General features: G+C 33.8%; 6 protein-coding genes, 2 non-coding genes and 2 pseudogenes across 8 annotated transcripts; 4 read left to right on the top strand and 6 right to left on the bottom strand.

Annotated features, from left to right (window-relative positions):
* The first annotated feature begins 1815 nt into the window (after positions 1-1815).
* On the top strand, positions 1816-4362 carry LOC123916173 (annotated as a pseudogene).
* A 717-nt stretch (positions 4363-5079) lies between these two features.
* LOC123915138 (UDP-glycosyltransferase 79B30-like) lies at positions 5080-7459 on the bottom strand (the record flags this gene model as incomplete). The annotated part of the gene is made up of 2 exons (XM_045966287.1): positions 5080-6354; positions 7197-7459. Coding segments are annotated over 2 exons (1140 nt in total), but the record flags the coding sequence as incomplete, so codon positions are not given.
* A 32458-nt stretch (positions 7460-39917) lies between these two features.
* Positions 39918-42052, top strand: LOC123915137 (probable sugar phosphate/phosphate translocator At3g11320; the record flags this gene model as incomplete). The annotated part of the gene is made up of 4 exons (XM_045966286.1): positions 39918-40370; positions 40868-40971; positions 41262-41490; positions 41891-42052. Coding segments are annotated over 4 exons (948 nt in total), but the record flags the coding sequence as incomplete, so codon positions are not given.
* Positions 42053-42742: 690 nt separating this feature from the next.
* LOC123918063 (proliferating cell nuclear antigen) lies at positions 42743-44877 on the bottom strand. Its single transcript, XM_045970002.1, has 4 exons — positions 44314-44877; positions 43500-43652; positions 43301-43398; positions 42743-43161 (listed from the first exon to the last, which is right to left on the bottom strand). The coding sequence occupies exons 1-4, from the start codon at positions 44630-44632 to the stop codon at positions 42931-42933; spliced, it is 801 nt and encodes a 266-aa protein (XP_045825958.1). The 5' UTR covers positions 44633-44877; the 3' UTR covers positions 42743-42930.
* A 2610-nt stretch (positions 44878-47487) lies between these two features.
* Positions 47488-51881, top strand: LOC123916211 (mitochondrial uncoupling protein 2). The gene is made up of 9 exons (XM_045967610.1): positions 47488-47703; positions 47793-48026; positions 48478-48556; positions 49237-49370; positions 49456-49554; positions 49660-49764; positions 50311-50385; positions 50776-50862; positions 51436-51881. Exons 1-9 carry the CDS (start codon positions 47626-47628, stop codon positions 51457-51459), a joined length of 915 nt encoding a protein of 304 aa, XP_045823566.1. The 5' UTR covers positions 47488-47625; the 3' UTR covers positions 51460-51881.
* A 179-nt stretch (positions 51882-52060) lies between these two features.
* Positions 52061-54568, bottom strand: LOC123916210 (protein GRAVITROPIC IN THE LIGHT 1). The gene is made up of 2 exons (XM_045967609.1): positions 53446-54568; positions 52061-52989 (listed from the first exon to the last, which is right to left on the bottom strand). Exons 1-2 carry the CDS (start codon positions 54128-54130, stop codon positions 52211-52213), a joined length of 1464 nt encoding a protein of 487 aa, XP_045823565.1. The 5' UTR covers positions 54131-54568; the 3' UTR covers positions 52061-52210.
* Positions 54569-56365: 1797 nt separating this feature from the next.
* On the top strand, positions 56366-58526 carry LOC123916937. The gene is made up of 4 exons (XM_045968526.1): positions 56366-56808; positions 57435-57527; positions 57952-58089; positions 58321-58526. Exons 1-4 carry the CDS (start codon positions 56581-56583, stop codon positions 58360-58362), a joined length of 501 nt encoding a protein of 166 aa, XP_045824482.1. The 5' UTR covers positions 56366-56580; the 3' UTR covers positions 58363-58526.
* Positions 56898-56969, bottom strand: TRNAG-UCC. The gene has a single exon. It is a non-coding gene; the product is annotated as a tRNA-Gly (tRNA).
* A 1838-nt stretch (positions 58527-60364) lies between the features above and the next one.
* Positions 60365-69367, bottom strand: LOC123915136 (annotated as a pseudogene).
* TRNAM-CAU lies at positions 64662-64733 on the bottom strand. Its single transcript has one exon. It is a non-coding gene; the product is annotated as a tRNA-Met (tRNA).
* Positions 69368-72089: the final 2722 nt, after the last annotated feature.

Here is a 72089-nt window from a genome sequence, read left to right as displayed (position 1 = left end):
GTGATTGTAAGTGTCAAATCATATTATTAATTTTTAGACATATATTTTTCTATAAATAGAGAATGTTTTATTCATAGAAAAATTGAGCAATGGAGCAACAATGTAAGATTTTCAATTAGGATTTGCCACCGATACGAAACTAGGGAAACACTTATTAAATTGAGTCTCTTGGCCACGAGAGGAGATTTGGGTTTTGGGTAGAATTAAGATTAATTCTTGTAACCCAATTGAAAATTTCTTTGTAAAGTTACTCTTTGATATAGTGGAACGGATGGGCTGCGCTCTCTCCCCTAGACTAGGTTATTGTTGGACTGAACTGAGTAAACAAACATTGTGTTCTTTCTTCTCTTTATCTTCTTTATCGATGTTATTATTATTATTAAGCTAAATTGCACTTTTGGCCTCCTAAATTTTAGAAAATTGCGATTTTGGCCCCCTATGTTTCAAAATAGCACTTTTGACCCCTGTGTTTACCTCCTTTTACAAAAGGTCAATTTGACCAAGTCAAAGCTGATGTGGCAAGTCACTTAAGTGACTTAACTACCACATCGGTTATTTTTGTCACTTAATTTTTTTTTTTAATAAAAAAAACAAAAGAAAGGAAGAGTAAGAGTCATTGCGTGATGAGACTATCTTCCATAAAAGACAAGAGAATGGAACACTATTGTTATAACTTTTTAAATTTGACTAATTTGTCAGTAGGGGTGTGATTGTATTCTTGCATTAGGATATCTATGATGATATAATATAATACATTGTACAAATTGTTAGTTGATTCAGTGATAATTGGCGCTGAACTTGGTAGGGAAGACCACGGTTCGATCCCCGCAACTGCGATCGAGACGGGGCTGGAACCACTTAATGCCTGAACTGACCCCCGAATAAAATTAAACTGATGGTGAAAGAAAAAAAAAAAAAAAAGAATATAATATGTTATGTTTTTGCGGTTTGAGAAATTGTAGAAACCGCAGTTTGATAAAAGGGTGTTAAGGTTTGTATGGTAGATGTTGTTGGCTGTATAGTTAGTTACCTCTGTTGTTAAAATTACAGAAGTAGTAGAAGTTTTGTGTGCAGCATTGGAAATGATATGCATTGCCATATCTGTATAGTTACCTCTGTTGCCTGTATAGTTAACTTAGATTCATGTTCCTTCATGCGAGTCTAAGGGTGTGTTTGGTTCGAAGTAATTGAAGGGGATGAGAGGGGAGGGGAGGGAATATTTTAAATTATTTATGTTTGGTTCAATTTTTATGAGGGGAGGGGAGGTGAGAGGAGGTGAGCAAAATCCCTCCTAAACCCACTTTTTGTTTTCCCCCAAATTGGAGGGATTTAGAGGGGAGGGGAGGTAAAGTACTACAATATTAATTAAATTGACATTGTTATCCCTAATTTTACGTTGAAATCCAAAACTATCTATTTGATCATCTTGCTTTACTTTTTAAGTCACATCACTATTTTGTATTTATCCTACATATTTTACTTGCCGAAATTATTTTTATATTTTTCTTATTAATTTTCTGTTTTAGTTTTTATTTACATTTTCATTTATTTTGCTTTTCTATTGTTTAACAATTTATCTTTACGTTTTTTTATTCATGTTTTCATTTACGTTTACTACTGTTTTGTACTATTGCTATATTTTTATATTTTTGGGTACATGTTCTATGGCAAAAATTAATATCCATAAGTCCAAATTTATGTATGATGCATAAGTGAATTACAGCCACTTGATCATGGAATTTTTTTTGCCACGTGTTATGATCTCAAGTTGTCACCCTGTGAACCTGAGTCACAGGATCCACACATCTCTCACTTCTCCACTTCCCCTTCTCTTCTCTGAATCGCCACCGTCTTTCTTCTCTCTATCGCCACTGTGTTGCTTCTGTTCATCGCCACCATGATTCGCCGTCGTGTTCGTGTTTCTTCTCTGTATCGCCACTGTGACTTCGCCGTCGTGTTTGTTCTGTGTATCGTCTTCTCCGTCACTTAGAAGCTGCGATTGAATTCTCGAAATTGGAGATTCAATTTGCGCCTAACTCTAACAATATTCTAATTTCATCTTGGGATTATGTAAGTTTCGTTTTTCCTTGTTAATTTGATTTTGTTTCTGATATTCTATTAGCTTCTAGGTTTTGATTTTTTAGTAATGTTCATGATTTTTAAATTCATCCATGAATGTTGTTTTTGCCTGAAACCATTAGGCAAGTAGTTTGGTTTCACAAAAAAAACCATTAAACATTTTAATTAGTTGGTTTTAGCTTCTGTATTTTATTGTGTTGTAATGTGTGGGTTGATTATTGTATTTTATTGATTCTGATATTGCTGGACTAGAGTATGCAGCAAAGTACAAGACCTTGATCTACCTTGTTGGTTTAGCATCTGCTGAGATTATTGCTGACATCCCTAGCGTGAATCGATTATTCAGACATAAGATTGGTATCTTTGCAGCAGCTAGAATATATTCACTCAGTAATATGACCAATAGAGAGAGCTATGATGTATGAAAGGGTTTTTGTTTTTGCTTAATTATGCTTCAATTGTGTTTGAGTATTGTTAATTTAATCTTAATTTGATTTGTTAGATTCTGAACTTGTTAAGATTTTAGACTGTGAAACTCGATCCTTGAGTAAGGGTTATATTTTTGAAGACTTAGATTAGCTATAATTAGTTATTGAATTTAAGATTGCTTTTGTTAGATTCTGATTTTTTAGATGCTGCTGAATTGATTAGACTTGTTTGGAGATTGTGATTGTGTTAAGCTAGGTATATTATGATGATGATAATTTGAATTATGAAGTGAGTTTGGTGTGTATTTGTTGCATTTCTAAAACTGTGATTGTAGGTTGAGCTGCAATTGAGCTTGGTTGGTTGCTGCTAGTATTGACTTATTTTCTGAAATAGCTTGAAATGACAAAAAATGCTTCTGCCTTGTGTGATTTAGTAACAACATTTCAACAGAGTAATGTCTTTCATTTAGTTTTGATGGTAGTGATTTTGCATCATGTGCTTAGGATATATTTTGAATATTTGTTTGTTGCTAAGTTTCTTATGTTTATGTCTTACAGTCTAATATGCACATTGCAGGCTGAGAAAATAGGACTGGACTCGATGGATGTTGAAGCTTTGAAGAAGCTCAACAAAAATAAGAAACTAGTGAAGAAATTGGCTAAGAAGTACCATTCCTTTTTAGCTTCTGAAGCTGTTATCAAGCAGATTCTGCGTCTTTTGGGTCTGGACTCAACAAGGCAGGCATGTGTTTTATTTTGAGCCTTTTGGAGCATTTTCAATTATTAATAACCTATTGTATTTGGTTCATACTTTATCATCCTGCTTCAATTATTTCTAGGTCTGATTTGGATATTTTGCATGGCTTTGCAGGAAAGTTCCCTACCCTTGTTTCCCATCAAGAATCTCTTGGGGCTAAGGTTAATGAGACCAAGGCTATGGTCAAATTCCAGCTTAAGAAAGTGTTGTGCATGGGAGTAGCTGTTGGCAATGTCAGTATGGATGAAAAGCAAATCTTCCAGAATGTGCAACTGAGTGTTAACTTCCTCGTGTCCTTATTGAAAAAGAACTGGCAAAATGTGAGTATTCCTCTAATAACATTGAGTAAAATCATTGCTCTATTACCTTCTATTTTGTGGTAGTTATCTTGACATGATTCACCATTTATTTTTAATTAAGAAATGGTGCTTGTAGCGAGTGCTGCTTTAGTTTGCATTCTTTTTTTAAGCTTTTGCCTCGAATAACCTTGTGAAGATGTAGCAATAGCATGTTTTCAAATTTGACAATATATGTTCTTCAGTCAGTAAAACTGCTGTGAATTGTTTTTTTTTTTTTGCGCTGCTGCTGCGAATTACTTTTGCTTCTATTCTTTGCTTTAAAATATTTAATCTGGTTAAACCTGACATCCATCTAATGTAAAACTATTGTTGGTTTCAGGTCAGGTGCTTGTATCTGAAGAGTTCGATGGGCAAATCACACCGTGTCTTTTAAACGATTGTTTTTAAATTCAATGTATCTGAAATGTGCATTTGATATTTATGTTACTTAATGCTACAGGTTTGGACTGAATGGTGCTGATGTATTGAAAAAAAAGACCCACTTACTGAACTTTTTGCAGACTACTACTTATGATATCTTTGAAGAGTCTTGGTTTTTCTTCTTCAGCTCAAGTCAAACTGTATAGATCATACTGGTTCAATAAGATAGGGGTGATGGTAGTGCTTGGTTATTGATCACATTTGTTCTATAGTTTAAGGCGAAAATGGAAATGCATTTGTGAATAAGTGTGTACTATAGGTTGTGAATAATGGTTTGAATATTCAGGATTTAAAAAATCTATTTTACTCTCATAGTCAATATTAATGGGTTCACAACACTGAAACCATTTAACAAGACTAATGGTTTCAGTGTATAACATGTTGAAACCATTTTACAAGAGTAATGATTTTAGTGTACAATTTTTATTCAAAGCCATTTAACAATAATAATGTTATACTAGATTCACTTATAATCTGCCAATATTAAGGATTTTAAAAATCTATTTTACCCTCATAGTCAATATTAATGGGTTAACAAAACTGAAACTATTTAACAAGACTAATGGTTTCAGTGTATAACATATTGAAACCATTTAACAAGACTAATGGTTTCAGTGTATAACATTAGTCAATGGATTATAAATATACTAGTAATTACTACTATTGATATGGACTAAGCAGTGTATAATTTTTCAAGTCAAGAATTGCGAGAATTAGTGTCATGTTTCTTTTACTTGTCTAGTTCTTTATGAATTATCTTTTGGTGTGAAAGGTAAAAAGATTTAGGCTTTTTTATAGTTAAGACTTAAGATGAAAAAAACGGGAGTGACTTTGAGAGATGAGAGGAAAGATATAGGGGAATTTCGTATTTTGTTTGAAAGAAAATTATTAAAGGAGGTAGGAGGAGAATGTTTATGATCAATATTCTTGTTTTTTTACTCATAGTCAATATTAATGAGTTAACAACACTGAAACCATTTAACAAGACTAATGGTTTCAGTGTATAACATGTTGAAACCATTTAACAAGAGTAATGGTTTCAGTGTATAATCTTTATATAAAATCATTTAACAATAATAATGTTCTATTACAAAACCATTAGACAAGTATTTTGGTTTCTCATAGAAGACTATCAAGCAAGTATATACAATCAAGTAAAGTAGCAATTGTAACAAAAAAAAAAAAAAACAAAATAGCAATCCTTTTTAATCTTTCAATATTCCACTAGTATGATAGTATAAGGGAAACTAAAGTAGTAATCAATTTTATACTTTCAATTGAAAGATAGCAAAATTTGCTATCAAATTTGAAGCCTCGACATAACATAATTTCTTTACAAGCATACCTATCAAAAGAGAGACAAAATCCATACAAACCGACTCCCAAACTGAAACGATGGTAATGACTGACCATGTTATACTCCATAAAGATAAATCAATTATTTTCCAAAACAATCTCTTGAAGCTTCTTGCAGAAATCATCAATATAAGATGACTCGAGATCTTCATTAAGCAACATCTCTCTAATCTTTTCATGATTAGCCTTTACTTCCTTACTAATTTCATTCTCATCATCCATCACAATACTAACAGCTTTACAAACACTATCCTTAGTATCCAATCCATCTTCACATTTCTCAACTTCCACACCAACTTTCAAATTATTTCCCATCATTCTAGCATTCAATATCTGATCACCAACATTTGGCAACAAAACCAATTGACATTTATTCACCAATGCCTCAGACAAAGAACCTGAACCACAGTGTGTAATGAAACATCCAACAGAAGGGTGTTCCATAATCAACTGTTGTTGAACCCAACCACCATAAACAACACCTCTTCCTTCAACCCTTTCTAAAAACCCTTCTGGTAATGCTTCTTCAATTGTTGTAAAACCAAAAGGAGGTTTCAATGCTGCAAAAAATGGCATACCGGTTAACTCAAGACCAAACATTAATTCTTGAAATAGATTTGGCCTTAAAATACATTCACTTCCAAAACAACAATAAACAACTGAATCTGTTTTGAATCCACCAAGCCAATTAGCCCATTTTTCATCCAAAACAGAATTTGGGTTTTCAAGTATAACCGGTCCTGAAGTAAGAACCGGTTTATTAAACTGTTTCTGAATGTAATCAAAAAAAGGTCCTTCAATTTCTCTGCATGTTCTGTATCCTAATGCATCAGCTTCATTCAATGCAATGGCTTGTCTATCATAGTAAAGAACATTGCTACCAAAAGATTCTTTCCTTTTAGCAGCAAAGGCTTTTGCTTCATGACTATGAAGCTTGATAGATGAATCAGGGTAACTTGAAGGAGGTTCCATGAGATCAAATTCAGATATCCTTTATCAGTGACAGAAATTATGTTAAGAGTTAAGACATAACTCAAGATTATCATCGATCAAACACAGTAACATTTATAATCATATCATACATGTCACAACTATATGGCAATATAATCTAAGGATAACTAACCTAGTGAAGATACAGTATATTGATTTTCACATGACATGAGGTTCATCAAACAAACCTCATATATAATTAGATACTAACCTCTCTTGCCAATCGCTCACCCATTATGTCCACACCATCAGCCAGATATTCAAATTACACAGAAAACTACCCTAACATTAATCTTACATCTCATAAACACAGTCCAAAAGCACATATTCAACAAGATAGTTTCTGAAATAACCTTTTGAGCGTGCTGTAAATTATATATAACATTATGCATCTTGGATTCAAAGGCAAAACCATTAAGTACATCTAATGGTTTTACATTAAAACTATCCAAAACCATTCCAATATTATTCATCTTGGGTTCAAAGTCATAACAATGCATAAGTAAACAAACTTGAAGTCACAACAGTTCTAAAAATCACATACACATCTAGTTAGAAACTCATATCTCATCTTAAAAAAAAAATTAAGCAACTAAGTAACTGCAATTACTTGAAAGCATTTTTCAAACCATTTCCAAAAATTAAAGCAACTAACTAACTGCAATTAAGCATCTAAAAATCACATACACATCTAGTTAGAAAATCATGCAACAACAAAACCATTTCCAACCAACTAATTGCAATTACTTGAAAGCATTTTTCAAACTCAACAACAAAATTAAGAGCAATTACTGCAGTAAGCACAAACCTGATTTCGTTTCATTTTGATGATAATGATGATACAGTGATGTTGGGCTTTGATTTCCGGCGAGGATGATGGCGATGAAAGATGATTTATGCGTTGATGATGATGGCGATGGTGATGATGTTGAGCTTTGATGGGTTTTGATGATTTCCGGCGAGGGTGATGATGATGGCGATGGTGATGATTTTTCAACTTTTGATGGGTTTTGATGATTTCCGGCGAGGGTGATGTTGATGGCGACAGTGATGATGAAAATGGTTTCCGTTTATGCGATGGTGATGAAAATGGCGAGGGTGATGTTCGTTTTCGTTTGGAGAGGGCCGCAAAGGAGATGGGCTGTTGAGATGGCTTTGGAATTGGGGGTGTATGACAAAGGAGGGGTGTATGAAGCAGACTTATGCACCGTGCATAAGTATGGCTTATGCACAGTAACCGGACCCATGTTCTATATATTATTTTATTTATTATTACATTTTGTTGCGTCTATTATTTCAATATTATTACGTTTTTTTTTTCACAGGGAGTGACTTTATATCATATTGTATTTTAATAAAATATTAATAAATTCTTCTTTTTTTTGACATAATAATAAATTCTTTTTATATATTTATAGATGTAAATAATTTAAAACTATAATTTTTTTCCGGTTAGAAGGATCATAAATATTGAGAGTTTTTTTTTTACAAAAAAATATTGAGAGATTATTATAAACATATTGTATAGTTTAATTTATGAGACTATTTCAAGATTATAAGGATAAAAAAGTAAATTAATATTAAAATTTCTCCTCTCCCCCTCGTGAACCAAACACATATGTTGTTAAAATCCCTCACCTCCCCTCCCGTTCCCTCGTTTGAACCAAACATATATGTAATTAAAAATCTCCCCTCCCTTCCCCTCCCCTCCCTTCCCCTCTATTAAAATCCCTCACCTCCCCTCCCCTTCCCCTCTATGAAAATGTAAATAAAAACTAAAACAGAAAATTAATGAGAAAAATATAAAAATAATTTCGGCAAGTAAAATATGTAGGATAAATACAAAATAGTGATGTGACTTAAAAAGTAAAGCAAGATGATCAAATAGATAGTTTTGGATTTCAACGTAAAATTAGGGATAACAATGTCAATTTAATTAATATTGTAGTACTTTACCTCCCCTCCCCTCCAAATCCCCCCAATTTGGGGGAAAGTGATGAAAGTTCAAAAGCAAGTATTTTCGTTATATCGTATCCACAGGGACAAGTGTGATATCAAACGTTGATTTGCAATTTCCATGATTTTAAGTGCGGGTTTTTGTAAGATTTGTTTTGAAAACATAAAAGTGCGATTTAAAAGGATTTTTAAACTTTCGGATAACAAGAAGTTGTCGGGACTAGATTCATTATCTCGTTAGCATGTATCCATCAACCTCACTATATATATTTCATTTACCAATCATTATTATCACATATCACACATCGAATGTATCCGTGTCCGGATTACGCCGTGAAATCTATTATATCTATTAACGTTCGATGTCTCGAATCATTAATCGACATAATAGCATTAAGATCTGATATTTGACGTGATTATTAAACTCAACATCTATGTCTAAACATTGAAGTTTAATAAGTGATTATCTTTACTCTTGATTCAAACAATATATGTATATGTCATTCAAATCTTTTAGAAATAGACGATTAAAACAAGATAACACTTATAATGATTGATAAAGAAAACATATATATTAAGATCGAATTGACTACATGATCACAAAATAACTACATCTAATCCCAACAACAAAGGAATTTAGCTAGACATGATAAAAGTAAACTTACAAGAACAATGATCAAAAGGGATGAAGAACATCTCTTGATTTCTCAAGTACAATGATGAATCCACCTTCAAGAACTCTTAAACTAATGTTACTTATGTTTCTGAACTATTACAAAACGATATATCTAAGAGAATGGCTTTTGAGTGCTATTTATAGATTTTCAGGACAGTGGAGTTCGCTAAGCGAAATGATGTTCGCTGAGCGAACTAGTTACTTAAGCAAGGGGTTTCTTGACACGTAGCAAAAAGCCTGACTCATCATTTGTTCGCTGAAGCTCGCTATCTCTCGCCATCAGATCATCACTCCCTGGTTTTGTTCGCCATCTCTCGCTATCTTTCGCTAAGCGAATGTTGATTTTGTTGTTCAGCTCGCTGAAGCTCGCCATGGACCTTGAACCCACTGGTTTTGTTCGCCATATCTCGCTATGGATTCGCTGAGCGAAGGCTTCAAAATCTTGCTTTTCTAGCCATTCCTAACAAAATGTCTTGGGATTAATTTCAATGCTATATTTACATCAAAAGAGGTTTTTAATCATGATTTCTTTATGAATGTACTGCTAAGTGCCCACAATTCATGATATATTTTAACTAAAATTGGGCACTTATCAAATCTCCCCAACTTAGGACTTTGTTTGTCCTCAAACAAAAGGTAATATTTCAAAACACAAGCTCAAAATTTCTTAAATCTCAGGAAAGGTTTGTAATCAATCAAAGTTTTTGAAATTTCTTCTCTTAAGCATGAGTAAAACAATGCCTACTCAAGACTATCCCTCAAAATATTCAAAAGAGCAAAGCATGATCATGAATTGATTGCTATGTCTAAGCAAAAATTCTCAACATTCTTATCAAACAATCAAGATTCAAGTGTTATCATAAATTTCTCACCAATATGTCACTAAAGGGTAAGTGTTTCACTCAATCCAAGCAATGTGTATGCAACAATTCAATTCAAACATTTATCAAAGCAATGTCACAAAACATGTTTGTCAATCGTGGATCACTAAGGACTTTATTAAGCTTGTATCGGGGCTGGGCTAAAAAGAATTCATTGTTTTTCTTTGGATTTCAAAAGGCCTCAAGGATAAGAGAGCAATAACAAAACTTACAGACTTCAATTTCATCTAAAATTTCGCATTCATTTACTCCCTTTCTTTTTCTTTTCTCCCCTATTTCATTGGTGATTCTTTTCTTTCTTTACAATGACACTTTCTTTCACAAATTTTTTTTTTCTTTTTCTTTCTTTTTTCATTTGTGTCAATCTTTTATTTTTCAACATTTTTTTTTTCTTTTCAATCACCCAATCCACTACTTTTCCAAATCATTTTTGTAACATCTGTAACCTACTTCTCCCCAACTTGAATCTTAACATGACCCTAATTGAAATACAATTGCTCTCCTATCCTAAGACAAGGGTAGAGTAGTTGTTTTTCCATTCTTTCGGCTTCAGGGTTTATAAAACAAACAATTTTCAAAATTTAAGGCTCAACAGGGGACACAAAATATCACTATCTCACAAGGTAGGTTAAGTTTGGCCAAGTAGTTATCACTCAAAAAAGAAACAGGGCCTTGATCATATCCACAATATCAAACACATTAGTGACAGCAAGATTAAATTAAAATCAAATGAGCACACATCATTGCTGGCTCTCAAAAATTTATGTAAACAATCGAAAGTTCACACATTCTCACCCGGCTAGGTTGATAACACAAGCTTCAATCATGTTCGACAAAAATATTGAAAATCATCTTAGAACAAGCAACACAATTCAAAACCATGTTGGGTTCCTAAGCCTATTTCAAGAACTAATCAAGAAGTTTTGACATGAAGTTTCACAAAACATAATTAGCATGCTTGATCATTGATTTACCACAAACCTAACTTCAGATTTTTCCTAAGCATGTGAGCTTGTTTTCAAAAAGCTATTCACAATATTCACACTACTAAAAATTTATTACCAAATATTAAACATTAAACTTAAAAACTTCCAAAAGACATTGTCTCAAACATTGTCAGGTACCACACCACATGTTCAAAATACAAAAGCTTAACACAACCACATAAAACACGAATTAAACTTGTTCACAACAAAAACAACTAAATAAACCAACTAGTAAAAGAAATAAATGACTGAAAGCTTGTAAATTTTCACTCATTTTGGTGAGCTTTCAGTCATCATCTGAATCTGCTTCTTCTTCATCTTCCTCCGCCATGCTTGCATCACCCTCACCACCATTATCTTCTTCATCATCATCATCCATACCAGCTTCTTCATTGTCACCAGCATCAGCATCTGGTGCCATCCCTCCTCCAATGAAAGTAGGCCTGACCTCAGGCCAATGAACATAGGATTGAAAATCCTCAGGGTTCATTACCGGCTGGCCTGTATGCGTCCGATAAATGGACTCATGAACAGCTGTCATTGCCCGAAAACCTGCATCATTCTGATCATATAAGTGAGTAAAGAAGTTATAAAAATTTTGATCAGAGAATCCGGAGGTGGCTGGTTGAGTGGGTGGCTGTGGTGGTGGTTGTCGTGCCCTCCTCTACTTTGGCTTGCAGTAGCGGTCAACATAGTCATCGTTGATGGTGGGAATTTCCTCATTCCCAATCTGAGGGACATTCAATCTGTTGGCCGAGCACAATCCCATAATGAGACATGGGAAACCTAGAGGACTCTTGGACTTCACTTTTGTTGACTTAAGTGCCCTATCCGGGTGACCACTCAAAACAATTTCTTTCATCCACCTAGAAATTATTCCCGCCACATCAATTTCCAAGTCCTCATTTATGTAATGGATGAGGCCTAAGATGTTCATTGGGGCATCTGAAGGGTGGGAGTTAGGTTGGATGTTGTACATCACAAGGTTAAACAGCAGCACCGTAAAGGTTTTCATATCCTCTCGCATTGCCCTCAAAGGTGTTTGGGTTGCATTGTAGACGAGGTCAGTGTTTGGTCTAAGCAGCTTCCTTCTCATAGACTGAGCATCCCAAGTTCCCCGATTCCTTTGTTTTTGGAAGGCACACAGTGTTTCATTGTTTGGCAATGTGAAGGGGTTTCTGAGGTAAGCATTGATAGCATCGCGGTCAAATCGGATGGTTCGACCACGAACCATGGTGGTGTAGGGAAATGGTTCATCACCCTCTGGGAGAGCATTAGCATAAAACTCTCTTACAATCCCTGGGTTGTAGGTAGATGGTGGGTGTACAATTTTGTCCCAACCCCGGAGTTGAACAATTCTCTCAAACTTCTCATAATCCCCATGCTCAAAGATATCAAAGTTCCTCTCACTCCAGATTTTTCGCCCTTCAAGTACCTTATACCTTTCAAATTGTTCTTGCCCTTTGAATCGGTTCGTGTCCAAAACTTCGGATTGGTGGGAAGAACTTGCGATAGTTTTCTGTTTCTTACCAGCTGAAGGTTTCTTTGGTGCCATTTCCTGAAATAAAATCAAATTAGATACAATAACAGGGCACAATTAAAGAAAAAAAATGTTGCAGATTTTGCAAGTGTTCGCTCAGCGAAGGCTCAGCGAAGGTTGGCCTAAAAAAAATTTCAGGTTTGCAAGCCTTGGCTCAGCGAGGGCGCAGCGAAATCAAACATGAAAATTTTTTTCAGGGTCGCAGGCGCTCGCTAAGCGAAGGCATAGCGAAAGGTTGCGAACACAATTTTGCAGAAAACAGGGTAAATCAACAGAATCTGGATTTTTAATCATTCTAATCATTTCAATCATCATAACCCATATAAAAGGAACCAAACTCATTCAAATTCTAACATTAGAGTGTATTCAAACCTATTCCTAAGAAATATTTGCAAAACAACCAAAGATATTCAAATTTTTCAATTTGAAATTAACACTATGAAAGTAAAACTTGAATAGGAATTCATACCTGGTTAGTGATGCAGAGATGGGATGAACTAAATGATGAATGAATGAGTGGGTGTTTGTTTGTGGGTTGAGAAAAATTTTCTTGAAAGAGGAAGTTGAAATGGAGAGGTTTGGAGTGAAATGAAAGGATAAGATGGAGGAGAATGTTGTTTTAGGGTTTGGAATGTTTTTGAAAACCGTGTTTGTGGTAGTGGGTGGTGAGGTGGAAGCATTTTGGGCCAGCTGTCCATTTAAAATTTAAGTCCAGGATTCGCAGCGTTCGCTGAGCGAATATAATGGTCGCTGAGCGAACCATACCAGAAAAAAAATTTCTGCTGAATCCTTTGGCACAACTTACACCAAACTTGCTCCTACCATCAAAATTATATTATGCATGCTAAAACATTAAATTACTTACAACATTGGGTTGCCTCCCAACAAGCGCTTGTTTAATGTCGTTAGCTTGACATTCTTTTCGGATCTTCATGGTTCGGAAAGTGAAATTTTTGTGGTGACACGATCAAATTCGCTACCAAAATACAGTTTCAACCTTTGACCATTCACAGTCCATGTTTCATTTGTTGCTGGATCTTCTAACACGACTGCACCATATGGCTTCACCTCATGTACTTTAAACGGACCGGACCATTTTGATTTCAACTTTCCCGGAAATAGTTTCAACCTTGAATTGAAAAGTAAAACCATTTGACCCGGCCTGAAATTTTTGTTCACGAGCCGCTTGTCATGGTAGCTCTTCACCTTTTCTTTATACAGCTTTGATGATTCATACGCTTGGTACCGCAATTCTTCCAACTATTGCATCTGAATTTTTCTTTTCTCTCCGGATTGGTTCTCATCAAAGTTCAAAAATTTTAAAGCCCAATAGGCTTTATGCTCGAGTTCCACCGGAAGATGACATGACTTACCATATACCATCTGAAAAGGTGTTAGGCCTATCGGTGATTTGAAAGCTGTCCGATATGCCCATAATGCTTCATCTAGCTTCATCGACCAATCTTTTCTTGAAGCGGACACTGTTTTCTCAAGAATCTTCTTTATTTCTCGGTTTGAGACTTCAGCTTGTCCGTTGGTCTGCGGATGGTATGGTGATGCAACTTTGTGCCTGACTCCATAATGCTCAAGTGCTTTTGCTAATTGTGAATTGCAAAAATGCGAGCCTCCATCACTAATGAGCACACAGGGAGTTCCAAAGCGAGTGAAAATATTTTTCTTTAAGAATTTGATCACCGTTTTACCATCGGCTTTTGGTGATGCAACTGCTTCTACCCACTTTGACACATAATCAACTGCTACCAAGATATATTCATTTGAAAACGATGAAGGAAATGGCCCGACAAAGTCAATGCCCCAACAATCAAAAACTTCAACAACAAAGATATTCTGTAGCAGCATCTCATTACGCTTTGAAATTCCGCCGGTTCTTTGACAACTGTCACACTTTTGAACATATTCATAAGTATCTTTGAACAATGTAGGCCAAAAGAACCCCGACTACAAAACCTTTGCAGCAGTTCTTTCTCCATTATAGTGACCTTCATATGGTGAATTATGGCAATGCCACATGATGCTTATGGCCTCCTCCCTGGTTACACATCTCCTCAACAAATTGTCAGCTCCGATCTTGAATAAGTAAGGATCATCCCAAACAAACTGATTAGACTCACGTAAAAACCTTTTTTTCTGGTGCCAACTTAAATCATCCGGTATTAATCCGGATGCTTTATAATTGGCCATATCAGCAAACCACGGCCTTTCTTGCACCATAAGTAGCTTTTCATCAGGAAATTCTTCAAGGACTTCATGTTCATGTTTCGTCACCTCAATATTCACAAGTCTAGACAAGTGATCAGCTACCAAGTTCTCCGTTCCCTTTTTATCTTTTATTTCAAGATCAAACTCTTGTAGTAAGAGCATCCACCAAATAAGCCTCGGCTTGGAATCGGACTTTGTAATCAAGTACTTGATAGCTGCATGGTCTGTATACACAATAATCTTCGAACCAATCAAATAAGAACGAAATTTTTCAAGTGCATACACTATTGCAAGTAATTCTTTTTCAGTTGTTGCATAATTAATTTGAGCTTCATTCAAAACTTTACTTGCATAGTGTATAGCATGAAAAACTTTGTTCTTCCTTTGTCCGAGAACTGCACCAACCGCATAATCACTAGCATCACACATAAGTTCAAAATCAAGTTTCCAATCTGGTGCTATGATTATGGGTGCAGTTATCAGTTTTTCTTTTAAAATTTGAAATGGAGATAAACAATCATCATCAAAATTAAAACACTTATCTTTGTTAAGCAGGTTGTTTAACGGTTTTGCAATTTTGGAGAAGTCTTTGATGAACCGCCTGTAGAAACCGGCGTGACCGAGAAAACTTCGAATTCCTTTGATATTGATTGGAGGTGGAAGCTTCTCAATGACTTCTACCTTTGCTTTATCAACTTCGATGCCTTTGGAAGAGATTTTGTGACCTAATACAATGCCTTCGGTCACCATGAAATGACATTTCTCCCAATTAAGCACCAGATTTGTTTCAACACACCGCTTCAGTACGGTGTCCAAATTCTTCAAACACAGCTCATAAGACGGACCAAAAACTGAGAAATCATCCATGAAAACTTCAATACAATTTTCTATCAAATCTGAAAAGATGGCTTGCATACATCGCTGAAATGTTGCAGGAGCGTTGCACAAGCCAAAAGGCATTCTTCTGTATGCAAAAACACCAAATGGACATGTGAAGGCTGTTTTTTCATGATCTTCGGGATTGACTGAAATCTGATTATATCCCGAATAACCATCCAAAAAGCAATAGAATTCTTGACCTGACAACCTTTCTAACATTTGATCCATGAATGGCAATGGAAAATGATCTTTTCTGGTAGCTTTGTTGAGCCTCCGATAGTCTATACACATTCGCCAACCTGTGACTGTTCTTGACGGTATCAACTCATTCTTGTCATTTGTGATTACCGTCATTCCACCTTTCTTCGGGACCACCTGGACCGGACTCACCCAAGCACTGTCAGAAATAGGGTAAATCATGCCAGCTTCAAGCAACTTCACTACCTCCTTTCGCACCACCTCTTTCATTGTTGGATTTAATCGACGTTGAGGTTGAGCAACAGGTTTGTAATCATCTTCCATCATAATATTATGCATACAATAAGATGGACTAATACCTTTGAGATCAGATAAAGACCACCCAATTGCTTCTTTGTTTTCTTTCAAAATTTGAATCAAGCTCCTTTCTTCATCAGCTGACAAAGAGTTGCTAATGATCACCGGCTTCTTTTCTTCTTCTTCAAGGAATGCATACTTGAGATGAGATGGTAATGTTTTCAACTCAAGCTTCACTTCACTCGGCTTTTCATCTTTCTTAAGTTCCTCAATCTCTGCTTCTAAAGGAGTTGTTTCCTTTAAAGCATCCAGCTGCTTCAGAAAACTTTCAACCTCTTCTTCTTTTTCAGGATCAAGTGCTGCAAAACTTTCAGTTAGGGCTTGTTCAAGTGATGAAGGTTGATGTGCTTGCTTCCTTACATCTAAGATGGCTTCATCAGTAGCATCCAATTTAAAACATGTATCCTTCTCATTTGGATACTTCATAGCTTCCCATAGATTGAAGCTAACTTCCACATCTTGTACTCGAACTTTCATCACCCCTTCATCAATATCTATCATCATACGAGCTGTCTTCATAAAAGGCCTTCCAAGAATCAATGGAACATCATCATCTTCCTCAATATCCATCACCACGAAGTCAATTGGAAACATGAACTTATCAACCTTTACAAGAACATCTTCTGTCATTCCCGAAGGACGTGTGATTGACTTGTCAGCTAGCTGTAGTGCCATTCTTGTTCGGGTAACATCAAGACCACCAATCCGTTTTATTACTGATAACAGAATGAGGTTAATGCTTGACCCTAGATCAATGAGAGCCTTTCCAACATCTACATTACCAATGGTGACCGGTAACGTAACTCTTCCCGGATCTTTTTCTTTTGTCGGAAGAGTGCGTTGAATGATAGCACTGCAGCTTGCATCTAACTGGATAACTTCATCATCATCATATTTTCTCTTTTTTGTAAGAATCTCTTTCATGAACTTTGCATACGTCGGCATCTGCTCTAAGGCTTCGACAAATGGAATGTTGATTTGCAACCTTTTGAATATGTCGAGAAACCTTGCATACTGCCTTTCCTTGTCTTTCTTTGATGGAGCATGTGGATATGGTAAGTGTTGAACATGAGGAGTTTTCTGAATGCTTTTCTCTTCTCTTGCCTTTTGATTCTTTTTCTTCTTCTCACTACTCACTTCTCCCTCAAGCTCTTCTTCTTCTTTTTCATTTTTTTCATTTTTTCGATTTTCAACTAAGTCTCCCTCTTTATTTTTTCCAACTCCATTCTCACTTTCTTCTACTCCCTCTTTTTCTTTTCTTCTTAACACCTCCCCTTCAGTTCTCAAGTTGTCACCAATTCCCTTGCCTACTTCCTTACCACTTCGAGTCGTAATTGACTTACATTGCTCTTTTGGATTTGGTTCGGTGTTGGCTGCAAAAGTACCTCCTTGATTTTTGTTGTTGGACATTTCCCTTGCTATTTGACCAATCTGAGTCTCCAAGTTTCTTAACACCGCGTCATTCCCTCGTTGGTATGTCTGCATTTGTTGGTGTTGTTGTTGGTTTTGCTTTGTCTGCATCTCCATGAACGATTTCAATGTATCTTCTAAGTTTGTTTGTTGAGATTGTTGTGGAGGTGGATGACTGTAACTTTCATACTGTCTTTGCCTATTTGATGAACCAACATCTTGTCTCCAACCTTGGCCATAGTTTGAATTGTTACCTCTTTGATAGCCAGCATTTTGGTACTGACCTTGCCTTTGTTGAGCTCCCATGAAATTCACTTCCTCATTAGACGGAGGACAATGACATGTTGGATGGTCTCCGGTACACAATTCACATGCTGCAACCTGTTTAGCTTTAGTTGACACTTCTTGAAGAGTCATCAACCTTGACATTTGTTTGGATAACTCCTCCACCGTGTTGGTAAGAAGCTTATTTTGAGCCAATACAGCATCTGATGAATCAAGTTCAAGAATCCCAGGCTTCCTTTGAGTTTTGTTGCGTTCACCTTGTCGATCACTAAGTGACATTTTTTCAATGATAGTCGTAGCATCTGCAGCACTTAAAGATAAAAGAGAACCACCTGCTGTTGCATCTAAAAGGAGCTTTGAATCCTGCAAAAGACCATTTCTAAAAATATGAATTTGGGTTAGTTCATCAAATCCATGATTAGGGCATTTACGCAGCATTGCTTTGTATCGATCCCATGCTTCACATAGAGTCTCATTGGAGCCTTGAGAAAACACCGCAATTGATGTCTTTGACTCCATGAATTTATGATGTGGAAAGAACCGATCAAGAAACTTCTCTTCCAAGGTATTCCAATTTGTCATAACTTGAGCTGGTAAATCAAGGTACCAATCTTTGGCCTTTCCTATCAATGAATGTGGAAACATTCTCATGAACACCGCTTCCTCCTCCGCTTCAGGAGCACCAAGTGAACCGGCGATTTCATAGAATTTGACCAAATGGTTGTACGGATCTTCATGTGACAAACCTGTAAAAGGGTTAGCGTATAACAATTGCAAGAGTCCGGTTTTCATCTCCGTTTGTCTTGCACCTCTGGGAGGCCTTGCAAGATGAGCAAGTCTCCGTGGACTGTTGTGACATGGCCTTATACCGGCACCTTCGTTACGTGGCGGATCGTCAGCCATCTCTTCGGCAATTGAGGATGTTGAAGAAATAGAAGTTGAAGTTCCTTCTTGCAGCTTCTTTTGTTTGGCTAGTTGTTTTCTTTTCTTTCTTTGACTATTGTTTCTTCTTGCTGTTCTTTCGATTTCTGGATCAAAAAGTAAATGTTCTGCAGAAATCTTTCCTCGCATAAACAACTTAACCAGACAAGTTAGCGTGCACAAAGGATAATAAATAATAACTAAAAAGTACAAAATTGCTTAAAACGACAGAAATCATAATCAAACTTATCAATATCAAACGCCAGTCCCCGGCAACGGCGCCATTTGATGAAAGTTCAAAAGCAAGTATTTTCGTTATATCGTATCCACAGGGACTAGTGTGATATCAAACGTTGATTTGCAATTTCCATGATTTTAAGTGCGGGTTTTTGTAAGATTTGTTTTGGAAACATAAAAGTGCGATTTAAAAGGATTTTTAAACTTTCGGATAACAAGAAGTTGTCGGGACTAGATTCATTATCTCGTTAGCATGTATCCATCAACCTCACTATATATATTTCATTTACCAATCATTATTATCACATATCACACATCGAACGTATCCGTGTCCGGATTACGCCGTGAAATCTATTATATCTATTAACGTTCGATGTCTCGAATCATTAATCGACATAATAGCATTAAGATCTGATATTTGACGTGATTATTAAAATCAACATCTATGTCTAAACATTGAAGTTTAATAAGTGATTATCTTTACTCTTGATTCAAACAATATATGTCTATGCCATTCAAATCTTTTAGAAATAGACGATTAAAACAAGATAACACTTATAATGATTGATAAAGAAAACATATATATTAAGATCGAATTGACTACATGATCACAAAATAACTACATCTAATCCCAACAACAAAGGAATTTAGCTAGACATGATAAAAGTAAACTTACAAGAACAATGATCAAAAGGGATGAAGAACATCTCTTGATTTCTCAAGTACAATGATGAATCCACCTTCAAGAACTCTTAAACTAATGTTACTTATGTTTCTGAACTATTACAAAACGATATATCTAAGAGAATGGCTTCTGAGTGCTATTTATAGATTTTCAGGACAGTGGAGTTCGCTAAGCGAAATGATGTTCGCTGAGCGAACTAGTTACTTAAGCAAGGGGTTTCTTGACACGTAGCAAAAAGCCTGACTCATCATTTGTTCGCTGAAGCTCGCTATCTCTCGCCATCAGATCATCACTCCCTGGTTTTGTTCGCCATCTCTCGCTATCTTTCGCTAAGCGAATGTTGATTTTGTTGTTCAGCTCGCTGAAGCTCGCCACGGACCTTGAACCCACTGGTTTTGTTCGCCATATCTCGCTATGAATTCGCTGAGCGAAGGCTTCAAAATCTTGCTTTTCTAGCCATTCCTAACAATATGTCTTGGGATTAATTTCAATGCTATATTTACATCAAAAGAGGTTTTTAATCATGATTTCTTTATGAATGTACTGCTAAGTGCCCACAATTCATGATATATTTTAACTAAAATTGGGCACTTATCAGAAAGCAAAAAGTGGGTTTCGGAGGGATTTTGCTCACCTCCTCTCACCTCCCCTCCCCTCATAAAAATTGAACCAAACATAAATAATTTAAAATATTCCCTCCCCTCCCCTCCCCTTCAATTACTTCGAACCAAACACACCCTAATAGGATTGTTCCTTTCTTTTGTTTTTTTTTTCTTTTAAAAATTATAAGTGAAAAAAAAAACTGATGTGGCAGCTAAGTCATTTAAGTGACTTGCCACATCAGCGTTGACTTGGTCAAAATTGACCTTTTGCAAAAGAGGGTAAACATAGGGGGCCAAAAATGCTATTTTGGAACATAAGGGGCCAAAATCACAACTTTCTAAAATTTAGGGGCCAAAAGTGCAATTTAGCCTTATTATTATTGTTGGCTAAATTGCACTTTTGACCCCTTAAGTTTTAGAAAGTTGCAATTTTGACCCCCTATGTTTTAAAATAGCAGTTTTGGCCCCTTATGTTTATTCTCTTTTGCAAAAGGTCAATTTTGATCAAATCAAAGCTGATGTGACAAGTCACTTAAGTGAGTCAGCTGCCACGTCAGTTTTTTTTTTTCCACTTATAATTAAAAAATTCAAATACTTTATCAATTTGATAAATTAATCTATGATGTTACACTTAATTTTATCTATTACGATCATATGATCGTTCCAAGTGTAGAACGCCGGCAACATAACAGCGGTGGCCACTTTCAATACTTAAAGTCTTCATGTCCTCTTTGTTTTAAAAACTCAAAATCTTATCTACTCCCACTTTTAATCTTATGATTAATTCAAGCTTCATATCGTCTCAATCTCCATCTAAACCCATGAAACAAATCAAATCTACAAATTCCCCATGTCATAACAATTGTGTTTTTTTTGTTCAATGAAAGCAAACAATTTATAGACAGATCAATTCTGCATATTCTCATTGAATAAATTGAATCATGCCCACTTTCTATGAAATAGACAAGGTTAAAATAAATTGAATCTTATCTATTCCGCTTTGTTATTGATTGCCGTTTTATTGCTCCACACATCAAGTTATTCATTGGTGTAATTTTTATTGACGAATTCACAGTAATTGGCGTCCACCGTGGGGCAATCGGAACAATTTGAAGCGAGTGCCATGGGTTATAAGTCGGATATCGAGGGACTTTCATAAATCAATTTGGAATTGTGGAAAGTGAAGATGAAAGCAATTTTAATGTTCGGGATGATGGATAAAACATGGAGTATTATTATCGGTGCCTCGAAGATAAAAAGTTAATGGAGATAGCGAAGATCGGCCTGGAGAGGCGGTGGTAATAATACTCAACATCAGCCTGGAGAGGCGGTGCTAAGAATACTCGGGTTACTATCTGAAACAACAACGTTATTATTATGCGGAGGTGCTAGTGGAAGTTGGAAATTAATGGAGTGTTGAGTCATGGACGCTGTATACTCCTATCACATGCGGTCAAAGAATGAATACCTTGAGCTAGTTGAAGGTAGAGTTGTTCATCTTGAAAACGGGAAAGCTTGAAGGTTCAAGATATGGGTCCAGTTTGTCTTACGAAGATTGACAATCGTGAGTTTCTTTACACGATGTGAGGTATGTTTCTGAACTTAGATGCAAAGATAGTTGGTTCTACTATTGGTGAGTAGTGGGACCTTTAGTATATCTTGATTCGCCACTTAACTTCAGAGCTGTGGAATTAATCTTGCTCAAGCTTTAAGATTACCCTCGATGTAGCTCATGAGAAGAATTGGATTCATCCTCTGAACAACAACTGCTTAAGTTCTGATCCAGAGGCTAGTATTAATATTTATTAGAAGATTGTTTTCCTACCTCATTCGAGCTCCCAGGTTTTATAATCATGTGGTTCAGAAACTAGTATTTCATGTTCCTTTCGGGCCTGAAAATTTCTGTCAGCTAGAAACCATTTCATCAGGGTTTTCATTTGAAAAGGGAAGTGCTGGAGCTGTCTGATGATAAAATTAGAGTTTTCCCATAATTAAAGCTCCTGCTAAAAAATAGGAGTCATGAAAAATGATCAGATAAGTGAATGAGAAGTAGATAGACATTTTTCAAGAAATCAAAAGGAACAATAAATTTTAGCCCTAAAATTGTAAGTATTAGACAATTTAGTCCTTTGAAATTACTGAAATTACAAAATGAACTTTGAAATTAAAAAATCGTCAACACTGTAAGGCCTTTTGTGTTGAGCTCCTAATATCATATCAATTTTGTGACGAGTCCCTGATATCTAATGTGATCAAGAATTTTTTTAGTTGTGGGACCAAATTGCCTAATCCCTTGCGATTTGGTGAAATCCGGTACAAGATGCGTGGGTTTGGATCGGGTTATCTGTTATGCTTCGGCGTTGTACTCTAATTCAATCATCACATATTAATCTAGTCCACCAAATGAATGATGGCCAATCAACACATGTTTGTTTAGTAAAAAGGATGTGTTTAAAAAACAGTTTAATTGACACTAATGACAACCTAATTTAGCGCGGTGACTTTGAAACATGAACGCTCCATAGTTGCATAGGAAATATGGATCAAAAGTTCATAATTTCACAGGGTTGATCCAAAGGAGTAAACGTAGGCATAGTGTTCATAGTCATTACTTGATTTTTTATCTGTGGCATCGAACTTTAGCATAGTCCATTTGGTTATAAGATCATATGTGATCCACTAGATCCTCTTCCCAATAAATTCCCAAGCTAAGATTTGATTCTAATTGTGTTTTATCCCTATTGAGATTATTAGGTTTAGCAACAACAAATTCTAAAAATAAAGATAAGTAGCCAGCATTAAATAGAAGACACTTGTTTTCCATATATCAATAATATCAATAAACTATTGAAACATACACATTATTCTGATGAATTAATAAGGAAAAGAAAACAGATCAAATAGCAATACATGTTTAAGCAAAATAATAAAAACTTAGCTGACTGAGCTGACATGAACAAGTAAAATACCCTGTATTCCTATTTTAATTTTATCCCCTAAAGCTTAATTTGGACAAAACCACAAATGCAAAAAGTCGACAAAAACAAAATCACATGGCTTCCTATGCATTGCAGGTTACAAATCTTACGGCTGAGATGCTTCCGGTGGTTCCGGATTTGGAGGTTGAGCTATAGGAATACTTGATTGTGTAGCAAGGAAGAGCTTAGTGTTAGTGATATAATAGATGAAGTTGAAGAAACAGAACGAAGTAACTAGTAGAAGGAATAGGTTGATGATAAACCAGTTCCAGAACACAGGAATTAGAATCCAAAGAAGTGTCTCGCATCCAACAACGCCGGAAAAGTGGAATATGATCATAGTAGATGGCAAGTTCATGTCAGCCATGGTTGTAACTGCATGACAAAATAGAGCTGCCAAAAACAGCAACATAGTTGGGGAGGATTGTTGGAATGGGTTGTTAGTGTTTGGAGCTTGATACATAATTCCAATTGAAGCTAACTCTAAGCTCATCAGAATAGTATACGCTTTTTGGACCGTCATTTTGTGTTTGTGTGGGTTGTGTTGTGTTGATTGGATTGAAGAAGAAAATAGAAGAGAAGAGAAGGAACTTGAAACTTCAAACTTGTGTTGGCTAGGGATCAAGTCATCAAGTATATATAGTGCCTGTGGACTGTGGTCCTGTGGATGTTGAGTGTCCAGGGATGAAAGTAATCATGTGTAGGGCCTATGAAAGTGATGTTTTTTTTTTTTGGTCATCGATGAAAGTGATGTCTCGGGATGAATTGGTACTGTAGCTTCAGTCAGATATAGATTCGGAGAAACACTTCTATAGCACAAAAAATAACAAGCAATCATCACAAGCAATTTTGTCACATGCATAACCTAAATAAAATTTAAAGATTAATGACGATAATCATCGATGTGACTAAATTATTTATAATTTAATTTTTACTATTGATGTGAGTGTACCTATATATAAAAGATTTGGGGTTGTGTTCATAGTAAAATTGCTCATAGATTCAGCTCTTTAGTCTTTGTCTTAAAAAAGGTTAAATAAGTGCCCTGGTTAAGCATGTCAAAAATATAAATAAAAAATAATTTTTTATATTTTCGGTGCATTTAATGCACAAGTTTTAAAATAAAATTTCTTATTTATATGTTTAATTAGTGCTTTGGGCACTGTTTAACATTTTCTTTTAAGAAATTAAGGGTTAAATTTGTTTTTAGTCTTGGTAAATATGTCAAATTTTATTTTTAATCTTGTTGGGAGTTTTTGTATGTTGGCTTTATTTTGTTAAAACAATGTTCCATTGGACCAGATGTCCTAACATGCGAGTACGACATCAGCGTGCTCTGTTTTCGCGTTCTTGGAAGATTTATTTTCGCATGAGATCTCTGAAAGATTTGGTTGAAGAATTAATTCATGCAAACTTGTGTGCCAAGAGCCCAAGACGCATGTGTTTCTTGAATCTTCGTAAAGTGGTTTACATGATTACTTGTTCCTTGAGATTGTTATAAAATATGAACGAATAAAAGATTTAGTTTTAAAATATGTTCACCGAAGATTGCCGCAAAAAATATAAAAGATTTATTTTAAATAAATCATTGTGCTTCAAGGATTGTTACTGAAAATATATTTATGGACAGTAAATATTTAGTTTTACAATATCTTCATTGAAGATTGCCGCAAAAAATATAAAAGATTTATTTTAAATAAATCTTTGTGCTTCAAGAAAATTGTTACTGAAAATATATTTATAGACAGTAAATATATTTATGGAATGAATATTTGGTGTAAATATATTTGTGGAAGATATATTTTGCCTCTATAAGATTTCTTGGAGTTTAAGCTTTGTGAAGCCCGATTGTTCATCAAGTCCATACTGCTCAGGCTATATAAAGGAAGACGTTAAACCTATTTTATTCACCGAAATCAATATCAAAAAAATAGTCTTTTAGGATTTTGTGTCTTTGTAAGTCTTGTGCTTTATTTTGTATACCTCTCTGGTGCTGCCATTGAATATCAAAGCACATAGATGATTTGTTTAGTTGAGTTGTATTGTGATCTACTCTTAAGCTTTTAAGTACGGAGTTAGGTTGTTTATTGGAGTGTGTAATCACAGGATGTGTGATTGAGGGTAGGGATGGCAGGAAAACTCAAACCCGTTAGACCTACTCGAACTCAAACCCAAGTCAACGGGCGAAATTCGAGTTGACTGGGTTAGTGTTTGGATGACACCCGAATATATGGGCATGGGTTTGGGTAGTATCAAACCCACACCCGAAACCCGATCACCCACCCAAATATATATTAAATTACCTAATTACCCAACTATGTTATTTAATTTAATTGTAATTGTAATTTAATTTCTTGAAAGTCTATGTTAAAGACTATGTTTACCAAACTATGTTATTATTGTATTGTCATTTGCAAACTATGCTTCATTTTGCATTTTATCAAATATAATTCGGGTCGGGTTTGAGCAGATAATTAATTATGTGAGTTCTTGTTGCGGATTTCGAGTTTGGGTTGAAAAACCCGAACCGAACGGGTGTGGGTGTGGGTTTTATTTTCCCACCCGACCAACCTTTAGATTTAAGTTCGGGTGGTTGATTTCGGATGTGGGTTTGAGTAGTATTAAACCCGCACCCGTACAATGTAAGCTCTCATATTATAAGCTCTAATACTATAAGCATTTGTATACAATGTTTATCCAAACGGGACCTATATTATAAACTACCCATAATTCTTTAAATGTAATCTAGAAAAAACATTATAATTATAATAACAATAGACTGAATTTGGAGAAAAACAAAACTAGTATTTACACTTAAAAATAAATAACTAGTCAGTCAAAATCGACTAGCAGATGAATTTAGGGTCAGCCGAGTTCCCCTCAGCCAAATAAATGTTAGATGAGTACAAAGGCAGTCGAATGCAAGTTAGTTTAATATTTCTCAAATCTGCTGAGGACCATGAAGGTCGTGGAGGTGTTAGATTCAGTCAAAACTCAAGCATTTCACTTGTGTTTTTTGTTTATTGCGCCACTAACCGAATGAGCTATTGGCACTAAGCCACATTCTGATGAGATCATGCACACTTGGTTTGAAGATACGAGAAATGCCGCAAAAGAGGGAAAAAATCACCCACGATCAGCATAATTAGTTGAGCAAGGCTAAATTCAATATATCATGTCGTTTTGCACAATAGGTCCTACTAAAAGGTCAGTGTTAGCTTGGCACCTTTTCTTTAAAAGTCTCCCTACTAAGAATAACTTAAGAAAAACGGGGGTTAACTTGAATTCTTCTACTCTTTGCGTATGAGATTGTAGGTGTGAAAAACTGATCATCATATTTACTCGACCAAAAAAAGAAACCGAGTTTTTCTTATATTTAAACCATCAAATACTTTTATTATACATCCAATGTCATTGTTAATGCTAGTAGAATTATATGTTTTTTCATCCCTTCCTTCTGCATTCACATGGACTCTGAGACCTTCAGCCATATTGGTTTCTTTGTCAGCCTCATCAACATTATCTAGATCTTTTTTATAGAATCAACAAAATTATATTAAAGGGAACCTTCATATGTATAAGAAGAAGTACTCATGAAGGTGTAAATATTTACAGCCTGCAACATAATGCAGGAAACAAACAGCTTATTAATACACTAAAACACAAAAACATCATCCCAAACCACTAACTAACACTAAAACGAAATCAAATGTTAGGAGAAGACAACGCCACCAAACCGCTAAGCACAAAATAAATAGGCACATTTTTTTCTGCACTCAATACTCATGAGAGCAGCTTTTGAAGAAGTAACTACAACACTCTTGTACGTGTCACACAAGAAAGATCCAATACAGCAGCAACACTCCATCATTAGGTTCACTAAAATGTACTTCAATCAATTAAAATAGTGCAAATAAAAGAGATAGGCATACAAATTAATTTTGATTTGACAGTGCAATATCATTTGGTTATCTTGCAAATCATTATGTTTGAAAGTGAATATTACATTTGATTTTGACTAAAGCAGATATTAAAGAGTTTGGCCATCCAAAGCTCAACCTAATAAACATGGCAACAATCCACATACATATTTTAATTTTGTTAAAATAAAACAAACAAAACCTTATCAATTAACCTGCTACATAACAACATGCTAGAAATATTCTCTTGTATAAAAAATGTGCTAAAACTCATAACAAATAACAGTTTGACAAAAACTTCCCAGTATGAAAGCCAGCTGAATACCAAGAATTGAAAACAGCAGTAAGATCTGTTTCTGAGTCACCAATTTGTCCAGGTTCAGAAGTCTTTCTCTCTTTATCTGAATTACATAAACACATATCACAGTAATGAGTAGATAATTTGCACCCAAGAATATCTTTATATTTAGTAAAGCCATTTATCTAGACAAAAAAGTAAAGCCACTGAAGCACAAATAAATAGGTTACAGTTACATAAAAAGTAAAGCCACTGCAGCCACCATGGTCACATAAATAGGTTCCAAAATCATAGCCATTTTAAACAGAATTGCAAATTCTAACCATATAAATGATTATAGCTAAACGATTCTAAGGATACGTACATACACAAAAGTTCAAAAAGGAAAACAGTCTAACATACCAACAACAACAACAATATAAAACTGCAGATGAAGGAATACCATTGATGAGTAGATATAAACCACATGACACAACATATAGAAAGTGTTTTCCATTTCAGAAATCAGAAATCAAAAGAATATTTCAAATACACTTATACACTGGAGAATATTCCGAATTCAGAAAAATTCAGGAAATATAGTCAGCATATTTATTCTGTAAAATACAAGTTGTAACTTACATACAAGAAACCCATTATCATATGCAAAAGGAAAATGAATTTTGATCAATAATTCACCAAACTGGCACCAAAATGATCGTAATCGATTTAGCTTTCCACAGAATCAAACTACGCTAAATTTGGAGTTACATAGAGAGATTAATTACCGTTTTAGTGAAATAAGGTGGTAAAATTCCGATTTATTCAAAATAAGGGGATAAAACTGCATTTTGAGCCTAAAAATTAAAGAACCAAAATTGGTTATAGATGTTTTAAAAACTGGTTAGTATTCCAACAATATTTTAACCCCTACAATCGGTGTTCATAGCCATTACTACTTCATTTGTGATTTGTGGCATTGAACTCAATTTGTATTATTTTTTCTCCCCTTTTGAGATTATTTTTAGCAACATAAATAAACCATATCTGTTAATTAAGTCTTTACTAAGGCTAATAACAATTAGGAATTTGGACTCCATTAGAAGAGATATGTATATAATAAATGAAGATAAGGAACATGTACACTCAATACTGGTCTACAGAATACTACAACCGATGGAGCAACTTCTATACCAAGGTTATAGAATATGCAAATTTATTTTGACAAAATAAATATCGAGTGAGTCATCGTGGGTTTAACTCAGTTGGTAGTAGCATTACTATATTCAGGTGCCGGGATTCGAAACCAAGCATTTTACTTATTCACCTTAAAAAATTAAGATTCTAGTCATCGAACTACTTAACAAAAAGTCTTATGCCTGAGTTTCCTGTGGTTCCAGATCTGGGTTTCGAAGTGTTCCACGGAAGAGTTTAGTGATATTATCCGTGACCATGATGAAATTTAAGAAACACAATGAGGTAACCACTAAAAGGAACATGTTGAAGATGTACCATTTCCATAACTCAGGGAGAAGAATCCACAAAAGTGTCTCACATCCAACAACACCGGATAAGTGGAATATGATTCTGGTAGTTGAGAAGCTCATGTCAGCCATTGTTGCAACTGTATGACAAAATAGGGATGTCAGAAACAGGAAACAAATCGGGCTGGATTGTTCGAATGGGTTGTTAGTAGTAGTGTTTAAACCTTGATATTTTATTCCAATTGAACCCAACTCCAAGGACATTAAAATAGTGTATGCTTTATGCTTACTCATTTTGTGTTGATCTTGTTTTATTGGAGAAAATCAAGTTTTGAAAAGGAATTTTTGTAAAAAATAAAAATCAAAAGGAAAGAAACAAGTATAAGAAGTCAATTGTTATTGTTTTGTGGGTAAGAACATTAAAAGATCATCTTTATATATAGGGGTTTTTTACTATTTCGGTTCTTTTTCTGGTTTTTAGTGGTCGACTTATACAGTCCACCACTATTTCGGTTTTTCTGGTTTTTTACTATTTCGGTTCTTTTTTCTGGTTCTAATAGTTAAGGTGAAATCTGTTTTCTTTTCTGAGTCAAGTGCCAGGAAAGTGTTTGGATGTTTGGGCCGTTCGAAGTATAAGAGTATAAGACAAAATTGCTATCATGCTGTTTCATCCCCAATCCCCTTTTTTATTTGTGTAGTTAGAAGATGTTAGTGGTCGTCATGGTAGTGGTTTTTATATTGTGTTTTATTTTGTTGGATATTAATTTTATATAAATGAATTTTATTTTATTTTATAATTTGTTATAGATGACTAATGAAGTTATAAGAAAAAAACATTTTGAATTGCTCCAAATGATGGTTGTTCAAGTATCCACCATTATATTATGCAATGGTACTGAATTGTGATATTCAAAATCCAAAAGACCTGGTACCCATTGTCATGATCATATGTCATCTTGTATTGAATATATTGTTATGAATGAAATGAGTTAATTTGGTTTTGGTCAAAAAAAAAATATTCAAAAGATCTTATTATGAATTATGTTAAGATTGTTATCATCTGAATTTGCTATTTGACTATTTTGAAATTAAGATATCACGTTTGATGCTCAGGTTAATGTACATTGTTTAGGTGATTAGAATAAGGCACTAGTATTTGAAACTAGTAGTTCATTGTTATCATGTTTGATGGTCACGTTTGACTATTGAAACTTTATCTCTGTAGTAGTGTTTTAAAATCAGGATATTGGCATTTGGAGTTATGGCTTATAGTTCAATGTTTTAAAATAAGGGTAAAATTGGAATAAAAACGTTATGATGTATTCCATTCCGTTCACTTTCCAAACGATGGAGTGGTAATTTTATTTCATTCCGTTATTGAATATCCAAACAATAGAACGGAATTTGTGTTCCATTCTGTTTCACTTCATTCCATTATATTTCATTCCGCTCCATTTCGTTCTGTACCATCAATCCAAACATAGCCTAAGACTTTTCTTTGGTGTAAAAAAAAAACACAGATGAATAAATAGATAGGTATGGATAGGGGTGTACATGGATTGTGCAAATCTGGTAGACCCGGTTAAACCCACCAAATCCAACCCAAAAAAGTGGGTTGGGTCGGGCTAGTGGGTGGATATGGATTTCAAAAATGAAAAACTCATAAAAAATATCGGGTTTCGGGTAAAATTGGACCCAACCCAAGAAACCCACCGACCCACTAGTGCTATGTATTTTGAAATATTTTTCATAAAAATACTAAAAATTTTGCCATTTAATTATTAGATATTTTTATAATGAAAATAAGTTATACTATTTTCTATGAAAATAAAAAAATTGAATTATTTTTATAAACAAATATGATAAACAATTTTTTAAAAAAATATAAAAATTGAATAATTTTCATAAACAAATATGATGATTCGTGTTTAGTCATTTGATATTAAAAAAAATAAAAAAAATCATTTGGATAACATACTATCCAACCTGTAAATTAATGGGTTTGCACAAAAAATAGGTGATTATTTTTTATAGTGAAAAAAAGTTACACTATCTTTCAAGAAAATATAATGGTTGAGTTATTTTTCTGAAAAAAATATGATGATTCGACAATTAGATATTTAATATAAAAAAAATAGAAAAATAATTTGGGTAACCCACTACAATCCAACCCGGAAATTAGTGGGTTTACCCAACCGTTGGCTCAATGTTATAACGGGTGGTTATTTTGCTAGACCCAATTCGGAGTACCCTATGTGGTTCGGGTTTTGGTTTTGACCAAACTCAACCCAATTCGACCCACGTACACTCCTAGGTATGGAAACGGTGCGGAGTCGGGTCATACCACCCCGCACCCATCTCTGCCTCCCTATATTACATTGTCTCCGCCTTCAAACCCTATCGAGAGTAATAACGAATCGCTCACACTCGCCCTCTACGGAAAACAGGTCCCTGACCAGCCCCCACCGGCTAATCTATAATTTAGAAAAGAAATTTTTATTTATTTTTTAAAAAACAATTCTATTTCAAAGCTTCTTTTTCAAAAAAGTGAAAATAAGTCGAAAAAAATATCAATGTTTCAAAACTCACTTTATTTTAACATATATTTCACTATCTTAAAAAGAATAAGTATCATGTTGAATATAAAGGCAATATGATAATTTTAAGTAGGACGGACGGAGATAGACGGGTATAAGCAGACTCGGTCCCTAAATCCGCCCTTATATTTAAAATTCGAGTTTTCTCAGTACCCGTCCCTGTATCCAATTAGATCGGTTTTTCCCCGCTAAATTCGGGGCGGGTGAGTCCGGCTTCACTCAGGGGCGGATCCACTTGTATTACATTGGGGGCTTGAACCCCCAAGAAGAAAACAATTTGTTTTCCTAATAATACTATTATATATGTCTTATTGTAAAACAATACTCATATATTTTATTTGATTAAGCCCCCATAAAATTAATTGACCACTATCTTACACTTATATATTTACCTCAAGTTTATCTTTTTATTTTTAATTTTTTTCGGTAGAAGTTTATCTTTTTATTATTACCTCAATTTCTACTTCCTGATTTATTTTGTGTAGCTTTTTATACCCTCCCATCAAATCTTCCACACAATATTTTTCGGTTTAATTTTATTCTCACTAATTCTTATGTAGCCACTCTACCAATATTTTTCGGTTTAACTTTACTCTCACTAATTATTTACAATTTATACCCTTATAAAAATTAAATCATTCATTAAATAGATTTTTTCTTTATTAATAAAGTAAAGATAAAAATAACTTAATTTATAAATCTTTATTAGTGTATATATTTCTTAATTTAGGTGCGAAACTCTAAAAGAACTAATTAACAATAAATTGGCACAAAGTGGTAAGGCTATTTTAAGCATGTTTCAGGTTCGACTCTCAACTCGTATTTATGGGAAAAATTTGGATAGAAGACAAGAAATCACTTTGTCTACCCAACAAGTTCTCCGGCAATGATTAATCTCTGTTATACGTACAATAATAGAAATTTCGTATCTTTAACATGGTAAAAAAATATCAAACAACAAAATATTTTCATTGGTTGTAATAATTTTGAGCCCCCACCGATGAAAATTTATTGATCCGCCACTGGCTCCCCTTGCCATGCTTACCGATAAGTTAACTGATAGTTTATAACTTATAGCTGATAAGCTAATTGAAATGTTTGGTATAATTAGTGGTTCAACTAACTAATAAATATAAAAGGATATTCTTAGTTATAATAAATTTATATTTAAAATAGTAATTTAAATTTATTAATGTAATAGTATATCTTTTATATATTACTATTAAATTAATTTTTATATTCTAAAATTTTAATTTATTTTTATTATACTTTAATGTAAATTAATGTAATATACATTTCACGCTAAAGTGTACATGTAAACTAGTCAATTTGTGATACTTGAAAATAGATTATACTCTAGTAATGCGAACAATAAGGACAACATTCCCAAAGATGTACTATATACCAAGAGAAAGAAGAAATAGCATATTCAACATTTATATTAGGAATTAAACTAGGATTAACTACTACTTAACAAGACTGGTCTACATACACACGGTGATGCAGTGAGAAAAGAATGCAAAAAGATGTAAACATACATCGCGATTGCAACCAACCACTAACTATCTAACTAAAAGAAAACTCTTTTCTCACTATTCTTCACATTTAAGCAGCAGAATGAAAAATGATATGAAAACTGATCAAGCCTTACACCTGAGCATCTTGCAATTCCAAGTTTGGAGGGAGGGCTTCATCTGAACGAAGAGCTAGCTTAGTGATATTATTATGGATGAAGTTGAAGAAACATAAAGAAGTAACGAGTAAAAGGAATAGGTTGATGATATACCACTTCCAGTACACAGGAAGTAGAATCCAAAGAAGCGTCTCGCAACCAACAACACCGGAAAAGTGGAATATGATCGTAGTAGATGGCAAGTTCATGTCAGCCATGGTTGTAACTGCGTGAGAAAATAGAGCTGTCAAAAATAGCAACATAGTTGGGGATGATTGTTGGAATGGATTGTTAGTGTTTGGGCCTTGATACATAATTGCAATTGAAGCTAACTCCAAGCTCATCAGAATGGTGTATGATTCGTGCATAATATTAGTACCGGACAGAAAAGTACAAGATTGGAAAGTATAAGACAAAATAGCACGGTACAAACGTTTAAAATATTGAACAAATTTTGTGTTGTACAATGTTTGGTGGACAAAAGGTTATTTTGGTATTTTAGGCAACTTATGCAGAGGATAAAAAGTTGTCCTGTGGTTCAGTGAAGAATAAGAATTTCAATTTTTGTCAGATACCAAAAATAATTTTAAAATCAAACACAGTACAGGTGAAGTTGTGTATATGAGAAAAACAAGGAAAATGTGTTTGACAATTACTACAACACAACACTATGGTGCTATTTATATGAGTCCGTGAGTAAAAAAAATAAATTATATGAGTCCGGGACTAGAGGAAGGATGGTTCCGAGAAGCTGCAAAGACCTTTGTAATAAAATTAATTTTAATTAAAGATGGGTTAAATTAAAGATGGGTTAAACTTATGGGAATTAGTTTATGTAAAAAAAAAGTTTATATATTTAGATAAATTATGGGAATTAGTTTATCTAAAAAAAAGTTTATGTGAAAAAAAAAGGTTTATGTAAATAGATAAGTTTATATTTATATATATATATATATATATATATATATATATATATATATATATATATATATATATATATATATATATAGGGGGCTGCTAATTTAGACCCAGTTGGGTCTAAATTAGCAAGGTGCACCTTTTGAGTTGGACAAAAATACCCATTTTTTAATTTTTTGGAAGAATAGAGCAACAGGGGCATTTCTGTAATTTTATGCAACAGTACGCGCGCCCCCACTTCTTTTTCCCCCCCCCAGGACACGTGTCACGCTGTTATTTGCCAAAACCAAAGCGCGTGTACCACACGCGCCGACAGGCGCGAGTGGCTGAAGCCCAATCGCGGAGAGAGAAGCCTTTTTAAAAAGGCAGGCCACGTGTCACTCTTTCATTGGCTGCGTTAATTTTTTTTCATTTAATACTTTAAACTCGATTATTTCGTCGTAAATTAATTTTTTATTTTTTAATTTTTATACCAAAATTCATAATTTTTTTTTCTCTACAAATAGAGACTTGGTTCGTTTGATTTGGACACCGAAAAAAAAACGCGATTTTTCACTACTTTAAACTCGATTATTTCGTCGTAAATTAATTTTTTATTTTTTATTTTTTATACCAAAATTCATAATTTTTTTTCTCTACAAATAGAGACTTGGTTCGTTTGATTTGGACACAGAAAAAAAAAACCCAATTTTTCACTACCTTAATCTCATCAAATAACTAATAATCAACTTACTGAAACCATCCTACCAGGAAAATGGTTTCAGATTACAACTCTCTGAAACCATTGTACCAGATAAATGGTTTCAGAAGCAAACACAATTAATAAATTACTCACTGAAACCATTCTACCAGTAAAATGGTTTCAGAGTACAACTATGTGCAACCATTCTACAAGCTAAATGGTTTCAGAAGCAAATAACTAATAATCAACTTACTGAAACCATTCTACCAGCAAAATGGTTTCAGATTACAACTCTCTGAAACCATTGTACCAGATAAATGGTTTCAGAAGCAAATACAATTAATAAATTACTCACTGAAACCATTCTACCAGTAAAATGGTTTCAGAATACAACTATGTGCAACCATTCTACAAGCTAAATGGTTTCAGAAGCAAATAACTAATAATCAACTTACTGAAACCATTCTACCAGCAAAATGGTTTCAGATTACAACTCTCTGAAACCATTGTACCAGATAAATGGTTTCAGAAGCAAACACAATTAATAAATTACTCACTGAAACCATTCTACCAGTAAAATGGTTTCAGAATACAACTATGTGCAACCATTCTACAAGCTAAATGGTTTCAGAAGCAAATAACTAATAATCAACTTACTGAAACCATTCTACCAGCAAAATGGTTTCAGATTACAACTCTCTGAAACCATTGTACCAGATAAATGGTTTCAGAAGCAAACATTAGTTTTTAATTATCGTTTTATCTCATTTAAGGTAGTGAAAAATTGCGTTTTTTTTTTTCGGTGTCCAAATCGAACGAACCAAATCTCTATTTGTAGAGAAAAAAAAATTATGAATTTTGGTATAAAAAATAAAAAATAAAAAATTAATTTACGACGAAATAATCGAGTTTAAAGTAGTGAAAAATTGCGTTTTTTTTTCGGTGTCCAAATCAAACAAACCAAGTCTCTATTTGTAGAGAAAAAAAAATTATGAATTTTGGTATAAAAATTAAAAAATAAAAAATTAATTTACGACGAAATAATCGAGTTTAAAGCATAAAATGGAAAAAATCACGCAGACCCATTCATATGCTGACACGTGGCTGCCTTTTTCAAAAGTAAAATTTTCTCTCTCCAGCTTATAATCTAGTGTGGCGCAGACAAGATGGTAGGATGATCTGGGCTGTCTGATCAATCAGACAGCCTTAATGAGATCACATCTTGGCTGTCTGATGGAAATCAACGGTCTGTAACCATGGTCCTTCCGTACGCGCGCGACACTGGATCCACGTCTATTAATTTTTAAGAAGGTGGGGGCGCGTGTCATTATTTTTTTTTTTATGTAAAATTACAGAAATGCCCCTGTTGCTCTATTCTTTCAAAAATTAAAAGAATGGGTATTTTGGTCCAACTCAAAAGGTGCACCTTGCTAACTTAGACCTAACTAGGGTCTAAGTTAGAAAACCCCATATATATATATATATATATTATTTTTTTTAAGAAGAAGTTTGTATGTATTATTATAAGTATTTTAATGTAGTTTATAAGAGAACAACGTATAAAGATAGTGTAATATATTTTTATTGGTGATAACTAACAAATTAACATAAAAGTTTATTTATTTGAATAAATTCAAACATGAACCATATTCAAATGGGTTCTAAGTTGAATAATAAATCTCATTGTGAAAATCACATTAAGTTATAAATATTAGTTTCAAGTTAACATTAATTATTTCTAATATTTAAAAAAAAGTTTGAATTAAATCAAGCAAAATTAATTCTACCTCCAAAGAGTTAAACATGTTAAAATTAATTTTATAATTTTAGAATCAAGTCTGACTATTTCGTAGAACCAAACAAGTTGTCACAATGTAAGAAGATATAAGTAAGGAGTGCTCCCACCGTTTCGTTTTTTATTGTCTAGTTTCGTTAGATTTTACGTTTCTAATTAACTATCCTTTTAGTATTGTTTTAATGATACGATTTGTCTAAAAATAGAAATTTATTGGTGGATTAAAATTATGGTATAATAGGAAGATAAGGTGCACTAAATACACTTTCTTAATTTGTTGTTACTATTCTAAATAAACACTTGTAAAAAAACGGAGGGAGTAGTAAAAGTGAAAACTAAAATAGTGAAAGTGAAATGGTGAAGAATTAATTTTCGCGTTTCTTGAAAGATTTATTTTCGCGTGAGATCTCTGAAAGATTTGGTTGAAGAATTAATTCACGCAAAATATTAAGAAGACGAGTTATGTATTACTTGTTCTTTAAGATTGTCATCAATTTTATTTTTTTTGAACAAGCTTGTCATAAAATATTAAGGAATAAAAGATTTGATTTTAAAATATATTTTGTGAAGATTGCTGCAGAAAATATAAAAGATTTATTTCAAATAAATCTTTCTGTTTCAAGAAGATTATTATTACTAAAAATATATTTATGGAAAGAATATTTGGTACAAATATATTTGTGGAAAATATATATTTTGCAGATTTCTTGGAGTTGAAGCATTGTTTAGCCCGTGTGAAAAAGAGCCCACGTTGCTCAGGCTATATAAAGGAAGACCCTAAACCTATTTTACTCGTGAAACCAAAATTAATATTTTTCAAAAATGTAGTTTTTTAAGGTTTCGTGTCTTTGTAAGCCTTCGCTTTATTTTTATACCTCTGTGGTTGCTGCCATTGATTATCAAAGCACAGAGATGGTTTGTTTTAGTTGAGTTGTATTTGTGAACCACTCCTAAGCTTCTAAGTACGGAGTTTTGTTTATGTTATTAGAGTGTATCTCCTTGCAGATTGTTATCGATTGTAAACACGGGTTGTGTTGATTGAGGGGAAGTGAGGGGGGTCTCATATCTAGGAGTTCCTAGATAGAAATTAGCATGGATAGTGATTATGTACGAAGTCGTAAATTGAGGTGTTTGCTGAGGGCTTCAAAAGTTCAAACTAATACTATTAAAGTGGATTTTCTTCCTATCTTGGTAGCCCACATAGTATGTGAGTTGCACCGAACTGGGTTAACAAATAACCTGTGTTATTTATTTCTTGGTATTTATTTTTATCTTGTTCATCGTATTCTGCATTGGTACGATGTTGGAACATTAGACTCGACATCTGTCACCAGCCTATCTCAGATGGAAAATTACCCATAAATTATCCGGGGGGTAAATTAGAAAAAATCCAAAATTTAACAAATTAACAACAAAAAAGCCCTATTTAAGAAAATGTTTTTTATTAAAAAAAAACATAGTAATAATTTATAAAGAAAAAAAATTAAGTTAATTATTTTATTTTTACTAGCGGCCAGACATGCATGCGCGTTTCGCGCCAGTTTGTATCTATTGTGTCAGGCAAGTCTATTTTAGTTTTTTATCCTCTTTATATATAGATTATATCATATATAGACAAGCGAGTCGGGCTGTCTAACTTATGTCCAAAAAAAAAATTTGTTAATAAAAGATTTTTGCTTGCTAAAAAGAAAAAAGATGTGCCTTATGTTTTGGTGAGTTTTTTAATAAAAGATTTTTGTCGCTAGTAAAAAAAATTAAGGGTATTGTTGGTATTATGTAAAGTACACACCAAAACTCATGTATTCTCTTTATATATAGTATTGATATAGATATAGATATAGATTTTATGATTGATTAAGTTACATAACTAAGTTAGTTGAGCTAATGGCTAAAGAGCATGAGGTTAGAGTTCAAGTCATGGCAAAGGAGAAAAAACTAACATTGTAATACTAAAAATTAACCTTGTTCATAAAAAAAAAACGGTTTCATAACAAGTTTTTTTTTTTATTAATGATGGGCATTTAGTAAATGAGTTACTATATTTTTGTTTATTTTTTGTTTTTTATAGAGTGGGTTACTAATTTTTTTTTAAAAAAAAAAATTGTTTTTGCAAAATTTGGTCTTAAAATCTGGTTTTTTTTACTTAAAAAAAACCAGTTTTGCAAGAGAAATATCCGGTTATTAATTCAATTTAAAATTGGATTTAAAAAATTAACCGCTTTTAAACCGGTTTTATAAAAACATTTGGTTATGTATCCGTATCCAAATTTATAACCAGTTATATAACCGGTTTATAAAAAAATATGGTTATGGTTATGTATCCAAATCCATATAAATAGTTTGATTTGTCAAAATAACCGACCATGCACCCCCTAGCATTTACGTAACTGAGTTACTATATTTTTGTTTTTTAAAGAGTGGGTTACTATATATTGATTTTATTTTAATAATTATTGTACATAAGTTAATGTAATTTTATTTTATTTTATAATTAAGTTGATGTAAATTTGTTTTAATTGTTTAATATTTTGATTTTGATTATCTTTGAATTTTAAATAATTAATTATTTTGATTAATTGTTTCTTTTCTTTTTTTGGTATAATTTTTATTTATTTTTTATTACCATGATATTGGTACGAAGTTTTCATTGCTGTTAGCGATCACTAATCTCCGTTGTGGAACTTGTGGGTACACAGCGGATTCTCTCCTCTCAACCGAATCTTTTCTACATGCATGAGTCATGAATTGAACCTCTAATCACATGCTTAATTGTTTGTGATGATTAATCTCCATAAACCTATGGGGCACACAAGGTGGGTTCTCCCCTCCCAACTGAATTTTCTCCCAGGAATTGAACCGCTGACCACGTGCTTAAGGGGACCAAGACCCTTATCACTTGGACAAATTCATTTTGGTTCAATAATATATACTTCAAACAAATAAGCGACGAGCGAATATGGTTGCTCATACGCTTGCTAAGGCGGTCATTTCTTGGTCTAGTTGTTATTTCTTTTGAGTTGATACCTTCTTATATAAGTTCTTCTTGTAAAAAAAAATAATAATATATACTTCATAATATAAATATTACTTTAATTTTAATAATAGTATAACTGCTAATATCCCCTCATCATCAAATTTTAACAACATTCTCCAAACACTAATTCACCTCCAAAGAGCTTCTCACTCTGCATCATCCATTCTCTTTTCAACCTTTCTCCTTCTTCCCCCCAAAACCAATACCCCTTTCCTTAATCCACCTTTCCCACATTACAAAAAATCTCTCTCTTGGCCTCTGCAAAAAAAATTAGAAAAAAAAAACTCTCTATCCTTAAATTACAATTTTTTTATCTCTACCAAAAAAAAAATCAACAATTTGTTACAATGCCACCAGTATCTGGAAAACTATTCACCGTTAGTTTGATAAGTTTCTGGTATGCATCAAACATTGGAGTATTACTATTAAACAAGTACCTTTTAAGCAATTATGGTTTCAAGTATCCAATATTCTTAACATTGTGTCACATGATGGCATGTTCAATGCTAAGTTACATTGCAATTGCATGGATGAAAATGGTGCCATTGCAAACGGTAAGATCAAGGGTGCAATTTGTGAAGATATCGTCGCTTGGACTTATATTCTGTTTGTCTGTTGTTGGAGGGAATATTTCCCTAAGGTATCTTCCTGTTTCTTTTAATCAAGCTATTGGTGCTACGACGCCGTTTTTTACGGCGGTTTTTGCTTATGTTATGACCCTTAAGAGGGAAGGTTGGCTTACTTATATGGCTCTTGTTCCTGTTGTTACTGGTGTTATGATTGCTAGTGGGGTATGTTCTCTTTTTCTTATCTTAATGTCTTTTATATTTTTTTTCTCTTTTTTGTTTTATGGTAGAAACATGGAGTTCAATTAATTTGATTTAGGATATGTAAATGCCAATGAAAATACACATTTTTATAAAAACAATTGTTCACGGCTCTGATATGGGGAGCTTTGGGAGAAACAACAGGTCAATACTCCAACTCCAAGACCATAAGAGGGGAGACGCCACATCTCCACCCAAAACCTTATGGAATTAGGTTCATGTATCGTCTCTCCGATATATCCAACATTATTCTCATTCATAGTCGATATGAGATATAACCACTCACACTTGAAACACAATAAGTGACCTCTATTTTGAATGATTGTTGGTGTATATAGTATAAATTAAGGTGTGCAAAAGTCACATTTATTCTTGTGGATGAAAATGTGGAAGTTTTGCTTTGAGTACAACTTACAAGCTACATTTATTGATTTTCTTGTCTTTGTGTTACATGTATGAAGGGAGAACCAAGTTTTCATCTATTTGGATTTATAATGTGCGTCAGTGCTACAGCAGCCAGGGCACTCAAAACAGTCCTTCAAGGGGTCTTGCTGTCTTCTGAAGCGTAATGATCTCGAACTTTATCCTTCAATTGTATAATTACAGCTATGCTATACGATTGTGAAATTTGAACGAATCGCTATTATTCTATGATATATTTAGTACGCAATATTGTCAAATAGCAGTTATAGCGACGTTATAGCACTATTGCGTAGTGGAATTTGAATGAAATGCTATTTTATGCGATTGACAACACTGGACACATCGTAAACTTCTGATGGATGACATCCATAACATATTATCATTATGAATTTTGGAGAGGATGGTAATGAAATAGTTTCTTTGATTTCTCAGGGAAAAGCTGAATTCTATGAACCTTCTTATGTACATGGCACCAGTGGCTGTTGCATTCCTTCTTCCTGCTTCAATTATAATGGAGGAAGATGTTCTTGGAATTACAATTCAACTTGCTAGAGAAGATTCAACTATTGTGTGGTTACTTCTATTCAACTCTACACTGGCATATTTTGTCAACTTGACCAATTTCTTAGTTACAAAGCACACCAGTGCATTAACACTTCAGGTAATCATAGTTTCTTTGCTACTTTTTATACCAGATTCGACTTATTTGACATCAGTATTGTTCTGATTAAAGAGAACAGCAGATTCAAAATTGTTGTGATGTGAAAAACCATGCATAAACATAAAGATTTTTATGTTGTTTGAGTTCTCTAGCTGTTTTTGTTCCTTGTCTTTTGGTACAAATCTGTAATTGTTTGGAAGAAACAAATTTGTGCTACTTCATGCATACTGCATTAAAAATGTTGAAGCCGTGGAAAGTCTTTGATAAGTATCAGGAAATTTGAATACTAGTACCATTTTATTGAAATAAATCCACTGCTACAAGTATCTAACCACATGCATTAATTTTATAATGATAGGAGTATTGTACATCTCACATGAATGCATGATGATTTTGTCAGGTCCTAGGAAATGCAAAAGGAGCTGTGGCAGTTGTTATCTCTATTTTGATATTTAGAAATCCTGTATCAGTAACTGGAATGTTAGGATATTCTCTTACAGTCATTGGAGTTATCCTATATAGTGAAGCCAAGAAGCGAAATAAAAGAGAAAGAGATACTTGAAAAATTTAACCCAAATTTTGGCACATGATATCAATATTGATTCTATCCACTTCTTATAAATACTGCTCAATCTACAAAAACAGTACAGAAAATTTTACAGTTTGATCTTTGATACACTGAAAAAATACAAAACAGTTATACCTTCAGCAAGCTACTAACCTACCTTATTTAGACAAATTTCTCACCATAAGTTAGAAGTTGTGTTATTTGCCTCAGCAATATTCAGAAGTAAAAGCCTGAGCATATGTTTGGACTTAGATTTAGAATAGATTAGGATTCGGCTAACTACCAAAAGAATGTTTCTATGTACATTTGCCTCCGTTCTTTTAATTGTTGTACATAATTGACCTATAAATTTAACAGAAGCTCTGTAATTTTTGTACATCATTATCGTATTAACAAGTGTCCCATTTTAATATCTTTACATTGTAGTTGTATTGTAGCATCAAAGGCCTTGTTTCCAAATGCATTCCACCACAACAATTAGGAAAACATTTAATAGTAACATAACATTAGAATACATTAAACTTAAATATAACATAGAAAAGAAAAGAAATAACAGACCTAAGAAACAAATACTACTACAGAACACAGGACAGAAGGTTCATGTTAATTTCAAGCTTTCTACTTAGTTCAACATTTTGTTGAAGCTGTTCAGATTCATAAAAGCAATAAAAGTAAAAGGCACTCGTGAAGAATACACATCCATGGTTTAACATTGTTTTAAACAAGGTGGAAAATAATGCGACAAGAAACCAATACACCTCTTCCAAATTCATAGATTGCCAAACAGCTAAAACTTCTTAACAATGTATAGAAGCATCCTAAACTAAAACCAAATTCAAAACCTAAAATGACAGTCAAACATCTTAATCAAACTAAACTTCTGGCTTTGTTTCTTCTTCATCCTCCTCAATTTTGGGAGCCAAATAGAACCTAACATATCCCATCTCAGCAATCTTGTACTCAACAACAACTGGCAGCTCATTTGACAGACTGATGGTAACTGTATTGGACAAAGGAGTTGCCTTTGTAAAAGAATTCATGTATCTTAATGCAAATTGCAAGGCCACAGGCTCATTCATCTCTATGACAGTAGCATCATCAGGCTGCAACATCAACCAACAAATACAACCATGTAAAAATCTCAATTAGCATCAACTTTAACAATCAAACACATTTAGCTATAAAGCTTTAAAAGAACCTCATGGTTGAAACATAGAAAAAAAAAGTGAACCAATATCTCACCTTGTCCACAGTAGTATTCTGCCTGCAAACTATATTTGCACTTCCAATATCTCCCTTGGTGGAAAACTTCACACCCTCCTTAGTAACCGAAATGACAACTACAATGCAACACCAAATTACAAATATTTATTCACATTACCCTCAAAAGAAACAGTCAAACATTAGAAAAACCCTGAAACAGATAAGCAAAAGTGAATACCAGTGTCACCAATGCTACTTAGATCTTTGCAAATCCTAGCAAACTCAGCAGATGGCATCCTAACAATGGCATGATATTCAGCCTCTGGAATTCCAAGGTGTTCACTGTCAATGTCCATCAGCTTCATCTCAAAATCAGAAATCTTGTCTTGGGCTTCACCACATAACCCCAAAGAAAAATAAGTCAGAATCTTACACTATTATAATAACATTAACAACAATAGCTAACTGATAAGTCATAAGCAACAATCACAAATATGATATCAAAACATAAACAGATCACTCACAAATCTTACAGAATTGAAGACTTAAACCCTAAAATTTATCAAATCATAAATCAGCCAAGAATGCAAGAAATATCATTTGAACTACAATGGCTAACTGATAAGTCAGAAGTGATACAACCACAAATATGATACCAAAACGTGAACAGAACTCACAAATTATACAGAATCAAACCCTAAAACCCTGAAATTGATCAAATCTTAGATCTTAGGTCAGTTAAGCATGCAACAAAAACCCATAAATTGGATAAAAAAAAATCATCAACCCACATGCAAGATTCTATCATCTCAGAGAACAGTTACAAACATTTTTAGAAAGGGGAAAAAAGGATAGGCTAATAAACTTTCAATATTAAACCCCATGAGAACAACCCTAAAGATTTCAAATTAACATCAAACTGATACCAAATATTCAATCAATTAAAACAGTCTCACACAAAATTAGCGCTAAACACAAAACCCTAAACCCTAGAAAACAAAATTAGAACCAAGAATGTAAAAAAGAGAAATGTTGATGAAACGGAAACATACTAGGGCTTTCAAACATGAACGTGACGGTATCACTCCCATCATCAGCCTTAATAGTAATGATATCATCATTTCCAGCACATTTCAACATCTTCGCCATGTTATTAAGATTCATACCCATGGAAAGGTTACGGTCACAGCGATAATGTTCAAACCCTTCAGAACGAAGCAAAAGAGCAACCAAAGCGACATGGCTAGAATCCATGGCTTGAAGAGAGAAACCGGTTGAAGAACAATCGAAGTTAGCATCGGTGACCAATTCCTTGATCGATTCGAGAACTTTCTTGAGAAGTGAACCTTGAACTAAACGGAGTTCCAACATCTTTTTTGATCGTGGATCTGGAAATTAGGGTTTTGCGGTTTTTGGTGTTTGGGGGGGAATTTTTGGTATTTGGGGTGGAAATGAAAGAGGGAAAGGGTTTATATATAGTGGAAGATTCTAGAACCTAAGGCGGGATTGGCTGAAATAATTCGTTTCCCGCCTTTATATTTTAGGCAATGTGGGGAGGGAACTATGTTATGTTACTCTTACTCTATTTTCAATTTTTTGTCGGATTTTTAATATTTTTTTTCTAGTTATAGGATAGGATACGATTTTATATTATACTACTCCCTTTTGTCATATATTTATATTACAAGAAGAAAAAAAAGAAAGAAAAGAAAAAAATAGTTTTGTTGAATAATTAGATTGAATGCATAAGTTATTAGTATTCGATAAATTTAAAACATGATTTATTAATTTATTTTTTTTCAGTAAGGATTGGAATGAGTATAATTATTACTGTTATTTTTTAATAAGATTTTTGTTTTTTGAGGAAGTGTCTTGAGGAAGGAAAAGAGAAGAGTATAAGAGAAGATACTTTAAACTTGAAGTGTAATACTGTTTAATCTTTTTGTATTATTTTATATATATATAGTATATATAATTCTCGGTCTATAACAATTTTTTTGTTACCATAATATTGATATGAAGTTTTCAAAGCCATTAGCGATGACTCTCCGTCAGAGAACTTGTGGGGCACACAAGGTGAGTTCTATTCTTCCAACCAAATTCTCTATACGCATGAGTTAGGAATCGAAACTCTGAAAGGAGATAAAGACCCTTACCACTTGGACTAATTCATTGTTGGTAGAAATCCTATTTGTACCTAAAGAAACTCTTATTTTAAAAAACTAGTTTAGAGACTACGTATTTACCAACAATGAATTGATCTAATAAGTAGGAAGAGTTTTGGGTCACTTAAGATGGTGGTTAGAGATTCAATTTTGACGTATGTGTATGGAAAAAATTCGGATGGAAAGAGAGAACACACCGTATGTGCCATCACAAGTTTCGTGGCATAGATGATTAGTCATCGCTAATAGCATTGGAGGTGTATTTTCAACCTATTTATAGACAAGAAAACTTTGTTGTTAATTATTGGCTTACGGGTCACACTCTTACCATACCTATGGATATCCATATTGTTAAAAATTGTTTGACGAGTTGCGTTAATCCAATATGGCATGATAGTATTGGTGTCCATTTTAGTCGTAGAGTTTCCATTTCATCTTCTCAAATGTATTCACCTATTTTAACTGAATTAAAAATATCGATTGTACACACACAACAAACAATATATATTTGGAGGAGGCATGCTTTATCCTTTTCATAAATTAAAGGTATGTGTCCATCAATCAATAAAAACAAACTACATGAGTGGATTTACATGTGGTATTCACAAGAAACTTGTAACAAACTTTTGAATTTATACATGTGGACTTGCACATAGTTTTTTTCCATTGGTTGATGGGTAAATATCCTAAATTTATGAAATGGTAGATTAGAAAAAACGTATATTGGTGTTCATTTTAGCAATTTATTGAAATTTAGTTTTTTTTTTAAAAAAAAATCCGTTTGTTTCTTCTCAACGCTTCGCATAGATATACATATTAATTAAATAAACGTTATTTCAAGTAGCTTATGAGCTTATTGCTTATCATTTTTTCTTGTAATTTCACCCTTGCCATCTTACTTGAAAAAAAAACTATTAATTAATTATTATTTTTACGTTTATGTATTATTTTTACGTTTCTTAGCCAAGCTTGGAGCTTCTTCAGATTCTGATCTCACGATTCATGCGTCTCCCCCAGAAGGTTTCTTTGACATTCTTCGAAGCGACGCGACTGGAACTTTCTACCTTAGAGAATAGTTCCCTTTTCTTTTTTCTGTTTTGTTTTTTGTTTTGTTTTGATTAGCCTTGTAACCAAAAAATACTTATAAGCTAGTTCGACCAATAATTTTATCAAGCATTACAAATTCAATCAGCTACTTTATTCGCTATAAAGTAAAAGATGCCTTATAAGCTATTCACTATATGTTCATCCGCTATGAGCTAACTTATCATTGTCCGTTATTTTTTATCAAACACTCTAATTAACTTATGTACATAATTTTAGTCTATGCTATTAAACCAATATACTATATTTTTGAATGATTATTTTACGAAAATATTTAAAACGTTATAAAAAATTTCTAAAAAAATGAACTTACAAAAAAGAAACGTAAAAGTTTTATCTTTATCTTTATCGTTTATCTTTGCTTTTATTCTCATTTTAAAAAATTCTAAAGTTTTGTAAAGAAAATTGTTATAATATTTTAAACATGCATGAAAAAATTTATTAAAAAAGTAAAAAATTTAAGAATAATGTAAAAAAAAAATTAAAATTTTGAAAAATAGTAGGACTAAAACTAAATGCATAACAAAATTTGTAGGAGGAAAACTTGTCACTTTTCTATAAGGACAAAAAACATTTGGTAATTCCATCATCGCAACTACAATCGAGAGGGGTTAGAACAACTTGATGTCAAAACTAATCACTGAACCATATTAGGCGATCCAATGAACCAAATATTGGTGGTGAAAAAAAAAAGATAATATTATTGAAAAAAAATATTTATTCCAATAATAAACAAACTTTCTTTTACCCATTTTATCCTCTTGTCATCATTTGTACTTGAAACTAAAATAGACAAATAGTATACCAATAGGGTTCAAATATTACCAAATGAAGGGGTAAAAATAGAAATCTAGTTCACCAAGCTGTTAGAGTGAGAACGAGTCTATTTGTAGGAGTTGCAAGCAACACAACTGAATTAAATTACATCATCATTACATATATTCACTGTAACGCGGTGTAGTAAGTAGTAATTTATCAGTAGCAACAAACAAACAAGATCTAACTTTAATTCAATCAAAAGCAATCGTTTTCTGCAACTATTTCCACAACGCTTTCAATTTCACTATTAACAAATCTTCGCCATTTCACACAACAATGTCAATCTCAGATCCCAACCGTATTTCCTTCGCTCAATCCTTTCTTTGCAGCGCTTTCGCCGCTTGTTTCGCTGAGGTTTTTCAATTTATCTACATTTCTATAAATCTTACTTTTTTTGAAATTCGTTCATTGATCTTGATTTTTGTGTTTGTGTGTGAATGTAGTTTTGTACTATTCCTCTGGATACAGCTAAGGTGAGACTTCAATTACAAAAGAAAGGTGGTAGTGTTGTTGATGATGATGATGGTGGAATGGGTTTACCTAAATATAGAGGTTTACTTGGAACTGTTAAAACTATTGCTAGAGAAGAAGGTGTTTCTGCTTTATGGAAAGGCATTGTTCCTGGTTTGCATCGTCAGTGTTTGTATGGTGGTTTAAGAATTGCCTTATATGATCCTGTTAGTAATAACTACTCATTATTTTTCATCAATTAATCACTCCCTCCGATCCTTATTATAAGAAAAAATGTCAATTTTTTAGCTTCATTCACTAACTGATGTATCCGAGATATAATTCACTTTTGATGTATCTTGTTCATTGAATAACTGATTTATCTGATATATAATTTACTTTTGATGTATCTGATTTATTGAATAACCGATTATCTGGTATATATATAATTCACTTTTGATGTAGTTGGTTTATTGAATAACGGATGTATTTTTATTTTTTTTTGAAACAATAACTGATGTATTTTGTTTAACTTAAAAATGAATTTTTTCTTATAATGGGGATAGGGACTAGAGGGAGTAATATTCACCTTTCATGAATCATAGCATTGTAATGTTATTGATTTGGATTGGAGTAATTTGGGTTTGTATTTATGATTATGAACTGCTTTTTGTACAGGTTAAAACTTTTCTTGTTGGTGCTGCATTTGTTGGTGAAGTTCCTTTGTACCATATGATACTTGCCGCTCTTATCACTGGTTAGTTAGCACTATTAGTTATCAACCCATTTCTATTGCTTCTCATTGCTTAAATGTTATGGTTGAAACATAAAGGGGAGTTTTGTGATATGGTTTGATGTCATTTTATGCTCCAATGATCTTAGTAAGGATATAATTTTATGCTCTGGTGAGAGAAATATCTGCAAAAGACACTTTGATGCTTAAGTTAGTAAGGATATAATATCGAAGTAAATATAGGGTCGGAGACTCTCTTTATGTTCCATATCAGAACACATTAATTACTTTAAACCCCTCAATCTTAATAACATATTAGAATTTTAGCTTTGTGTGTTTTTATTTGTTTATTTATTTATCATAAATGTGAAATAGTAATTGCTTGATGTAGGTTTAAATTATTGGCTTTAAATTTAGGTGATGTTGATAGTTTACAAAGAAGGTTGTAATTGGAGATAAAGGAAATGTGGAGTTGTGGAAATTGAAAACAGAATTAGTTATGTTTCTTCTTTTGGCAAAAAAAGACTTAAATGCTCAAAAGTTGCATTTTCTTTCTAAATGATCAGAATGATTTTCTTTCTAAATTGAAAGTGTGGAGAATTCTAGCTCTAAACAAGTTGAGGTAGTTAGCACTTAGCAGTCCCCATTTTATAGCATAGGTTATATGTTATAGTCACTTATTCACTTTTGTGAACTTGTGATAGGTGCTTTGGCAATCACTATCGCTAATCCAACTGACCTGGTCAAAGTTAGGCTTCAATCTGAAGGCCAATTGCCATCTGGGGTACCCAAGCGTTACTCTGGTGCTATGGATGCATATTCAACAATAATAAGACAAGTCAGAGTTTATTTTGATGTGTTTTTTGTTTGTTCCTTTATATGTAAAATTAAGTCTAATTATGTAAATTTATTTGTTAAACTAGGAAGGGTTAGGGGCCTTGTGGACTGGACTCGGGCCTAATATAGCACGGAATGCAATTATAAATGCTGCCGAACTAGCTAGTTATGATCAAGTGAAACAGGTAATCAAATTATAAGGTATTCGAAATTGGAATTTTGCTAAGATCCAATGTTGCTTGACATGAAATGCAATTGCAATGCTTCTCTGATTCTTTATACTTATGCAGACGATTTTGAAAATTCCAGGGTTCATAGACAATGCCTTTACTCACCTCTTGGCTGGCTTAGGAGCAGGTCTTTTTGCTGTCTTTATCGGTTCTCCTGTTGATGTGGTAGGTTCTACCCCAGTCCGTTCCCTCCTATTTTCTTTACCTGCAGTCTGTTCATGTGATTTATATGAACATTTGATAGTAATGACAGACTTGTCAATAACAAAATGGGACAGAAAAAGAAGTAAAAGTACTGAAATTGACATATCTTTAATCTTTCGGACAACATTTTGGAGCTCAATCTTGCAAATTTCATGCTAACTGACAATGTTGGTGCTGGTATTGTCCAGTAAAAGAAAGATGAATCCAAACACTGCTTAACTGTGTTCTCCCACAAACATCCTTGTAAAGTTATAAGGAACTTGGTGTTTTGAAATTTTGGAACTATTGGAAGATTCATCATAGTACAGGGTAGATGAAAATGTTCAATTGTACAATTTTGTTGAACTCTTATGAAGTAACACCATCCAATTTTTTTAAAGCAACTTTTGATTTATCGATGTTTTTTTTTTTGACAAAAAAAAAGCATGGATAAATCAAAATTATGAAGTAACACCATCCAATTTTTTTAAAGCAAATTTTGATTTATCCATGCTTATAATTTTCCAGGTGAAATCCAGGATGATGGGTGACTCAAGCTACAAAAACACATTTGACTGCTTTCTCAAGACTTCGTTGAATGAGGTTTGTGAACTTCTTCCTTATTTGACTTTGTCATTGTTGTAATGGAACTTTAAAGCTTGAATCCTATCGAAGTTGAAAGATTTATGACAATAATGTACCTCTTTTGTTATTATGTTAGTTTTATTTTAAGCTTTTATATGTTGGATGTTCTGATTTTCAATGAACTTCTCTGACAAAGATCTCAATTTTATGAGGGGACATGGGACACGGGGACTAATAATCAAAAAGTGAATAACTTTTCATACTTGCTGTACCCTTTATTACTCTGCTTTCAAGTGAACTGAAAGTAATTTTAACCGCTCCTGCTAGCTCGGTAGTTTGATAAAAATGTTTGCATAAAGTTTATCATTTTTTTGGACAACTTGAATTGATGTTACAAATGTATTGCAGGGATTTTTGGCCTTTTATAAAGGCTTTCTTCCAAATTTTGGTCGAGTAGGAGTCTGGAATGTGATTATGTTTCTTACCCTTGAACAAGTAAGATACACATAAAATTGGCAATTTTGGTAGAGTTAACTTATAATTTATACCTTATAATTTATATATTGCATTGCACCTTGTTATCCCTCTATAATGTCCTGATTAAAGGTTTGAGCCACTTGTATCTGCTTTCACTACACAGCTTAGAAAGAGTACGGCAGATCTGTCCTGGTCTAATATAGATTTAAAATGATTTTTTTTACAATATAGTTGCTGATGAATGCATAATTTCTGAAAATTTGTTTCTTCTGTTTCAGCTTCTAACATACCACTCATTCAAGATAAATTAGTGACCTCTATTTTCGCCTTTGATCATGTCTAATTTTGTAGATCTGTATTCTGAAAGTTGTCATAGCCAAGTAGAACAGTTAAAACAAAACATACATGCAAATTTTCCGATAAAACCATCTCTTTTTAGTACTTTTATGATAAATAAAGCAACTATGTTTGGCCTTGTATAAGCTACAAAAGTTTGCCTTTGCCTTTTACACTGTTAACTGTTCTGTGAGCAAACTTCACTTTACACGAAATGAAACTATATATTTAACCATATGATTCTCCCTGTCACAGGCCAAGAGAGTTTTTAGAGGATAAATATTATTGCTCTTCATGATGATTAAATTCAGCAGGAAGAAATACCGTTTCTTTCTCGGATGAGTGCTAGCAACCTAACACTTAGATTTGCTGCGGGAGAAGGGTTTTCTACATTTGTTTCCTGCTTCTGCCATGCAGATTGAAGTCATGCCTCATAGTCATATATTATTTGTATTTCTTAATTGAACATCAGATTACATTTCTATATTTGTTTCCTACGTGCATGTAGATAGTGGATGTTGCCATTCATATATTCTTAGCCAATGAATATACTGTCAAAGTACATTCACTCTATAGGTGTACACTGTATAATGTATTATGAGATAACATTTTTCTGGGAAATATATTACTTATTTCCCAACTCATTGAACAGACCAATGAAATGAAGCTTTATATAAACACCAGTTTATAAATTTATTTCTTTATTCAAATATTGTAATTGGGTACACTACATTGTCTATGATAAGGAAAATAGATTTTACTGGTTATCTGTGAGACCCAAAGTAGCTCTGTATTAATGGAATCTAATAGTAATTCTCATTTTCTCTCGGTTCATATAAGCCAAAAATCCGCAGTTAAAAAGTATTGGCTTGCTTTCATATTTTTAGAGAATTAACTATACCATTATTACTTCAAGGTCTAATTCAAAATAATGTCATGAGAGTACATGTTCAAACTGAATTCACCCAAAAAACAATAACCCAACTAAAGGATTTTCATATTACATCAGTAGCCTATTAATCCTAAAACATTATGTTCTGGCTATCAAATAAACCCTAGATTTTATAACAGATCCATTCCCAAGCTTAAATCCAGGGCTAACTGGAAACCCTACAACTTGACCAGCCGGCACCCGCCCACCGGAAAATTTCACCACACTATCCATATACTGTGGATGGAACTCAGCTCCACGACTTGCCTCAAATTGACTCGGTGGAGGGTTCAACGAGAATGCCAGTAAATGAAGCAACCACACAGTCTTGGCCAACCCTAAAAATTCATTGTAGAACTCACTCCTGGGATGGCTTCCTGCTTGAACTTGACTGTTCTGATCCAAGTTACCAAACAAGGACTCCTCCATCTTGGGATGAACAATGGCAAGGTACTTCTTTGAACAGAATTTGCCGAAGTGACATGTCGGTAAGATCCCAAGAAGCTCTGCAGGATCCATGGACTTCATGTCCTTGTATTGAGTGAAGCAATCGCGACGAAACTGGTCAGGGTTGAGAAGTGAAGATAGACTGCCATCCATGTAGAAAGTTTCATGATCAAACCCTTGAAAGATCTTCTTGGATATATAGGAATCAAGTGCATACTTAGCATGGTGAGATGAGACAATGGATGTAGTTGAAGCATTATGATATTTGTCAGTGGAAGCAGTAGCTGCTTCAATTGAACGAACAGCAGCTGTTATATCCCAATGTGCATTGTGCATTAGAGATAAAAGCATAGATGTGAAGGACTTTGATGCTTCTCTTACTTGTACCATAGTTGTTTCAAATAGTTCTGGTGTGGGAACTGCTGCAATTGCTGCAGAATAAATTTCACAGAAAAAGAAAGTACTCAGATTTCAATATAACATCAAAGTAATTTTTTTTTTTTTTTGGCATTAGCCCTCTGGTTCCTAGGAGAAGAGGACCCCAGTAATCCAGAGTTCGGTCGACGATCCGTCTTAGGGGGAGCTTATTAACCACCCGAGCTCAATGTCTTGGTTAACATCAAAGTAACTTTTGATTAGCTTGAAGCAGCTTCTCAAAACCCCTTAAAGTTATAATTCTAAAAGCTAAGCAAAAAATTCACATGCATAGAATCAATTTGAATAAGAACACTTATCTACTTCAAAGAATCAAATCAAACTAAAAGTCTAAACAAAAAGAAACTTTATGAAATTGTACTACTTTCTCTGAATCATCTATCTATCCAAATTCCAAACATGAAACACAATTTTTTCATAAAATTAAAGGGTCATTGATAATCATAATGTACCTTGAATTCCTAGTTTCCTCTTAGATTGAGACCTTCCTGGTTTCTTTTCACCACTACCATTACTTGAAAGAGCAACAACACCTTCAAGCTTCTCTTTCAAATTCTGAACTTCTAAATCCTTCACCTTCACTTCATTCTTTAACTCTTCCACCACTGCTTCATACGGTGCCACCACCTCCCTCACCGACGCCACACCAAAACCTCTTCTCCGACCACCCTTCTTACCACCACCTCCGCCATTCCGACGGAAGCGTTCTCTCAACACAGCAAGCTTCCTCAGCTCAGAAACCACAGCTACATCAGCAACCCTCATTTTCTCTGGGTCCCATGGTGAATGTGCTTCCTGTAACTTCACATACGCTCTTTTCATAGACGACACCGTTTCAAAAACTTCTTCCATTATCACTTCCATTTGCTTCATCTTCAAAATCTTCATACCCACCATTTTGTCTTCGTTGAAATTGTCATTCTCCTCCAAAGGGTCAACTTCTTCGTCTTCTTCTTCTTCTTCATCATCATCGTCATCAACAATATCATAATGTTCTTCTTCTTCGTCTCTGTTTTCTTCTGATTCGTAAGGTGAATCATCTTCAAGTACCTTTCTTACTGGAACAAGTGGGTTAAGGAGACAAGAAGCAGTGACCCTTTGGATCAGATCGGAGAAATTTGAAACCTTTCGCGTCATTGGTTGAGTTTGAGTGTTTGAGACTGAGTCACTGAGTGAGCGAGTCAGAGACAGACAAAGCCAGAAGTTAGTAGTAGTAAGTTTCAGAAATGGTGGTAGAATAGAAGGTGAGTGGGACCAGAGTGACTCGTTCAGTGAGTCAATTATGTTAGAATAAAAAAATTGACAATTACATAACGAACACGTGCTGGTATGGCTGTGTGTGTGGGAGAGTTTGCTGGTTGAGTGTCAGAAGAAGCACGGGGAGGGTGCACAGGATAAGAAAGTCACTAGCTAGCTACCCCAACATGCGTAAAATAAAATAAGTCGTGATCATACAGTATAAATGAGTTAATACGTATACGTATTGTAGTAAGTATGTGTAGTTATATACATAAATGTTTGGGGATTGGATGTGAGGTCTGAGTCTGAGGTGTGACTTGTGAGCCCCTGTTATTAAAGATGAGAGAGATGAATTGGTGCTGCTTATTGTGGTAAATTGGTAATTAGGGAAATTATTATCAAATAAAAAATAATAGTTAAAAAAATGCTAAACTAAATCAATGGTGACCGGAGTAATAGTTGTGAGTGAGTGGGTGGTGGTACTGTGAGTTAGTGACTGTATAGATTGGAATGAAATAAGGCTGGAAGTGGTGGAGCTGAGTGGGAAGTGGATTTTCCGGAGACAAGGATATTTAGGACATCTAAACGAGATTTCAACGGTTAAGTTGAGATCAAACGTGTTGGAATTATCTTGAAATCTTAAAGAACCATGTTTATGTCGTTTTCACGTGGGGCGTAAGTGTTTTCGCGTGGGGCAAAAATGCATGAGCCTATACGGTGGCGGATCCAGATTTAGTGGGTGCAAAATTTTTACTTCAGTAGGCTGCCTATATACATGGGCTGCGTTGTAGGTTTTTAAGTGTGACAAATAGGATTTGCAGCCAATCAAAAGATTATGGTTCATATAGAAAACTCTTGGCAACAACTCTAGATATTGGGAACAATTCACCTTGGTTAAACACATAATTATATTGAGTCACTTAATCACGAGAAGAGATTCGAGAATTAGGTAGAGTTAGATTTTGAAGTTAATTCTTGTAACTCAATTGAGATCTTTTGTAAACAAGCACTTTATTGATTATAGTGGAACATAAGTCATTTAAGACCGAACTGGGTAAATGATTTTATCGTGTTTTTTATCTTCTCGTTGTTTATCTTTTGTGTGTGATTGTTGTTGCCGTTATCATTTGTTTGGTTGCTTAATTCAATTTGCTCCACGAATCAAGTTTTTACTGGTGTGTTTCTCTTGAATTCACAACAAGACTGTTTATGTTTTGAACTTAATTTTATCCGGTAAAATAATTTCTATTGTCAATTTCAGATTACCCGAACAAGATCAATTACAATGCCCTTGTGGTGTTACTTCTGTCGTAGTCTGGAGTGTAGACTTTCTATGAGTTGAGACTTGTTTGTTTAGGTTCTCATTCTACCATTGTCCCATCAGTCTTTTGCCTTATGGAGTTGTTTTTCGGATTCTAACGGGCCGATCGTTTTTTATTTGAGATCGGGAATTGGTGTCTAGTGGCAACTTTTAGGGTTGGGTTGGTGTCTTCTCTGGTGGTCTGGAAACTGAGGGATGCCTTTCTGATTATAATATTAGGAGATGGACTTCATCAAAAAATAAATTAGGAGATGGAATCGGTCATAATGCCAGATACCAAGTTTTCAAAAAATAAATAAATTAGGAGATGGACCTCAATTAGGTGGTGTTTATTTTGGTGTTTATTTTCGATGTTCCACATATATACGGCACCTCTGTTATGTAGCTCTTTTTTTTATCGATCTCTGTTCATCTTGTTTAGAGATTTATATAAATGTAATAAAATTTTATTGAGCCAAAAATTTAAAATTCAATTAAGAATGATATCGGAGATTTAAAGAATTCATGAAAGAACGTAAGAGTTTGGTTACCCATAAAAATGCATTTTATTTGATTATTTAAAAAATATACATTATTTAATTCTTTTTCTCTTTTTACATTTCTTCAATTTTATGTGAATGATCAAATATTGTGACCAAACTCTTATGACCATACAAAAATTACTCATTAGACTCTCATCTTAAATAAATAAGCTAAAAAATTATGTAAAACCAATTTGAACGTTAGAAATCTACTTTTTTTTCATCTCTCTTATTATCATCTAAACTAGGCCTACTAGAAGATGGCAATGTCTCACCAAACAATTTCATCCAACAAGACCAAATGGATAAGATTTTCAAGATATTTTAGAACCAAAAAGTCCCTAAAGAGATATTTCATGCTCCCATACCAAAATATCTGCCACACACACCAAACTTAAAAACCTCTTCATTGCACACAAAATACACAAAACTAGAAAATAAAAAAAAATCAAGCATATATAATTCACATAAAGCTTAGAAAAGAGAAGAAGGTGAAGAAAGAAATAATGGAGGAGATTAGAAGACCAAACAGAAGTGACACTCATCTCTCAGCTGAAGAAGAAGCAAACATTGAAGCAAAAACAAGACACCATTTTGATGAAGTGGCACCAAAACGACACACAAAACCTCAACGCAGTGACTATGCTTCTCAATATGTGGATAGTAATGTCTCAGATAATTCTGTACCAGAATTGTTACAATTCCAACGCCTTGAGAATGATCCTAGTGAGAAGGTTAGTTCCCAAAATTCAACTCAACATTTTCCTCCAAAATTGTTACATTTCCAGTTTCAAAATAAATAGTACAAAAAAAAAAACACAATTGCGTTTGCCGGGAGTCGAACCCGGGTCTATTGCTTGGAAGGCAATTATCCTAACCGTTGGACTACAAACGCTTGTTGAATTAGATTCACCTTGACGATCTTATAACATTTGTGTTACATGTTTGATATGTCTTATTTCAGATTCTACAAATTTTTAACAACTAGATCTAAACAATTTATAATAAGCTAACACCTACTAGATTTTCTTTAGACTTTCATCTAATTGTAAATTTGTAATCATGTTGAACTTTTCAAATTATTTGTTAAGGGCTATCAAGCACAAATACAAACGCCGAACACGATACAGACACGAACACGTCGACATTGATAATAATTTAAAAAGGGACATAATTCAATGTAATCATAAGTGTCTATGTTGTGTTGGACACGCGTTAGGTGTTGGAGATCTAGTTCAAGGTGTGTCTATAATTCATAGGTTAAAAAGTGAATGATAATCATATAAAATTATATACTCTACATTTTAGTGTCTCTATTATTTGTTCATGACATTTAATTTGATTCCATAATTGTGTTCAGAAATTGGTTTACAATGGAAATGAAGTGGCGGAAGAATTCGTGGAAACAGAGTATTACAAAGATCTCAACAGCGTAGACAAACATCATCACACGGTATTTAGTTTCATTCTATTTGTATTAGGTTCTTCTCAAAATATTCAGTGTCTCTCAAATCCATGAAATGAACATACATTACTAGCATTACTTTATACAATGCCAACCAACCATATTTAATAGATCACCTATATTTGCAATTTGCATCTACTAGTATTTATCATGACATTTTTTTAAGACATATATCACATCATCAATTTTATAATTTTTAGAAAAAATATTTGATGGAGGGACTAAGACGACTATCAAATTTTAAAATATAGTGAAAATAGGAGGACTAAAACTACAGTTAAGCCTAAATGATTTTTATCATGACATTTGTATAATATGAGATGGAGAAAATAATAACATATGGAAAATAACCATAGATGTTACATGAATATATTTACTTTCACCATAGACAATATATTTACTTTCACCATAGACAGGAAAAGGGTTCATTCAAGTAGAAAAAAGTGACACAAGCTTCCACATAGAACCAGATAACGACACTCATGACAACCATCACTCTACTAAGGGCAATCCAGCAACCAATGACTGGGTTCCTGCTCCTTTCATTGAGGTACTATATTTTTCCGTTCAATTTTTTATTTATTTTTTACTTTGTCACTAATTCATACACGCTCAATTTTTCTACACATGCGACACTTGTTAATCACATGCAAAATTGTGATTAATCATGTTGAATTAATCACATTTTTTAACATTATTAACTAGGTGTCGCAAGTGTAGAAAAAAATGTGTATTTGAATATCGTTATTGTTTATTCATATCTGGTTTGAATATGATTTAGGAGGATTCCAATTCAGACAAACCTAACAGGAGTGAGAGCTGAAATGGAAGTGATTCCTGTTTGCTTGTATGAAGACAATTTCCATTTAAGATTGTGGGGTATTTTAAGAAGTATTTAAGTTGTAAACCAAATATTGTGGGGGTATTTTAAGAAGTATTTAAGTTGTAAACCAAATATTAAATAAAATATTTGTGATTTTGGTTGAAGGTTATTGTGTTGGAATATGTATGGTACTTGTTAGTTAGTATCCATATTGCATCCTTTGAAGTCATAGGATTATGGAAATATGTCACAAATTCTTTGGCAAATTTGTATTATGGTATTGTGAGAAGGGTTGGTATGGTAGCTCACCTATTAAATTAAGATTAAAGAAATTGAAAGAGTTAATTAAAAGATCAAAGTTTAAACGCTAGTGTAAAGGAAAATACTAACACAATAACTTCAACCTTAAAAATATAGTTTTTGTTGATTATGTGGAGGAGCGCATTATTTTCTTAGGATGATGTTGTTGTACCTTAAAGTTTTTATTATGAATATTTGAGAGTAAATTGATGTTGGAGACATTCAGCCAAAAGGATGGCAAGAAACAGAAATGATAATTTTTTTATTATTATTATTATTATGTCCAATGCTTTTAGAATAATTCTTATTTAGACACAACCCTAAATAACACATTGGGCACACAAATAAATTCAAAAAATTTAAAGAAAAAACAATGAGTTAATATTAAGTGGTGTATCTAAACCAATGTTTTAAGAACCGGACCGGACCGGCCGGTTCGACCATGAACCGGACACAGCACCGGTCCGGAAGAAAGGCCAAAACCGGTAGTCAGTAAAACCGGTAAAAAACCGTTATGAACCGGAGTGAACCGGTGAGAACCGTCGAAACCGGTGAACCGGTCACGGTTCTGGAAAACCGGCAGGTTCTCACACAGATTTAAAAAAACGATTTTTTTTTTTTTTTTGCTTTTTCTGTTTTCATTTCACTGGAAAGGCAAAACATGGAAGTGAAACATTTTCTATGTTTTTTTTTTTAATTTCAGTTTCAAACAAATGCTTACTTTTTTTTTCATTTTTTCCATTGTCATTAAGTATTAACTTTTCCTGTGTAAAAAAAAAATGTACCATTAACTTTTCCATTTTCTTCCAAGTTTTTCATGAACAAAGAGGGAAGTTTATTTATGGAACACAAGGGAGAAGAAGAAGAAGAAGAAGAAATTAGAGGTACACAAGAAACAATAAAACAATAACAATGGCATAACATGAATAAATCAAAAACTAGTAATCAGTTTCCCCTTGGAACAAAAAAAAAAACGCAGAAGTGAAGAGAGAATAGGGGGAGGCGGCTGTGCATCTATTTTAGTTTTTTAGGGTTTGTGTTACTAGTGTGTTATTATAATATATATATAGAAGTAAATTTGGGCCATAGAAAGTTAGAAGTTTGATTTTTAAAAAAGCCCAATGTGATTTATTTTTTTTAAGGAAAAAATCTTTAGATTTCCATATATAAAACAAGTACAAGATTTTTTATTTTTTATTTTTTATGGTAAAATAAGTTCAGACTTCAAAATTATATGAACGGTTTAATGTAAACGGTTTAATAACGGTTGAACCGATCCGACCGGTTGAACCTTAAACCGTAGGTCACAACGGTTCGACCTCCGGTCCGGTTCTTAAAACATTGATCTAAACCTCACTCTGAATTTGAACTCTTTTTTTTGGGGGCAAAAGGTTGTTCAAATACTATTTCCCCAGTCAGTCCCACTAGTTTTTTTTGGGATGTTAATTTTTATTTACTTTGAACATTATATTTGGAGTTTATGTTCTCCTAACTTTCACTTTTTACTTGGTTTGAATAGAACCCTCCGAAAATGAACTATTTACATGTAAAATTCTATGAAAAAATAAATTTAATTATCTTATATCAAGACTCAAAGTTAAATTTGTCGTTGTGAATAGATTATTTTTGTGAGAGACACACACACACACCCGACTATTTAGTACAAGTGTTATGTTTTGTTGACAACATAATGTGTGCAAAATATTAAGAAATCTCAAGAACCAATTGCCATATGATAAAATTGGTAGAGTAAAAAAAGCATTCTCGAAAACCGAAGTTAAGAAATCTCCCATGACAAATCTATTTGATATGTAGACAATCACATAACCAAAGTGATGATGGACAAAAAGACTAATAATTAACTCCTCAACTTTACCCTACTCCCCACCTATTTGCAGATCTATCTTTGTTAAGTATTTGCAGATCTATCTTTGTTAATAGTATTGTTGCATCCAGCCACCATCATCACCATCATAATTGTTATAGCTTCTAGGTGCAGATCCCATTCCATGAATCCAGCCACCATCATCATTGTTATAGCTTCTAGGTGCAGATCCCATTCCATGAATCCAGCCACCACCATCATCATCATCATTGTTATAGCTTCTAGGTGCAGATCCAATTCCATGAATCCAGCCACCATCATCATTGTTATAGCTTCTAGGTGATCCCATTCCATGAATCCAGCCACCATCGTCATTGTTATTTCTCCTCTCATCATCATTGTTAGGTCTTGGTCTCTTTTGCCCACCAGTTGGCTTGATAATTTCTTGTTTGATAGCTTCTTCTTGCTGAACTTCATAGGCCAATGGTTGGATCCCCTCAAGATCAGGTTCTGGTATGTACCCAAAAGGTCGCTTAGATTCCTTCATTCTTCTAAATGTGATTGATATCCTAGTAAAAGTTTCAACAAGAAAAAAACACAAATCAATAACCACTTGGGTTGGTGCATTGGTATTGGCTTGAGACATGAGAGTGTGCTCCTCTTGAGGTCTGAGGTTCGATTCTCTCTAGTGCCAATTTGGGTGGGCTAATTTAGCTTCTTCAAAAAAAAAAACCATTTTTTTAAAACTAAAATTTGAAAAACTGAAAATTATTATTAATTTAAGTGACATTGATGACCATTTTACAACCACCCCCAATGGGATTTGAACTTCGTTCCTTGAGGTTACAAGATCAAATGATTATCAGTGAAGAGACCAAACACCTCATGGACAAATCAATAACTTATCATACGAGGAATATCATACTATCCAATCGGTATATACCTTTTAGTAGGGACTGGAGGCACACAATGCATAGCTACATCAGCTCCATTTCCATTTAAGACAAGTACAGATCTGTTTTGAAAAAAGAGTGATAATAAGATTTTGAATCCACTATAACAATGGCAAACTGGATAATAATTTAATCTATAAAGATCCGACATCATGTAGCAACAATTTACAAACTAATTAGACAAAGTAGTGGCTAAATCAAGACTGAATACTTACCCTACTGGTAGAGGAATAGCAAATGAACCTTTAAATTTACCGGGACCTAGACTCTTCAGCTTTGATCCAAAAAGTATGTTGCACTCGCTTAGAAAAGAGACAGTGCAAAATGGTCGTTCAAATTCATGACTATCAATATGTGGAGGTATGCAGTCTCCTTCTTCATAGATATTCACGAATCACGATGCAACTATCTGGCACACAGGTAGTTGGGATTACATGCCACCTGACCAGACGTCGAATCATGTCCTTGAAAAGACCAGGTAGAGGATCTATAGATGCATCTGGGAGAATACCAGGTAGGTTTCCATCCTTATCCTGTAAAAAATTCAATTTTGAAAGTTACATATCGATGATGAAACAAGTAAATTTTAAAATCCGTTTATGACGCTTATCAACCAAAATACTTTGCCACAAACAAATAGCCAAGTTATATTGTTTCTAAACAAAGAAATGTGAAGACATTATGTGAGCTAGACTAACCACCGCATAATTGTAACAAGCCCCAAATTGGATAGTTTGGCGTCCCTTGCCCGCCATCCACTTTATAGGAGCTGAGTATGTGCGTTCTGAAAAATTTAAGAATTAACACTATATAGTCAGTTCCGTCAGTTCCTCGTAAATAATACTATTTACCACATTACCAAATTGTCAATGTAGCATACTAGCAACTTGCTATCGGTTAGAAATCCAAAAAAATATAGCTACGTAAGTTAAGTGTGTCGCTGAAGTGTAGACTAGAGTAGTTACTAGTTAGAATATAGAAATAGATAACTGTTTTTTTTATAAAACTTGGTTTCCGGCCTTAGGACCGACTAATCCAAGGGGGCCAATCCCACCGCCCACTTGTGGGGGGGCCATTTAAAGCCAGAATTTTTTTGCGATCGGAGAGAATGAAACATGAAAAAGAGAATGACCTAAGTGGATGGAAAGGATGCGATCGGAGAGAGATTGAGAACAATGGCAACAGAGATCTTTGGAGAGAAAGGGAAACAATTTGGAGAGAAACTCAGATGAGATTTGGAGTTCGTGAGGTTCAAAATTGAGTAGGAAAGGGTCGTTCATGGTGGTGATTGTAACGCTTTATGGATAAGGATAAGATAAGGATATGTTATTTTACGTGTCTTTCTCTCTCATTATTTTTTTCTCTCTTATCATTACTTGTTTATTCCCTCTAGTTTTTATTATAAGAAAAAATAGTACATATTATAGTCCAGATACATCAAACATTCTATGAATCTAAAAAGTAAAGTTCTTCTTATAATAAGGATCGAAGGGAGTATTTTATTTCTATCTTGACTGCTCATGCTTCGGTTATTCTGGATGATGCGGAGAATCTCATTTGGCACACTCAGGTTCCTTTGAAGGTCTCCATCTTTGCGTGACGTTTATTGCGTGACAGGTTGCCAACAAAAGCAAATTTGGTCACTCGTGGCATAATATCTATTGCATCTCCTTTTTTGTGTGACTGGATGTGGGGAGGCCGAGACGGTCCATCACTTATTCATTTCTTACAGCACCTTTGGTTCTCTTTGGACACTCGTTCACTCATGGATTGACATTTCATTAGTGGGTTCCACTTCTATACATGATCATTTTGTTTAGTTTACATCTTCAACAGGTGGTTCTTGAGCGCGCCGATCGTTTTTGTAGCTCATTTTGCTTTACGTGGCGTTTATTGCGTGACAGGTTGCCAACAAAAGCAAATTTGATCACTCGTGACATAGTATCTACTGCAGCTCCTTTTTGTGTTACTGGATGTGGGGAGGCCGAGACGACCCATCATTTATTCATTTCTTGCATCACCTTTGGTTCTCTTTGGACACTAGTTTGATCATGGATTGACATTTCATTGGCGGGTTCCGCTTCTATACGGGATCATTTTGTTCAGTTTACATCTTCAGCAGGTGGTTCTCGAGTGCGCCGATCGTTTTTGTGCTCATTTGGCTTGCTTGCACTTGAGTTATGTGGACAGAAAGAAATCACAGATTGTTTAGAGGCTCAACAAGTACTCCTCATCAAATATTAGATAAGATCAAGCTTTTTTCCTACAGGTGGTTGAAATTGACGTGTGTAACTTTAACTTCAAACTACCAAATATTAAATAAAATATTTGTGATTTTGGTTGAAGGTTATTGTGTGTTGGAATATGTCTACTTGTTCGTTAGTATTCATATTGTATCCTTTGAAGTTTTAGGTTTATTAAAATATGCCACTACTTCTTTGGCAAATTTGTATTATGATTGTTAAGAAGCCTCACATCGATTGTGAGATGACATAAATATATGTTTATGAAATAAAGTCAATTTTTACTTTACAAGCCGATTTTGTAGGATTAAGTTAGACCTACATCGATTGCAATATATAGGCACATATGATGTATACAAAACTGCGGAAGCGATTAAGCTATCCACGAGAAAGGTTACTCGGGGAGGGACAAAAAAGAGATGCTTTCGATCTATAGTGGATACCGACTCGATCCCTCATGCTCCCACAGTCCGCTTACCAAGAATAGAAAGGGAGGACCGGGGCCAGAGCAAGTTTGGATGGGGTATCAATTCTAAGAATTATATTGTGAGAAGAGTTGGTATGGTAGCTCACCTATTAAATTAAGATTAAAGAAATCGAAAGAGTTAAAGACCAAAGTTCCAACACTGGTGTAAAGGAAAATATTAACACAATAACTTCGACCTTAAATATATAGTTTTTGTTGATTATGTGACGAAAATTAAAAAATGTTGATAATAATATTAAATTTGGTAATACTATTTAGTAGTGTTTACCAAAAAAATATAATATTATTGTGTTGATAAAAATCATACTCGTAATACTTTAAAACAACAACATTGGCCCTTTGGATTTGACAAAAAGAAGAAGAGAAGTTTGGGACTTAAATATCAAAGATTCAAAAGGGGAAAATGAAAAGAATTTTATTTATATATTTATTTATTTTTATAGAATTTGATAGATAAAATTGTTAAAAAAAGTAGAAAAATCATCTCATTTTATCAGAGCCTGGTTTCGATCCAGGGACCTGTGGGTTATGGGCCCACCACGCTTCCGCTGCGCCACTCTGATTCATTGTATTTGATTTTTATGCTACAATGGATTACTCATTAAATGTTAAAAGAAACCGCATATCAATACTATTATAGTTTAGTGATGAAATATTTGGATAGTATATACGAGATTTTAAGTTCAAATTAATTGCATTTGCTCCAATGTAATAAAACAGAGATTTGTTAAAATGGCCACATCGTACCGTTATTTCAAAGTAATCTTCTGCATTCGAATTTGACCTCGTATGATTTAAAAAAATTAGCTCCGGTAATGGATTTTTTTTTTTAATAGTTTTTGATATTGGTAACCATATTTTGAACCATGTGTGTTCCTGGTTTTTATTTCTAATTTCTAATGCTATTGATATTGAATCTAAATAAATTTTAGTCTATAAGAAAAAGCTATTCAGCAATCAAAATCACTTATTGGTTACACAATATTAATAGTATTGAAACTAATAAAAAAGCACAATCACATTGATATTGGCCTGATCTTGGAATAAACATACTTGTTGGGGTGTTTGGAAAAACATCGAGAGAAACAACCGATTAATGCACAAATATATAACTATATTAACTGCCCATTGGATTTAAAATAAATTATAAAAATGATCCATTGGATTTTAAAATCAAGTGGATGGATTGGATAATCAATTTATAGTTAAATGGATAGATCTAATACAATCCATTAACTATTTTGTTTTATTTATGGATGGATTGGATAAGTTAGCGGATCATGAATTGAATGGATAGCATACGGTCTAACGGATCAATTTACCACCGTTACTGTCAAGTGTTTCTACTTCAAAATTAATATAAAAATGGAGATTGTGAATGGAATTTTCCTCTTAGGGAAATTAGACATTAAACAAAAAATTATATCAAATTTAGATTGCCCAGGTTTTGCTTTGGGCACTGCTTAATGGAGAAGAACAAGGTCAACTTATGCTTTGGGCATCTACAGGTTTGCACTTAGAAGACTAATGTTTTCTTTTTGGTCCTTCAAGCAGTCACTTAGCTACTACCACCTATCAGTTAAGTAACATGAGACAATTCCATTTGTGCACGGGAAAATCCCATTTGAGTAGCCTATGTCCCGGTTAGTCATATCGTTCTCAATTTGAACACAACAAGGCCTCGTCAATTAACATATCGCGCCCAACCATGACGACTAAAGAACACCGATGGGAGCAACATAACCAAAATGACAAAAACCAACAAAAACTAAAAAAAAATTGTATAACAAAGAAAAAGAAGAAAAAAAAATAAAGGAACATAACGAGAAGTGGTGAGTTGTGAGACAAGTGAAGCGAAGAAGCCAATTTATAGAAAAATTGCTTGCCTCTTACTAGCCAATGTCATGTCATGGCTGCACAAAGCGGCAATCAAAATTGACCACTTTGCAGACCTTTGACTAGTGAAAAGAAGACTTGACCATCAACTGATCCGATACTTAAATAGCGGACAACAATTTCAACATTTATAAAAATGTCTCATTTTTTTTGGTTTACAAAATGTCTCATTTTTATAACATCTACTATTAAGTAACGAAATGGTAAAATTGAAAACTAACAGGGCTCACGAAAAGCATAAGGGACACCAAAAGATATTCCCCGTACATCATTTCGTTTTGTGAATATGATAACTTTTGTACTCTGTATCATCTCTTTATTAATAATTTTTTTTGCCGTTAAAAAAAAAAACTCTTGTCTTAGTGAATTTTTTTTTCCTACCCCAACATTTAACCTTTTACCCCTACAAATAAATAAATACTGTACTCTGATTTTACCCTTTCCATAAAACTTAAAAAATGAATTAACTGTGGCTAAAAGGAATATTTTTCGGAACACTTTTCACTAAGTTTTACGGTAACAAATGTAAATCGGAATAGTTGGAAAAAGAGTTCCGGTAAGCGTTAGCCACGGTTTAACCGTGGCAAAATATGGAATCACCGTCACTCATTCGTTCCTTCAATCTTCTATCAAGCTCTAATCTATCTCTCAATCTCATTCACACTTCCATCTCCTATGATTCTCTTCGTGTTTCTTCGCTGCATCTTTGTACTTATTCTTCCAATTCTTACCTTTCTTTTTTCTCCTCGTAATCGAATCCATTTTCTCTTGATCAACACATTGAGAACAATCATCAAACACCTTATCTTCATTCCCAACAACAACATCAACATCATCATCAACCGAATCACGCTGTTTCGAATTAAAATTATCCGGTGAACCTCCATCATCCCAAAGCAATCCTTTAAGTTCCTTGTGAACAAGTATAAAGATTCGATAGTAAATAATCTAGCGCATCAGGACCGTTAAACCCATCGTAAATTCCAACAAAAACTCAACCATGTTCTTCAGAAACAACAACATGAACACGATCTTCCCCTGCTTTTCCCCGAGCCCATTGAAGATTCTGACTACCTAACGAATCATCTGTTGGGATTGATTGCAATGTAAGTCCCACATTGCTAATGAAGAAAAAGAAGGAGGTTAAAAAATAGCTATTGAAAGTCTCACATCGCTTAAAATTGTGAAGCAAGGAGGAAATCAAAGCTATATAATGGACCTAAGTTCTTTGTTTATAATTGCACCAAGCAGTAACACTTGTAAACACTTTAAGTTTATATTTGTGTCTTTTTGCTTTTCTCTTATGCTCTTGTTTAAGAGTATTTGAGATGTAGTTCAAATATTTACTTTGGAGAGTGTGGGTGTATTGGGGCATGGGGTGATTGAGAGTGAAGTCTATGTGTTGTAACAATTTTCACATAGTGTTTATTCTCTGGTTGTCGGTTTTGACAACGGCCGTGGTTTTTTCTCCGATTTGGAGTTTCCACGTTATATTCTTGTGTTGTTGATTGCGTTCTTTTATTTTCTCTATGCCGGTTTTTCCCAACAACTGGTATCAGAGCTCTTGGTTTGATTCAGGAGGAGGGAGTTCCGCTGTGAAGTTTAGGCTAGAGAAAATTGATGTTTGGCTTATAGAAAATCAAGTCAAGGATGTGTTGATGCAATCAGGGTTACACAAGGTCAGCTTGGAGAGGCGGTGGTTATAATACTCGACATCAGTCTGGAGAGGCGGTGCTAAGAATACTCGGGTTACGTGTGAAACAACAACTTATTATGATGCAGAGGTGCTAGTGGAAGTTGGGAATCGGTGGAGTGTTGAGTCATGGACTTTGGAAGCTCCTATCACATGTGTTTGAAGAAGAAATACTTTTGAATCCCTAGAGCTAGTTGAAGGTGGAGTTGTTCATCTCGGTGACGGAAAGCTTGTAAGGTTCAAGGTATAAGTGAGTTTCTTTTAACATAATGTGAGGTATTTTCTTGAACTTTGATGCATAGATAGTAGGTAGATACTTGTTAGATAGTTCTACTATTATTGGTTATGCATTTGTTACTAGTGGTGATTCTCATGTTTTGGTTAAGTTGTGGATCTTCGGGTGGGTACTTGTTAGTGACATGAGTTTAGTTGGACTAGTGAAACAAGGTTTACTAGGTGATGTAACTAAACTGGAATTGTTGGAGCCTAACAATGGCCTGAAGGTGGTTTCACAGATGTTTGAAGTTGTTCAAGTGACACATGGGCATCGGTTGACATGGATGCAAGGTGTGTGATGATAGCGTGCGGGCATTGGTTGGCATTGATGCAAGGTACGCGGTTATCTCGATGGCTGATGAACTTCCGGAGAAAGCCAACATGGAAGTTGCACCATATATTTTCAGCGAAGTTTCGAGATGAAATTCTTGGGATGGCTTGGTTCCAAGTGAAGCAAAATCTTAGGATGGTTTAGTTCCAAGTGAATAAAATTCTTGGGATAGTTTAGTTCCAAGTGGAGTGTACTTTTTACGGTGGAGTATGATAATTTAATTTGTCGGTATAGACAATGAGAATTATGATTGTCGGTGAAGACAATGATTGTCGGTATAGACAATGGAAGCAGAAGATAATGATTGTCGGTGTAGACAATGAAGATTGAAGACCATTACAATCAAGGTGGAGATTGTTGGGATTGATTGCAATGTAAGTCCCACATTGCTAATGAAGAAAAAGAAGGAGGTTAAAAAATAGCTATTGAAAGTCCCACATCGCTTAGAATTGTGAAGCAAGGAGGAAATCAAAGCTATATAATGGACCTAAGTTCTTTGTTTATAATTGCACCAAGCAGTAACACTTGTAAACACTTTAAGTTTATATTTGTGTCTTTTTGCTTTTCTCTTATGCTCTTGTTTAAGAGTATTTGAGATGTAGTTCAAATATTTACTTTGGAGAGTGTGGGTGTATTGGGGCATGGGGTGATTGAGAGTGAAGTCTATGTGTTGTAACAATTTTCACATAGTGTTTATTCTCTGGTTGTCGGTTTTGACAACGGCCGTGGTTTTTTCTCCGATTTGGAGTTTCCACGTTATATTCTTGTGTTGTTGATTGCGTTCTTTTATTTTCTCTATGCCGGTTTTTCCCAACATCATCATCTTCCAAACTACCTTCACTACTCAAATTCAAACTACTCACAGTCAAATTCTCGTTATGATGCTTTTCACCGGCAAGAATCCACTCCGGTGGTTCCTTAACGGCAGCACCTTTGATCGGAGTTACGGAAACATTTCTCAATGATTTTGTTTCCTCGCACTTTGATTTAAATGGTCGCATACTATTTTCTTGTTTCTTTTCTATATTTTCAGATTCCAAGTTTTACTGGAACTCTTTTTCCAATTGTTCCGGTTTACACTTGTTACCGGAAAACTTAGGAAAAGTGTTCCAAAAAATATTCAAAATTCATTTTTTAAGTTTTTTGGAAGGGGTGAAATGGGATTGTTAATTTGTTTGTAGGGGGTAAAGGGTTAAATGTTGGGGTAAGAAAAAAAAATTTATGTCTTAGTATATTTTGGGTAACTTGCATATGGAGGTTGAAGCCCAAATAGTTTTGATCCAACAAATTGACAGTTATATTATATGAGTGAGAGTAAGAATTTCAAGTTGCCTTTTCCTAATACAAATAATTAAGAAAGTTATGATTAAAAATTGAGTCTCCACATAATAAAAATAGTTAATAAATGTCGAAGTTTCATACTAACAAAACACATGCTGGCCTAGGCTTACCGTATCACTCACAACATCATATCACAAACTTGGATTATCTACGGTTGAGTTCAACCGCAGGGTCACATAGTTGAGTAAATCTACCCAATTATTATTTAAATAATATAACATATCATTATTCTAGACTTATGGAAATAATAAGCAATAGTTTTTTAAATAAAAACATCCGGTACAAACTAAAATGCTAAAAGCAGCACCTCTATCAGCATCCTCAAAACTGCAAATCCTCCAAACTGCAAATCACCTTCTCAACAAATCCACCATGCAGCAACTGGTTTGACCCAACACAACAATACTTAATGTTAAACAATTGAATCCTTTGTTATTATTGTTGATTTTATTACAATTTTAAAGTACTGAAATATTCTTCATCATTTTAGATTCCAATTTTGCAAGCAAAACTAATTTGAATAAAATGGAAATAAAGTACAACAAACAAAACATAAATTTTCATATAGAGAAGAACAATGTTATCTCACGAGCTAGTGTCTTTTTTATCAGAAAATTAAAGGGAGAAAAAAGAGTTACCTATATATCCTCAGGAGTATTTGATAGTAAATATATTTAAATTCCACTATCATCATTATCGATTGACATTGGTGAATTTGAAATGGTAGGAGCATATGCACTTGTACTTATTATCTCTCCCACATCAAAATGCTCTTGATCACTCCAGAAAGAATTTATTAAATGCCTTATATTCGGATCCATTTCCTGTAAAAAATATATTTAAGTACAAAAGAATAGACATGTCATGACATTAAAATATTGCTTAGAACAACTTTTTTTTTTTCAAATTTTTTTTTATCACATTAAAAATTATATCCGGGGAATCAGTGGCAGAGCCAGAAAAATTATAGAGTTTGGACAAAATATCACATGTAACATAATATATAAATAATCCAACAAAAAATCTCAGTTTTATCCTAAACTAAACTCCAAAAATCTCAATTCTAAAAAAAATACTCAATTTTGCACTAAATTAACCATTAAAAATACCAAAAATTTTAACCAGAATCCAGACAACTGCCTAGGTTTGCTTTGCCTTGACTCCACCCAGTATGGAATGAGATTAGCACAAATAAACCATGTGAAATCATTTTATTTTTGCATTAATACCAACATTAATTGTATACCTCATCAACATTTTCAAGTGTAGCATTGACGTTAGAAGTTGTTGGAGATGGTAATGGAAGTTGTGAATATCCACCAAATGTCTCTATATAAGAGGGTGGAAAGTAAAGCAATGGTACTTCACCAATTTCCTATTAAGAAAAATATAAAAGCTGAATTATCTAAAGAAATTATTGAGTCCGCCTTTTAACACTCAGGTACACATAAAAATTTAGATATGTACCATAGATTGTTGATATGAATGATTATGATAGGTCCATAAATAACATATTTAGTCCCTTACATTTATTTTAGGTTTTAATTTGGTCTCTTACGTTTAAAAAGTATCAATTTGGTCTTTTACTTTTCATTAAGTTTCAATTTTGTCATTTCTGTTAGTTTTGTCACTAACACCGTTTGAACCAATGTTTTAAGAACCGGACCGGAGGTCGAACCGGTGTGGCTACTGGTTCAAGGGTCAACCGGTCGGACCGGTTCAATCGTTATTAAACCGTTTATATTGAACCGTTCATATAACTTTCTTATTTCACAACTAATAAACAAATTAATAAAGTAACATTAACAAAATAGAAAATTTAGAAACTTAAAATAAAGAAATCATAAATCCAAAATGCATAATTTATACCAAATAATTATACATAAATTCGAAATTCATAATTCATATAAATTGTTAAACTTTAAATTGGACAAAATCATATAAACTTTACATAATCATATAAACTTAAAATTGTTTGTTAAGAATTAATAATATATTATACAATTAAGGCAAATATCAAGATATAAATGAATGCATATTAATGCATATCAATAAGGTAGACATGTAAATAATGCTGGTCAATGCATATCAGAAAAGTATATCAATTATATTAAATTATATCAATTGTATTTAATAGGTTTTCCAATCAACTCAAATTATAGGCTAGGCATTAAATTGTATTTAATATAGGTTTTCCAATATAGGCTATGGATTAATTCCTTACTACTCCTTTGTTTCCTTCAGAAAAATATTAAATAAAGAAAACGAAAAAAAATTGATTTTTTTTTTTTTTAATTTTCAAAAGATTCCGAACCGGTCGGTTTTTTCAAACCGCCCCCGGTTCACCGGTTCGAACGGTTCGTACCGGTTTCAAGCGGTTTT

Source organism: Trifolium pratense, linkage group LG3, assembly GCF_020283565.1.
Source record: "Trifolium pratense cultivar HEN17-A07 linkage group LG3, ARS_RC_1.1, whole genome shotgun sequence".
In the NCBI taxonomy this organism is placed as follows: domain Eukaryota; kingdom Viridiplantae; phylum Streptophyta; class Magnoliopsida; order Fabales; family Fabaceae; genus Trifolium; species Trifolium pratense.
This window is presented reverse-complemented; position numbering and strand designations above follow the sequence as displayed.

What these genes read in the sequence shown, in the direction of transcription:
- LOC123918063 (XM_045970002.1), bottom strand. Translation starts at nt 44,632, where the DNA reads ATGTTGGAACTCCGTTTAGTTCAAGGTTCACTTCTCAAGAAAGTTCTC. An exon ending in GTTCATGTTTGAAAGCCCTA is followed by an intron (nt 43,653 to 44,313) that starts GTATGTTTCCGT and finishes TATGTGGTGAAG; the next exon opens with CCCAAGACAAGATTTCTGAT. An exon ending in AGAATACTACTGTGGACAAG is followed by an intron (nt 43,162 to 43,300) that starts GTGAGATATTGG and finishes TTGATGTTGCAG; the next exon opens with CCTGATGATGCTACTGTCAT.
- LOC123916211 (XM_045967610.1), top strand. Translation starts at nt 47,626, where the DNA reads ATGTCAATCTCAGATCCCAACCGTATTTCCTTCGCTCAATCCTTTCTT. An exon ending in ACTTGCCGCTCTTATCACTG is followed by an intron (nt 48,557 to 49,236) that starts GTTAGTTAGCAC and finishes AACTTGTGATAG; the next exon opens with GTGCTTTGGCAATCACTATC. An exon ending in TCAAGACTTCGTTGAATGAG is followed by an intron (nt 50,386 to 50,775) that starts GTTTGTGAACTT and finishes AATGTATTGCAG; the next exon opens with GGATTTTTGGCCTTTTATAA.
- LOC123916210 (XM_045967609.1), bottom strand. Translation starts at nt 54,130, where the DNA reads ATGACGCGAAAGGTTTCAAATTTCTCCGATCTGATCCAAAGGGTCACT. An exon ending in GAGGAAACTAGGAATTCAAG is followed by an intron (nt 52,990 to 53,445) that starts GTACATTATGAT and finishes TTTATTCTGCAG; the next exon opens with CAATTGCAGCAGTTCCCACA.
- LOC123916937 (XM_045968526.1), top strand. Translation starts at nt 56,581, where the DNA reads ATGGAGGAGATTAGAAGACCAAACAGAAGTGACACTCATCTCTCAGCT. An exon ending in AGAATGATCCTAGTGAGAAG is followed by an intron (nt 56,809 to 57,434) that starts GTTAGTTCCCAA and finishes AATTGTGTTCAG; the next exon opens with AAATTGGTTTACAATGGAAA. An exon ending in TAGACAAACATCATCACACG is followed by an intron (nt 57,528 to 57,951) that starts GTATTTAGTTTC and finishes CTTTCACCATAG; the next exon opens with ACAGGAAAAGGGTTCATTCA.